The 72,089-nt window shown below is 44.0% G+C and overlaps 1 protein-coding gene, 1 long non-coding RNA gene, 1 other non-coding gene and 2 pseudogenes across 3 annotated transcripts; 4 read left to right on the top strand and 1 right to left on the bottom strand.

The window, feature by feature from the left end:
- Window positions 1-8,222: 8,222 nt before the first annotated feature.
- On the top strand, window positions 8,223-8,313 carry LOC146968720 (U6 spliceosomal RNA; annotated as a pseudogene).
- Window positions 8,314-19,329: 11,016 nt separating this feature from the next.
- LOC146968719 (uncharacterized) lies at window positions 19,330-20,053 on the bottom strand. Its single transcript, XR_015038218.1, has 3 exons — window positions 19,899-20,053; window positions 19,511-19,582; window positions 19,330-19,394 (listed from the first exon to the last, which is right to left on the bottom strand). It is a non-coding gene; the product is annotated as an uncharacterized LOC146968719 (long non-coding RNA).
- A 1,808-nt stretch (window positions 20,054-21,861) lies between these two features.
- LOC146968718 (U6 spliceosomal RNA) lies at window positions 21,862-21,966 on the top strand. Its single transcript, XR_015034342.1, has one exon. It is a non-coding gene; the product is annotated as a U6 spliceosomal RNA (small nuclear RNA).
- Window positions 21,967-44,915: 22,949 nt separating this feature from the next.
- On the top strand, window positions 44,916-52,161 carry LOC146968717 (uncharacterized; annotated as a pseudogene).
- Window positions 52,162-57,421: 5,260 nt separating this feature from the next.
- On the top strand, window positions 57,422-71,142 carry LOC146968716 (uncharacterized). Its single transcript, XM_085760415.1, has 4 exons — window positions 57,422-57,614; window positions 69,737-70,000; window positions 70,043-70,133; window positions 70,257-71,142. The coding sequence occupies exons 1-4, from the start codon at window positions 57,422-57,424 to the stop codon at window positions 71,140-71,142; spliced, it is 1,434 nt and encodes a 477-aa protein (XP_085616541.1).
- The last annotated feature ends 947 nt before the right edge of the window (window positions 71,143-72,089 follow it).

The following is a 72,089-nucleotide window of genomic DNA, read 5'->3' as shown; positions in this document are numbered from 1 at the left end:
CTATGGCCAATCCGCCCCTGAGTACAAGAACATTATTAAGATGGTTAGTTTAATTAAAATTAAAGGTAAACATTGCAAAAACAAACAAAAAAAACAAAAACAAATAACAACCTGAAATGACTTTTTCACACAAATTCATGCGGTAGACATCCGGTTTTGGCTCATGGGCCATGACACCAAGGCTGGATGGAAATAGTTGTTAAAACCAAATTAGTCCAGAACGGTCAAAGTGTCGATAGCTGACCGACACTACACAGCGGAGGAGAAGTGAGGAGAGGAGAGAGGAGATCTCTGTAAAACAGCGGAACTTTTCAACCAAATTAAAACCATCTCCCTTTTATTCGTTTATTTAGCCTGAATGTATTCTTCTTTCAGGTCTTACTTTGGTTTGTTTGTTTGTTTAGGTTATTTATCCTTTACTTTACTTTACTTTACTTTATTCGTTTATTTAGTCCATTTATTACAGTGAGTGCTAGAGTACCCACAGTAAATACATCAGATTTAGCACATGTGCTTTCTTTCTTTCTTTTTGAACTAACAGTGTGTCTGTTTACAGGTTTTTTTTGCTGGCCTGCATTACCGGAGCCCTCGGTGTGATGCAAAACACCAATCCGCTTCATGGTTAGTGTGATTTAGAAGTTAATTTTGTACAAACGGTATTAATGTTGTAGTTATAAACGTGTTTTACCAAGTCGGCAGAATTACAAGCTCGCCCTCTAACGGCTTTGCCGTCGCCTGTTGCATCATGACCGTGATGTGATTGGACGCTGCAGCCTGTTGTTTTTAATGTTTGCATGGTCTGCGTAATTATTTAATTCAGGTGTCCATCGAAGGGGCCACAGGGTTTAAATGTTTAAATGTTTAATGGCTAATCTCCCGATAATAACTTCCACCTGTTCGTTTTTCTTCCGGATAACTGGACACCTCGGACACTGTTCCTCATTATTCCTTTGACTTGGAGTCGGCCTAGAGAAACTCTCAAGATCACATTCTCTACTTATTGTTCGACAACGTTTTCTATGAATTAGCTGCTGCTACGGGGCCGCTCACCTGTGTTCAACTGTGCGCATGCGCCAGTTTTCACCTGTTGTTTAAACATATTTGAGTTTGAAAACAATCGATGCAGTTTGCGTTTTACTTTACTTTCCATATGATGTGGAAGAGATTAAGAGATGGGGGAGATTTGATAAGTTAAATTACAAATCTGTGGACACTCAAATAATAATAATAGCATAATAATAATAATAATAATAATAATAATAATAATAACAATAACAATAACAATAATAATAATAATAATAATAATAATAATAATAATAATAATAATTCATTAGCCTCGTATAGCGCTTTTCAAGAACCCAAAGACGCTCACAGAGAAGAAGATGTGTAGTGACAGACGGGGAAGACGACTGACTGACCTGTGATTCCCAGGGCGTTCCCGCTTTGACGTCCTGCTTCAGAATAGTAATAATCTTGCTGAAATATAAATCCCACCAGTCACCGTCACAACATCCAAACTTTAACGAGCTCGTTGTTCCTTTTCTCGTCGTTTTATCTCCTTCCCGCGGTCCACAGGTGTGTGTGTGAAGGTGAAGGAGAGACGTCCCGCCCGATGGTGTTTGTGTTCCCGACAGAACTAAACGAACAAGCAGAACAGCACGATAAACCTGTTTCAGAGCGTGTCATGTCTCTACTTGGTTCTAGCTACATCTTTGTGTCCTTCCTTCCTAAACATGAACTATTTATTATGGAAGAGAATTGGGTTCACACATGTGAAAAAAAGAGGAAAAAACTTGTTATAAGCCATACAAAAAAGCCTGATCACAGCCTGAAGCATCAGTGTTGCTGTAATATAACAAGAGAGGAGGCTGCTTTTAATTTCTGACGGCTGAACATTGAGCTGCTTTTACATATGAAACTTTGTCAATTTAAACTAGAGCAACAACAGCTGTCATTTTTAGATTGTGAAATTGTTTTCATATATTTCACTGATAGTGAACTGGCCTTCTTCCCGTCCCAGTGATGGGAGAAGGTCACGGCGGCTGGTCGTGGTGTTCGGACGCGTGCGTAAACAATTGCCCAAAAACGAGGTTGCAATGGTAAAAACACCACATTTATTTACAACACAATACCTTACTCCATGTAGCAGGCAGGACACAAAAGGCGTAATGACAGGGTCAAAAACTGTTTGCCTTGACCAGCTACACCTGGCACTAATTGTCCTGGCCTTAAATACCCCCGTGACCCGGAAGCGCGTGACGCCACTTCCGGTGTCAACGGAGGTTACAACAATAAAACATGTCACATACTAACACTACAATAAAGGTTCATATGGCTCCTACAGATAGCAATCATAGAATGCAAGTGTGTGTTTTATTGAAAGCGGGACTGTGTGTGCGTATGAAAATATAATAATACTTTATAAATGTGAAAACAACGTAGACCTATTCAAGCTTTGTTTTGGGCAACACTGCCATAGAACAGGCGAAACACTGAAATAGTTTATTCTTGGCCACATCAAAGTGAAATTATTAACTTTGCTGATTATCCATCTGATTATTTGTCCTGCTGCGAGTGCACAACTACTTTCAGCGGTGATTGTAGGCCTAAAAGTCAAATAGCCTATAATAAATAGCTATAGCCTAGTAAATGAGCTCCTGACGCTCAGCTCAACGGGTGAGTAGTGTATTCCCTCAGCTGTAAATGAGTTAAATTGTGAAATAGCTGCCCTTTTTATAGCCAATTTTAGGATGAAACCCTGAACATAACCTGGTCGGGACAAAGTTACCATGGTGATCTAGCCGGGTTAAAAGAGAGCCACCTTTGTAGTGGGGGAAGCCTGGCTTTAGGCTCAACATAGCTCGCTAACCCACTAAACTGGCTTCGCAGTAGGTACACCCTCTGATCTGGAAGTTGTAAACAGTAATAAGTGTCTTTTTTATGCAATAAACAAGATGTTTTTGACTGACTTCTGTACTTTAACCTTTCTGCCCTCTCTCTCTCTCTCTTCTCTCCAGTTGTGAACGTGACCGGTTGCCCTGGAGACGACATCATTCAGGCGTTTGTTGGTCACATGAACATCTCCCCCGAAGCTCTGGCTCGAATCGGATGTGGCCTTGACGGAGGCCTGTGCCTCTGTCCAGTCCAAGAGCCAACAACCAAGGGGCCGCTAGAGAAGACCAAGACAGCGGAGTAAACTGGGATTTTCCAGTTTTCCCGGCTGAGGGGGAGAGAAGACGACACATCAGAGTCCATCAACAGTAGGGCCGCATCCTGGGCCGCATCGAGGCTCCAGACGACGGGATGTGCACAGAGGGAAGTGTCCACTGAGCTCAGAGCGCCATCGGCAGGTTGCCATGGAGACGCAGAGAGACTGGGGGAGTCACGGAGAGGTGGACGTCCTCCGGTCACGTGGACATTTTCTGTTGTGCTACACACACCACTGCTGATGGCTTTTGTTTTATTACATTGTTTAAGATGAAGTAAATTACCATTCAATACTTCGACTTAAACACTGTACTGAGGAGGCGGAGGGCTGAGGTCAGAAATCACTGCAGGAACAACTGAACACTGATTATACAGATGTGTTACAGTTCATACTGTACAGTATTTGACCTGTTGCTCTTGCCCAGTCATGTTCATTCTGTATGAATGAACTGCGTAATCCTCTCGATCTGTATGTTTCAACTTTTCATTTTCTATTAGTATTTAGCATTGTTAAGTTTAGTTTGCATGGGGGTTGACAGCAGTTTAAGTAGCCTATCCTGGGGTCTGAGGATGGAGCGTGAGATTGACAGGAGGATCGGTGCAGCGGCCGCAGTAATGTAGACACGCTGGCGTGACTGTGTCACTCGTCTGGCCTGGGAACGCCTTGGGATCCTCCCGGAAGAGCTGGAGGAAGTGTCCGGGGAGGCGGAAGTCCCTGCTGAGACTGCTGCCCCCGCAACCTGGAAGATAGATGGCTAATTTTTTTGTTTAGTTTAGTTAGTGCTTAGATTAGTTAGTATTTAGTTTTAATCATTATTAATCATTATTAATTGAGTTATTTGATTTCCTTATGATTAGATTTAGTTTATTATTTGTTTAGCTTAGCTGTTGATTGTTTTTGCTTTTCTTTCTTTTGGGTTTAGTGGGACTTTCTTTTTTCTTCATTAGTCGTTTTTGGTCTAATAAACTCCCTTTTGCTTAAAACTGGACATCGGATTGACATTGTGTTTATTTTTGACTGTGTACAGTGCAACAACAACAACAACAACAACAGCTAAGTGCTACATTCCTTAGCATTTAGCTTTTCTCTATAATCAAATGTTTTAACATACAATGCAAATATATTCTAACTTATAGCTTTTATATGGTTTCCAAAATACCAGCTACATCTCTCCGACCAAACCCAACGAGTCTCAAACTGAAATACATTATAACTGGTCACAATTAACACAACTGAAACAGTCAATAACACATACAAACCTCCTGTAGAGCAAAGAGGAGGTTTCTACAGTCTCAGTGTGGAAGAAGACAGGTCAGCCATCTTAGGGCAGACAGGTGGACCACGTCATCATTTTTTTATTCACTTCCGTACATGCAGTTGTCATGGTCCTCCTCAGTTTCATTCATGTGCTCTGGAATGCACTTTGCTCAATAAAGAGCAAAATTAGTTTTAAAGGCTTAAAAAAATAATAATAATCTTGGTTTGAAATCTATAAAAGTGGGTCGTGACTTAATGACCATGGGAAAATGTGGGTCCCAGAGTGAGACTAGTTGAGAACCCATATTTGACACATATTTGACTTCTAATGCATCTCTGCATTCAGAGCATAGTCACAAAAGTGAATAAATATCAAATTGCACAAAATAAAAACCCACAAAACAAAACAAGATTCACTGCATTCAGGCCAGATCATTGCACAGGTCAGGTGTTGGTTCCTGCTTCAGCTTTCCGGCCTGTCGCACCTCCTCCGGTGCCAGTGTGGGCAGCTGCAGGGTCGTCAGCTGGAGACCGCCGTTCACTGATGTACTGGCTAATAAGAAACTGATATCTTTGCATTCAGAGCAAATAATAAGAAAGTGAGGAGGACCATTACAACTGCATGTGTTCACGTGACGTGTGCCTTTCAATATAAGTTATTTTTCAAAATAAAACACATGTCCAACATCAGATGTGCATTAAATATTATTTACTTTTTTGACCAGCTGTCCGCGACCCATCCAGAACGGGTCCAAGACCCACTTTTGGGTCCCGACCCACCAGTTGAGAACCACATAACTTTATCCAGAGCAGACACTTCTCTCGGTTGAGATGTGGCTTGGGAAAAGGTAAAAAAAAAAAAATACACAAATGGCGATGGTGTAGAACGGGTATCTACGATGTATTAACCATAGGTATTAACCGCAGGTATTACAGTTTTTCTCAATTGCTAAAACACTAAACCCTGCTGTCTGAACCAAATTCTCAGTTGCCTGAACCCACTGATTGAATCAGTCACTTCTTTTGTCAAAACCATCAGCACTTTTCACCTGTTTAGACACAACTTACCAACACATTTTCATTGTGATGCACCTGTGTTGCAAAATGCTGAGCACAGGTGGCAAAAGTCAAACACAAGTAAAGCACAGGTTTCACCGGTTGAACACAACAACTCAAAATTGATAACACGTGTGTCCTGTCCAATGATGTGAGGGCGCATATACTATATAGCCTAAGCTAGGTCAGGATGAAGTCCTGTGGCCTGATCCAGTACAGAGAAATGATGCTGTGGCTGAGTTATGCACTTCTCATTTCTATATTTTTGTACTTTATTTTTACGTAGGCCTATTGCACACAAGTGCTTAAAGCAGAACTATGCAGGATTTGGGCTGTAATTATTGTGGCTCAGAGTCACTGTGATGGTTGAGTGACCTGTTATGAAGTGAATGGGGTCTAGGCCAATGCGCTCACCCCCCCACTGGCTGAAAACCGCACTTGCAAGATCAGTCGTCCGTCTCGGTGTTACAAATCTCGTCAATGGATAGAAGTATCGCGAGAAACTGCCTTACGGCAGTACGAGATAAGAACGCATATGACGTCATGCATGTCACGAATCGTGATTGGTTTGAGTTCGGAAAGTCGGAGGAAACCATGGAAACATGAAATGTTTACTGATGAAGTTCAGCTTGTGGCTAACGGGGAGCTAATGCTAACACAGATACACACACCATGGGTCTTTTATAAGATAATGTAATACATCATGACACACACACACACACCTTCGCGTTTTGGAACCTTTATTCCTGTGTGTGTATGTCTGTGTCTTTGTGCCTGTGTGTGGCTGTATTAGCGTTAGCTCCGTGTTAGCGTTAGCTCCGTGTTAGCATAGCGTTAGCTCCGTGTTAGCATTAGCTCGGTGTTAGCAGGGCTTAGCAAACAGCAGTAAACATAAGCACGTGTAGGGGGCGGAGGTGGTGGCGGCGAGTTTTTTTTTTTTTTTTACGACAGTGACATGTGCCTACCAGAACTGTGGGGGAGCTCCGGAGAGGGAAAAAAAGAGAAACCAACGAAGGAGCGAGCTATTTCCGGCCGACTTGCATTGTTCTGCTTTAATGCAAAAGATTTCTGTTTGTTTTTGTACTGTACAAGTGCTACGTGTAAATGCACAAGATTTCTGGTTTTTGTACTTCTTTTTTTTTTATTACTATGTACAAGTGCTAAATGCACAGGTTTTTTGTTTTGCAAGAGGAGAAGATGAGAGACGACAGGGTGAAGGAAGAAAGGATGAGGGAGGGAGGGAGGGAGGGAGGGATGAACTGGGAAGAAAAAAGAAGAAGGAAGGAAAAGGGGATGAAATGGATGTGGAGAGGGAGGGAGGAGGGTGAAAGAAAGGGAAGGAGAGAAGTGCTACAGTGTAAATGCACAGGTTTTTTGTTTTGCAACATGCATTTAGCTACAGTGAACGATAAACATTATTTCTACAGCTTCATGTGCTGAGCGTTGTGTTTTCTATTTTTCTATGTAATGTTTAGTGGCTGCTCAGTAGTGTTTTTAATTTTGATTGACTCGGGGCACGATTTGACAACATAGTTCAGTTTTGGGCACAGATTGAACTGTTTTGAGGTGAAAGTTTGGTTTTGCAAGAAGAGTCTGAGGTTTTTTGAATGTAGCCTGAAAATTGGGGTTTGTGTTCACAGTTTAGAGAAAATGAGAGCAGCTTTCGAGAAATGTGTCTTAGCAATCGAGAAAAACTGTAACCAAACGGCTGAACACCAACGACGCCTCATCACTGATACTACTGTGTGACACAGCGCCCCTCACTCCACAAACTGGTCTTACACTGCCGCCTTGTGACAGATGTTGGGAACTGCAGTTGAATCAGATACTCTACTTCTATCCAGATAAACCACGACAAGCTGCGGACAGCGAACAGTCAGGACGTTTGCGGACGTTAGTTGTCGTTTCCAAGGAGATCTGTGCCTGAAATCTCGCAAGAGTGTGTTGTTGAGACAGAGACAGGTCTTGAACAAAGTTCATTTTCTCCTGATTTGTCCGTCTGAAATTTGCCATTTTAGTGTCAGAATCTTCAGAGGAGATGTAGCTTGTGAAAATGACTCCAACATTTCTATTTTTACTTCCGTGACTCTGGAGCAAAAGAATCAATAATCGACCATAATCTTTGTTCACGTTCACTTCTCTCATTGAAGTCAATAGACTCAAAACTGGTCCCCTGAAGGGCGCGGAGTCGTGGAGAAACCCACGTGACACAGATACAGGAAGCTGGCTCGTCATGGGGCGTCTTGTTTCTAAACCGTCTTTGGTTGAATGTTTTTAAAGGAAGAAGAGATTTTTCCCCCGTTTACTATCGTTTCATGTTATAAATGGAATCAGTAGTAGTATTTTGAAACGACACAAACATCAAAGGTGAAAATAAAGCCACAGTATGCGAAGTTTTTCCTCTCGGACCGACGGTGGGTGTGGGTTTGGGCATAAATTTCCCATCAGCCCCTTCGGTGCGCGAGAAGATAGATATAGATAAACATAGATAAACCAAATGAAAGTGCTAATAATAAAACAACATCATCATATGTAACACATTTAACACATTTTCGTAAACTTTGTGTGGTGTATTTTCTGATCTTTGTTAATGTTATAAGAACCAAAATATTGACCATGACGTCACGGGCGGCCGACACCATGATGGAAACAAGCTCTGACTGCAGGGGTAAATATACTGTACAGTAATATTAAAACTCTTGTGTTACTTTGGTATCACATGTACTAAAATTGGAATGATACAGAGAAGATTAGCATGGTCCCTAGGAAGAAGGAAGGTGCGCAATCTTCTCGGTTTGGCCGCCGGCGGCCGCCGCGCAGCCGCCGGCGGGCCGCCGCCCACTCTTTTCCCCGCGCCGCGAGACCGCCGAGTCCTGGCCGGCGGCTTCCACGGCCTCCTCTGGGCTCCGCTTCGTACCCCCCTCCAAAAAAATGGAAGGATACGCCTCGGGACCCACGTATCTTTCCATTTCGTCCATGTGTTTATATGCAAAGTAGCCACGCGGCCGCCGGCGGAGAAGGCGTTAGCGATCGATCGCCTATATTGTCAATATTATTATCTCTGCGATCCGTCATCCCTCCCTCCCTCCCTCCCTCCCTCTCGTCGTATAGGTTTATGATCTACTCTATGGACGAGATCCGTCATCCAACATGTGGTTATACAATATCAAGCTTCTTCGATCCATAATATCAATGTGATCAGTCAGCAGCGACATATTTATGATATACATCTGTCATAGCAATGAGATTTGTCATTTGTCAACCCTTTCTGTGCTATTTGTGTCTGTAAAAATGCTCAATAAACATGAATTGAATCGAATTGAATTCCTTTTATTGTCATTTGTGTGTCAAATGTGTGTTTATGATCTATCTATGTTTATAACATATATATAGGCTCTATAAACAGGAGATATGTTTATAATATATATATATATATATAGGCTCTATAAACAGGAGATATGTTTATAATATATATATAGGCTCTATAAACAGGAGATATGTTTATAATATATATATAGGCTCTATAAACAGGAGATATGTTTATAACATATATATAGGCTCTATAAACAGGAGATATGTTTATAATATATATATATATATATAGGCTCTATAAACAGGAGATATAGCCTATATATATATATATAATAAACATATCTACAATCTCTTAACACTTTGTGCTAATTGTGTCTGTTATAAACGCTCTACAAACATGAATTGTGACACAATTGGCTCTATGCACAGCTCCACTGAACTTTAGCCAGCTCCTTTATTTCCTGTTTTCCATTATTGAACAAACTGATGAATCCAGGTGTGTCTGACCATCGTTGTGAGGTCAGACACACCTGGATTCATCAGTTTGTCCAGTAACAATAATGTTAGTTATTGAGTGAGTGATGAATGATGCAGAATCATAGAAGACATAGGCATAGAAGTAATTTCCACAAGATTTTTATTTAGAAAATAAGTTTCAGTATAAAGAACACAGCAAAAACACACAAAAACTCTTAAAAGGTATAAATAGCACAGCAAAAACACACAAAAAGTCTTAAGTAGCAGCAGCAGCAGCTACTGCTGCATAGAAGTAATTTTACTCCTGGCTGTGCTCCTGGCTGTGCTCCCCCTGCTGCTCCTGCTCCTCCTGTTGCTGGCTGTCCTCCTGCCTCCTCTGTGCCAGCCAGAGGTCAACAGAGATGCACTCGTAGAGGGCACAGTAAACATGTCTTTTCCCTTTTAAGTTGAACTGGCTGTGGCCATATTCTTTCGTGTCTGGTTGGCCACAGCGCTGGCATATCCTCAGTTTTGAGGGTTTTCTTTTTTTTGGATTTTCCTGCCCCTTCTTCTCCTCCTCCTGCATCTTCATCCTCTTCCTCCACATCGTTGTGCGTGGCACAGGAGCGGGGCCGTCGGCGGTCTGCTTCTCCATCAGCCACTCCTGGGGCGACCTCATGTCCGGACCGTCTTCCACGCTGCAGAAGTACTGGCCCTTGTAGAACGCGTGGCCAGAGTCAATGTGCCTGGCCTCCCCACATATATCGCAGGGAGCCCCAGGTTGTGACTGCTGGCCACTGCCCTGGGCCAGCACCTCCCTGTCCTTCTCCGCCCGCAACCTCCGTCGATACACGGTGCAGCGTGTGGGAGTCCTGGATGTGGACGGTGTGGAAGCCGTGGTGGAGGGGTTGTGAGGTGCCTCTGCTGCAGGAGACAGAAATGACAGTGTTGGAGCACAAGTAGTCACAGAGAAAGAAATGTGTCTTTTTCTCTTCAAGGTGTTGTAGGTTTAAGATTTCTTCTTACCATGCTTTTTCTTCTCTTTCCTCTTTCCAGAGGTGGACGGCGTGGAGGAGGAGGAGGAGGTCGACGGTGTGGAAGCCGTGGTGGAGGGGTTGTGAGGTGCCTCTGCTGCAGGAGACAGAAATGACAGTGTTGGAGCACAGGTAATCACAGAGAAAGAAATGTGTCTTTTTCTCTTCAAGGTGTTGTAGGTTAAAGATTTCTTCTTACCATGCTTTTTCTTCTCTTTCCTCTTTCCAGAGGTGGACGGCGTGGAGGAGGAGGAGGAGGTCGACGGTGTGGAAGCCGTGGTGGAGAAGCTCTGAGGTGCCTCTGCTGCAGGAGACAGAAATGACAGTGTTGGAGCACAGGTAGTCACAGAGAAAGAAATGTGTCTTTTTCTCTTCAAGGTGTTGTAGATTTAAGATTTCTTCTTACCATGCTTTTTCTTCTCTTTCCTCTTTCCAGAGGTGGACGGCGTGGAGGAGGAGGTCGGCGGTGTTGAAACCGTGGAGGTTACAGTGGAGGAGAGGCTCTGAGGTGCCTCAGCTGTAGGAGACAGAAATGGCAGTGTTGGAGCACAAGTAGTCACTGAGAAAGAAACATTTATTTGTTGTGCTGTAAATGTGTGAAATAAATAATGGAAAAATCCTACCAGGCTTCTCCTTCTCTGCCAACTTCTCACTCCTTGTTGTGCTCTCCATCCTGCAATCAAACAGAGGAAAATGATATGAGTAAAAATTTAAAAAAAAAAGAAGAAAAGGCCACAAAGTGTTGAGTCCTCCAAAGCAGAGAAAAGTAGTTACCTGTTAGCAGCTTGCAGAATCTGGTTATGAGAAACATCTGGGCTACACAGGTACTTCAGAGGTGACTAGGTGTCACCGCCCCAAGAGCCTTTGGCCAATCAGCTCTCCCGAGAACAGGAGTAGGGTCGTTAGCTCCAAAGGGGCTCTGATGTCCTGTGAAGCCCCTCTGTGTCTCTGAAGTTGCAAGGTGTCTCTGAAGTCCTTGTACCCAGTTTACACAGGAAGGGGGGTGGGGGGTAGGGGGGTGGATCAGGAGCAGGTCGCCCCTCCCATGACCTGGCCTGATCAGATCTGTCAGCTGTCACTTGGATGAGGGGGGAGATAGGATTTGTAAAATTTAAAGTTTGGGGAGGCAAAACATGTCCTTTTCCTTCTACCTAACCCTCTTCAACAACTAATACATGTACTACATAACACGAAAAATAAAATAAACAGCCAGCAGTAGTCATCAGTGGCCATCAAACAGATGTCAGTGTCAAGCTGATTTCTTGTAAAGTGGTCTGAAACGTCAACATTGTCTTACTCACCGTCCTCATTCTTTTTCTCCGTCTTTGCTTTTTGCCAACATCCTGCAAAGAAAGAGAGGAAAGAAGGCATGAGTAGCAGTGAAAAGGAGGAAGAAGAAAAGCAATCAGAGTTGAGAGTCCCATCAGATGTTTGTACAAACACTCACCTCCAGCAGCAGCACATGTGTTTAGCTCTCAGACAGACAGACAGACAGACAGTCTTCCCAGGTGAGTGGGTCACATGTCCTAAGAGCTGTCCAGCAGTGGCTGCAAGAAAAGAGCAGCAGTCAGTGACTTCTGACATTTTGGACACTGCAGTTTTACTGTGTCTTTTAATTATTTTTATATTAAAGTATTGTTTAACTGAATAACACTGTCATGTGCTTATTATTACTTAATCAGCGTACCTGCATTGAATCCTGGGTGGGTGTGGGGTTGGTTGTTGTCAGGGTTAGCAGTCCTGGGCTGTTGAGTGGTGGCTCCTCCTCAGGCAGGATGCTCTTGGTCTATTCATATTCTAAAAGGGGTGATCAACAGTAATGAGTGTGTCGTCAACAGTGAGTACACCCCTCCCTCCCAAATGAAGCTTTCTCAGCACTCACCTGGCACTGACATGTGATCTGTCAGAGGGTCTTGGTGGCTGCGTCACATGACATGTGAAGTGTCAGTGTCAGGTTGTGGGAGCTGTCACTCATCTCCTGGCCAGGGTGTGGTGGTTCAACACACACACACACACACAGATTGTGATGATCGATGGAGGGATCACCTCTGATGATATTAGAAGGAGAAGGCCCAGGCCCGACACAAAAGGAGGCTTCGGTCAGCAGCAATGTCAGCTTGTGATGAATGAGATCACCTCTGATGCTGATCACCTCTGATGCTGGATGAGATCACCTCTGATGCTGATCACCTCTGATGCTGGATGAGATCACCTCTGATGCTGATCACCTCTGATGCTGGATGAGATCACCTCTGATGCTGGATGAGATCACCTCTGATGCTGGATGAGTTCACCTCTGATGCTGGATGAGTTCACCTCTGATGCTGGATGACATCACCTCTGATGCTGGATGAGTTCACCTCTGATGCTGGATGACATCACCTCTGATGCTGGATGAGTTCACCTCTGATGCTGGATGAGTTCACCTCTGATGCTGGATGAGATCACCTCTGATGCTGATCACCTCTGATGCTGGATGAGATCACCTCTGATGCTGGATGACATCACCTCTGATGCTGATCACCTCTGATGCTGATCACCTCTGATGCTGGATGAGATCACCTCTGATGCTGGATGAGTTCACCTCTGATGCTGGATGACATCACCTCTGATGCTGGATGAGTTCACCTCTGATGCTGGATGACATCACCTCTGATGCTGGATGAGTTCACCTCTGATGCTGGATGAGTTCACCTCTGATGCTGGATGACATCACCTCTGATGCTGGATGAGTTCACCTCTGATGCTGGATGACATCACCTCTGATGCTGGATGAGTTCACCTCTGATGCTGGATGAGTTCACCTCTGATGCTGGATGAGATCACCTCTGATGCTGATCACCTCTGATGCTGGATGAGATCACCTCTGATGCTGGATGAGATCACCTCTGATGCTGATCACCTCTGATGCTGGATGAGATCACCTCTGATGCTGGATGACATCACCTCTGATGCTGGATGAGATCACCTCTGATGCTGGATGAGTTCACCTCTGATGCTGGATGAGTTCACCTCTGATGCTCGATGAGATCTGGTGGTGGTGGGATGTGGGATGGAGATGATCTCTGAAGAGATTGTTGTGGTGGTGATCAGAGGAGGAGGAGGTGGTGATCAGAGGAGGAGGAGGTGGTGATCAGAGGAGGTGGTGATGGAAGAGGTGGTGGTGATCAGAGGAGGTGGTGATGGTGATGAAAGTTGTGGTGGTGATCAGAGGAGGTGGTGATGGTGATGAAAGTTGTGGTGGTGATCAGAGGAGGTGGTGATGGAAGAGGTGGTGGTGATCAGAGGAGGAGGTGAAGGAAGAGGTGGTGGTGATCAGAGGAGGTGGTGGTGGTGATGAGAGTTGTGGTGGTGATGAGAGTTGTGGTGGTGATCAGAGGAGGTGGTGATGGTGATGATGGAGGAGGAGGTGGTGATGGAGAGGAAGGTGCGCAGGTGGTGATGGTGTGAGGCAGTGCACCTGCCCCTGTGCTGGTGATCGGCGTGGCGGAGGTGGAGTGGTGGAGTGTGTCCACTTGTGGTGGTGGAAAAGGGAGGGACTCACTTACCGGAGCGTTTTGGTTGTTTTGGTCTGATGCTCCGGTAAGGAGGGGGGGGCAAGCTGCCACGGTGCTGCTGGGTCACGGCCTGGGTCGGGGCCGGCAGGGTGGTGTGCTGCTGGGTGGATGGCAGCAGAGGGGGGGCCGGCAGAGTGGCTCGCTGCTGGGTGGCTGGCAGCAGAGGGGGGGCCGGCAGAGTGGCTCGCTGCTGGGTCCGCTGTGGAATAAAAGGAGGAAAAATGCCGTCATAAAGAAGAGCTCAACCCTGGAAGGAGACCACATCACAGCACTGTGGACAAAGAGAAGAAGACGTACCTTTGACGCAGCTGCTGCCTGCTTCTCCTGCAGCCACTCCTCCGCTGACTTGCCTCCAACCTTGGCGCAGTACTGCTCATTTCCGTGCCGGGTGTGACCATATTGTTTGGTTTTCGGCTGGCCACAGAGCCGGCAGTTGAAGGTGGAGAATGTCCTTTTCTCCTTCACCTTTTGGAAATGAGCAGCAAGTCCTGCGTTCCTCCGCTGCCGCTCCTCTTCCAGCCTCGCCTCCCAGCTGCTGGTGGTGGCGGTGGGAGGCGCACCTGTGGTGGTGGTGGGAGGCGCACCTGTGGTGGTGGTGGGAGGCGCACCTGTGGTGGTGGTGGGAGGCGCACCTGTGGTGGTGGTGGGAGGCGCACCTGCAGTGGCAGTGGCGGCGGCGGCGGCAGCGGCAGCGGGGGCTGGGGCGCCGGTGGTGGAGGTGGAGGCAAGGGAGGGTTCAGCGGAGGCAGCGGCTGCACCCGTTGGAGCCGAGGAGGATGTGGAGGAGGAAGCTGCAGTGGCACCGGGGGGCGAGAGGAGCCGATGAAGGGCGGGGGCCAGGGGGCCGCGGCGGGTCACGGCCATGCCAGAGGCGTCCGGCGGCAAGTGGTGGTGCAGGGGGTTGGCGGGCTGCGCCGGTCCCTGCTGCAGAGCCCGGGCTGGCTGGAGGGGCTCCACCGCCGTGACCTCGGCCGTGACCGGTGGCAGAGCTGCGGCCACCTCGGAGGTCGCCAGTGCCTTGCTCCTCTTCGTGTGCCTGATGGAAACACATGACAGATATCAGACTGTGGACACGCTGCTCGTCCGTGGGACCGTCAGAGTGTTGGTGTCAAACACACGGCTCTTACCACTGCAGGAGGGTCCGCTGGTTGATCTCAAAGAGCTGGATGGGCGCGGCTGCCAGGAGGTGTCGGCAGTTGTAGATGTTGTCTCTGATGAGACTGTAATCCCTCCTGACAGCCGACCAGCGACTCAGGTGGACCCCCGCGATGCTGCGGCCCTCGCTGTGGATCCGGCACAGCCCCAGGAAGATGGCTTCCACCAGCCTGGTGGCGTCTGGGGACTGTGCCGCCCCCGCGCCTTTACCCAGAAACAAACTGCACACAGAGAGAGAGGGAGGGGGAGAGAGTGAGGCTCTGTCCATTAGCTGTCAATGTGGCATTATGAAGATGGCCACATATAAACTACACATGAACACGACATACACACACCTCCCAGTTTGTAATTGTTTTCCTCTCATGTCTGCCTGTGCTAGTGTGTGTGTGTGTGCGTGTGGGTGGAATGAACGGATATCGGTGGTTGACGTAGAGTGCGTAAGAATGTAGCGTTTGTAACCGTTAGTGTTGTTGTTGTTAATCATCTGATGTTCCGTCTATGCTTGTGTTACAGAATAAAACCATAAAAGAAATCACACAGTGCTCTTCAATCAGAGACGTGTAACATCAATTAGTGAGAGAGAGACATGGCCAGGCAGCAACGCTCCACTCACCGGGACGCGCTCTCTTGCCCCATGGCTGCCATGTGGGGCCGCCTGTTCTTAAAGCGGCCCTGCAGCAGGCGTCCCTGGTGGTGCGGGGGGAAGGAGACAGCCGCCTTGTCCCTGTCAGACAGCTTTGTCCACAGGGCGGCTATCTCCCTCACTTGAAGCTGCGTCACGTAGGCCTGGTGACGCAGCTTCACGAGGGCCTGGGCCAGACGGACGGTGTGCTGGTACCCTCCGTACCCGTCTGGTCCTATGACATCCTGGGAGAGAGACAAAAGTGTTAACTAACACACACACACACACACACACACACACACCCAGACACTACACTTGCACTGAAAAAATACTTACGGCTTCCTCCTCCTCCTCCATCGGCTCCTCCCTGGGGTCCGACTGGGACGACGAGGCCTGGCTGGGCTGAGGCTGAGGCTGAGGCTGAGGCTGCTGGGGCTGCTGGGGCTGCTGAGGCTGCTGGGGCTGCTGCGGGGGCTGAGGCTGCGCCGGGAACAGCAGCTCTTGCAGCACCTGGTCGGAGGCCAGGTCCCCCTCCCCAAATCCCTCGTCAAATCCCTCGTCCACTGCCTCCAGCTGGTCCTCCTCCCACACATCTTCGCCCTCGTCCATCCCATCCGGAGCGTCGGGATCCCCAGGATCTTCCTGCAGCACGAGGCCCGTCTGCGAGTAGAGATACTCCACCCCGATAAGTTCTCCTGAACAAAAGAGACAGAGACGGATGTGAAGAGTTGGGCCTGCCCGCCTGCAGGTGCACCTGCCCCCCAGCTCCTCCCCCTCAGCTCACCTGTGTACTCGCTGGGCTTGGTGTATGTCTCAACCAGCGTCAGACCCATGAGCTCTTGGGTAAGCTGGTTGAAACCGTGCTGCAGGCGGGCACTGTGGCAGCGCAGCAGCGTCGATTTATCTGCACCCTCCACCGCAGACCTGCCCCTGTTTTCATTCCACCTGACCAGGCCCTCCAGCAGGTACACCTGGAAGTGGAGCGCATTCGCAGATGCACCTGTGATGCACACACGAGAGAGAGAGAGAGAGAGAGAGAGAGAGAGAGAGAGAGAGAGAAGTTCAGGCACTGTGAGCTGCTAAATGACCACAGAAAAAAACAACATCAGTAAAAGGTGTGATTCTCACCTGGGATGAAGCGGCACAGGTGCAGGTGGAATGACTCCAGCGAGGTGGAGCCCCTGGCGCAGCGGAAGACGGGGAGAATGACGCCTCCCCTGGTCACCTCCCCCGTCTTGGTGTAGAGCTCCACCCCCGCTGGGTCCTGGATACAGGGCAGGTGATGACGCTGCGTCTGCCAGATAACCTCCATTCTGTCGCGGTCGATGAGCGGGACGCCCAACGTGTCCGTCGCGTCGCGGAAGTGGTCCAGGACTTCCTGGAGGAGCCGCTCGGTCTCCTGGGCCCCTCGGGTGCGACGGCGGCAGTGACGAGCCATCTCCTTGCCCGTCAGCTTGATATGGGCGTCCCTCCCCTCCTCGGACTGCTTGGCCTCCATCAGGCGCGCCACGTCATCTTTGTCCCACTCAAAGATGGCGAGAGACAGGCGCGCCATGAAGAGGCCGTAGAGCTGGTGGGCATCGGTGGTGACACCCCGAGCGAAGCGTCGCATCAGGTGCCACACATCCAGCCGCACCACCAGCTCCTGCCACTCCACGAACATGGCAGAGACCTGGAAACAACACAGTTTAGTTTAGTTTATTGGTTTAATAAGAGACAGTGTGCAATTGCATTAATATCATTGACACTGATATTTAAACATCTACACTTGAGCAACCAGAGCTCGTCATAAGAGTTACCTTGCTCTGCCCGCGGGCGGCGCAGCAGTCCCGGTCCACGTACAAGACCTGAGGAGGGGCCTTTCCGGCTTCTCGGTAGCGCCGCATTAACCCGGCCGCCATGGGCAACAGTCCGTCTCCCTCGGAGTCGGTGAGCACGGACATTAACACCTGTCCGTGCTCATTCCCGACGTTGGTCACCCAGGCGGCCGTACCGGCAGCGCTACCTGCAAGCTTCTTCGTCATCTGCACAGGAGGACAGAGAGAGAGAGAGAGAGGACAAGAGAAGACTGTTAGAACTGGGTCAGAGCGTCACAAAAAAAGGGAGAAAACACCAGGCATCTGTCTAAAATAAGTTATTCAATCACATCAAACCAAATTAGTAGCCTCAGCTCACAGGGCCCGGATGTGATGAGCCACTCACAGCACCTGCAGCGAGGAGGGAAAACACACACACACACACACACACACACACACACGCTGCAAAAACACAGACCACAGCTCACCTTCTTGGTCGAGTCCAGCTTCAAAATGGACCCGAAGATGGATGTGACTCTGGCCTTTGTCTCCTGCAGGCGCGTGCAGGCGTCCCTGACGTAGACGGACAAAAGCCAGACCAGACGGGGAACCGGGGGCATCAGCGGGAGTTCCACCGCCCGCTGAGGCGCCGCCACACCCGGAACCCGAAGCTTGCGAAGCACAGAGAGGTATCTCATCGACCGCAACATCCACTCTCTGGTGTGATCCTCCACCAGAGTAGTTCGGAGGCGGGAGGCACTGTTCCCCAGAGTGCGCTCCCTCATCTGCCCGATCACAGTTTTATCGCACGACAACCTGAGGAAGAGGACGACAGAGAAGAGCAGGACAGCAGGTGGATGAGAAGAAGTGTGAGTCAGAACAGATTAAAGCTCATGTGTGTGTTTGAGTCTGTGTGTGCATGCGCACGCAGTAAAGCCGGTGCTGCTTACTTGTACGTGAGAACAGCTGGAAATTGCTCCTGGTGCGACAGGTCCAGCTGTTCCAGGATGTGGTGCGACCACGCCGACAACTTCCTCTGACACGAGGTGCACTCGAGGTACTCCGTGCCCATGAAGTACCATCCCCTCGTGTCCAAGACCCTCCGGACGGTCTTGTAGAGGCCAGAGCCGGTCAGCCGGTGCCTACAAGAGGGACACACAAGCCTGTATGCCCACATCTTGTAGGGCATCCAAAGAAAAAACCGGCTCTGGAAGAAGGCGTGGTGTGACTCGGGCGGCTGGGCGTACAAGAGTCGCTCTCCAGGGGGGAACCACCAGAGGCGGAGCTCACTGGTGAGAACAGACTTCCCACCAGCGCCTCTGGTGAAGAGAGCCTTGCCTACCCAGCCTTGCTGCTCCTCCGGGAGCGTCTGCCTCCATCCGCGAGGCAGAAGCTGCAACCATCAAAACGTCTCAATAAGTACAAAGATTCAGTTGCAATTCCACACAGACAAACATTTCCTCACACAGGTTGTATGTATGGTTCTTACCTCAGCGCCAGAGGACAAAGGCGGGCCGACGGCGGCAGCAGGGGGTCCCAGGGCTCCAGGGGCTGCGGCGGCGGCTCCAGGGGCTGCGGCGGCAGCTGGACGGGCTCCAGGGGCTGGACGGGCTCCAGGGGCTGGACGGGCTCCAGGGGCTGCAGCGGGGGCTCCAGGGGCTGGACGGGCTCCAGGGGCTGCAGCGGGGGCTCCAGGGGCTGCAGCGGCGGCTCCAGGGGCTGGACGGGCTCCAGGGGCTGCAGCGGGGGCTCCAGGGGCTGCAGCGGGGGCTCCAGGGGCTGCAGCGGCGGCTCCAGGGGCTGGACGGGCTCCAGGGGCTGGACGGGCTCCAGGGGCTGGACGGGCTCCATGGGCGGCGGCTGGGCTGGATCCCATCTGGGGGGAGACAGGCTGGGGAGGAGGGAGGGCTGCTGGTGGGGCGTCCCTGCTACTGCTGCTCACTGTCAAACACAATCACATTTGTTGCTTTGACTGACACATCTCTCCTTTTCTGACAACAGGTGTGTGTGTGTGTGTGTGTGTGTGTGTGTGTGTGTGTGTGTGTGTGCACGCTCACGCTGAGAGTCGACCTCCATGGCTGCAGTGAGGAGCTCTGCATCCGTCAGCTCTGGGCCCGCTGCTCCAGCACCTGTGTGTGTGTGTGTGTGTGAAATAATTACATGCAAATATGTCTGTCAATCGTGAAGTGACTTCCTGGCTTCGTGGTGTGACCTTACCAGAGCCTGCAGACGGAGGTGCTCCAGGCTGGGCCGGGGGGAGGGCAGCACCACCTCTGGCCTCTCGGTCCCGGCCCAGCACATACGCCTGCAGGCTGTGGAACTTGGACCCAGGCTTGGTGATGCGGCCCCTCATCCACTCCACATAGCTAGAGACACACGGGGGCAACAGGACAGAGTCAGCGGACTGATCAACACACACACACACACACACACTGGGATACTCACGTTCGACTCTCCTTGCTGGCAGCCTCGTAGAGGGACTGGTAGGTTAGGTTGGCGTGAACCCCGAACCCCACCAGCTGACTGTCCATGCCCCTCACCGACAGAGACCCCTCACGCATCCGGGTCCGCTGAACCACCGCCACCACCTGTAGAGTAGAAATACAACAATACTTTACCCACCCCCCCAGGAGGGAAACTCAAGCCGCCCGGCAGCTGGACAGTAAGAAACAGCTACAATGAAATTCTCACCTCGGGGAACAGGCGGACATAGGTGGTGAGGGCGTCCTTCTGTACGGCGAGGGGCGACTGTGACTTGTCACCGCCCTCCCTCTCTTTCAGGTGGGAGGCCACGACGGCAGCTGCATAGCCCACGTCGTTGGCCAGGAGCCACCTGAAAGTCTGCCCCCGGTACTGGCCAAACTGGAGCTCGCTCTCACAGAGCACCAGATTGGGGCACCGGGGGTCCCCGCCTGCCTCCACCACTCTGGCCCTGGCCTCGGCCGCCACCACCTCGGGCTTCTTCACCGGGCCTGCCGAGGCTGACCTCTGCCGGTAGGCCTGGGCCAGCCTGGCTGCCTCAGGTGAAGCCTGGAGGGTGAGCTCCGAGGTGGTGGGCTGGACCCTCAAAACAGGACGGTAATCCATTCTGAAAAAGAGTGAGAGCATAAAAACAACATGAGATGAGGTGACCAATATATGATGCAGATATACAGTACATGATGCATGGGTTAATTAGTTCATAGGTTTTAGTGTATAGTATTGTTGTTGTACCTGTTGCTGCTGACTTATTTAACCCCACTGATTACAGCCTGTCTTTAATCAGCCTCTCATGAACACATAGCTACTGCTGGGACACTAGCTAACTCATTCACATGTGAGTGTCAACCAGCTATAATATTTTACTGTACAGAAATATGAATATGAAACATGAACGCATCACTACAGAAGCAACGTTAAAATGATCAAATCCAGCCAGATATAATATATATAATAATAATATATCATGGGCATAAGGTTAACGTTATATCTCCACACTGACCTTAGTTGAGATTTGAAAACCAGAAGAAACCAGACGAGTGAGCAACACAGTGACATAACGTTACGTTACCTAACACGCAGTAACGTCGACATTACTGGAATAAGGCAAATAATAAAATAAAATACCGATAAAAACGTATAATTCAAAGCTCACGATATACTGTGCAATGCGCTGGGTTGAAACGGAGGGAAAAAAGAAAAAGTAATGGAGGGAATAAATTAATTGAGGAGGGAAAATATGATAACGGTCGGTTAACTAGCTAAAACATAACTTAACTTTGTCAAAACTGTCGCCGAAGTGTTGAACATGATAAAAAGCACAATCTGCATATTATTCAAACACACATGATTCAGATATTTTTTGACTATGACCGTGAATTTAGACCTGACCGACCGGCCGGCGGGCAGCCAGCCGCCGGGCAGCCGCATACGGAGCCGTATCGCCCGGCTAACAAGCGGCCACACGACCGCTGTTACGGTGGCTCGTTAACCGGCTCGTTAACCGGAGAAAAACACTTGAAATACATATATATAAATATATATTTTAAAGTACTTACTTCGTTCGTTCGTTCGTTCGTTCGTTCGCTCGCTCTCTCGCTCGCTCGCTCCGTAACTCCGTTCGTCACTCTCCGTAGGGGGTGAAGCTGGGAGTGATCGCTCTTCGTCTACCTGGGTCTGTCAGTGCAGGGGGGCGGAGCCGCGGTACATGTGTTTGGGCCAATGAGAGAGCTTCTCATTTGTCCCCCCATGCATTGTGTATGTGGAGCTGCGCATGTGTAGTAGCCAATGGAAGCGTGTGGTGTCGACCAATGGGAGCACACCCCATCTGTCTGCAGGGGGAGAAGAACCCTGTCTCCGAGGCGCAAAGGAAAGATGACACGCAAACTCGTGAAGCATTTCAAATTTAGCGTTTTTGCGCATTTTTTTAAAAAAAATTTGAATTGTTTTTTGAATTTTTTAGAATTTTTTAGGAAACTTAGCATGGCTCCTGTGCAAGGATGACACGCAAATCCGTGAAGGGATCCTCCTCTAGCGTTTTTGCGCATTTTTTTAGCGTTTTTGCGCATTTAAAAAAATAAAATAAATAAAATCATATTTGAGACATTACTATACAAACATAACATCATACAAACATCTCAGCTCATCAGAAAGTCATTTTACCCTCTGTTCAAACGTGTAACGTACAAAACACGTCTCGTAACGCAGCACATTGCACACCTAATATATTTACATTGGATTTGACCTTTTTAACGTTGCTGTTGTGATGTAGGCCTATTTATGTATTTATTTCTGTAAAGTATTGTAGTTGATGGTTGCCACACATATGAAGAAGTTACTGTTATTTCAAATAATTTCCAGGATCGCAGTGTTTTCTGTGTCCGTGCTGCACGATGAGCGGATTGTTGTTGTGGCAGAACAGAGGAGGAAGACAGCTTCCAATGGATGAGCCGCGTCCTTCAGGTGCTCTCTGCTCTTCACGTTATTGCCTTGTAACATCTTATTCAAAGCACTTTATCTTCGGTTTGGGTTGTTTTCTGTTGGTAAGTGCAGATCAGGTATATTACTGTAATGCATCTTACAGTAATAATCCAATAAATTCACATCAGAAAACTCATTGGACCCATTTCTCAACAAATCAGTGTACTGTCGGTCATTCATGTTGATCAATATATTTAATATGTGTTTGTCCATTTATTATAAAATATATAGTGTTGTGTTTTGTTTCATATAGGATATTCTGTTCCACATATGGAGGACCGTGGGAATTGGTAGGACTGGTATTGGGATTGTTGCTGTTGGTGTTTTCATGATCTTTTGAAAATGTAAGGGACCCACAAAGTCAAATTCAAACCAAAAACAACCTCCTGCTGATGAAATAAATAAAAGATCTGTGTCATGCAGCATACACAAAGAAAGACAGAGGTGTTTGTGAGATCAGAGGACACAGGAAGCTCTGGTCCGACTGGAAACTGATTCCAGCAGTAGCATGACATTATTTAGTGAACATTTTCCCCTCCGGCTCTATGTGACAGTCTTATGTTTGGACAAATACAAGCACAAAAAAACTTGTTTTCACTGGCAGATTTTTCTGCAGATTTCAAGTGAAAATTTGTTTGAAACAAGTAAAAATTATCTAAAAACAAGTTAATCTTTAGGTGATGAGTCTTATTTAAATGGAAAGAGATTAGTTTAGACTAGAAATGAGACATTGTGACAAGAAATAAGACAAATATTCTTGGAAAGATTTTGAGTTTTGCTTCAGTCAAATTGAAAACACAGCAGTGTGTGGCAGTGGCTCTGACGCAATTTATGCATGGTGAGTCCATCTCCTTTGTTAATGTTACAGTGCAGTAAGTAATGAGTTGTGTTTTTGTGAAGTTGTGTGAATTTTAGTACGAAAAACACTTCAGATGACTATTACTGAGAAAGGAGGAGATGACTATGGTAGGGTGGCCTTTATTAAGTGCCTGTACAATTGAGTGAAAATAGCTTTTGTTAACATCTACGCACCAAATAAATATGAGGGTCTTTTCTTTAGTCAAGTCAATAAGGTATTAGCGGAATTGTCTAAATACAAATTAGTAATGGGCACAGACATGAATAGCATATTAGATGAAAGGTTAGATAAAATCAAGTGGTTCATGCTCCAACAGGCAGTTACTCTCTTATTATCAGACTTCAATCTGAAAGATGTCTGGAGAGTACGAAACCCAAAATCAAGGGAATATACCTTTTTTTCTAATAGACATAAATCCTACTCAAGGATAGATTTCGTATTAATATCTGAACAACTCATGCCATTAGTCCAAAGTATTCAAATAAAACATATGACTATGACTGACCACCACGCCTATATATGCCAGTTGTCACTGACAGACCGACCAAGAACCCCCATGGCGCTTTAACCTTACCTTTCTAGAAAATGAGGACTTCTGTAAACAATTTGAAAAGGAAATAGTTGAATTTATAACGATCAATAAACAATCAACGCTGAAAGATGTTAGGTATCTATGGGATGCGATAAAAAGATTCATTAGAATTAATGCGCAAACTTTTACATCACAGATGAAAAAAAACAACCTAAGAAAAATAAATGATTTAGAGAAATCAATATCGAAGATGGAGTTCTATCAACAAACAAATTATACAGAAGAAATGGCAAAATCCCTCGTAAAAACAAAAATGGAGTTGAACCTATTACTAACACAAATGGCTGAAACTAAGATACATAGAACTAACGTGAACAAATATATACATGGGGAGCGTCCAAGTCGCATTTTAGCGAACAAATTAAAATCAGATAGGCCTACCCATGTCACAAATATAGCCTAACATCCATTGTTTCAGAAACGGGGGATATAATAACAGACCCAGAGTTAATTAATCATAGGTTCTCTGTTTTTTATAAAGAACTGTATACCTCGGATGACAACTCTACTGACTTAGATAAGGATATTTACTTGGATAAATTAAATCTGACAACTTTGACAAATGAGGAGTCTACAGCGCTGGGGGCGCCCTTCACTCTGGAGGAACTTAGACAAGCTTTAGAATGAATAAAGGTAAGTCACCCGGTAGTGATGGCATCCAACCGGAAGTCTATTTGAAATTCTGGCACACCACTGATGCTAGAAATGTTTAATACTGCAATACAAAGAGGATCGTTCGGTAGAGATGTAAATACAGCCATCATAACTCTAATCTTGAAGAAAGATAAGGATCCATCTATATGTAACAACTACCGCCCCATATCCCTGCTAAATGCAGATGTTAAACTTTTCTCTAAATCACTTGCGTGCCGATTAGAAAAATATATGCCAAAACGAATCCACTCAGACCAAAGTGGTTTTGTTAAAGGGCGTTTAGCCTCAGATAACTTAAGACGGCTACTACATGTACTTGACGCCTCTAGCGATATCCCACCATCAGCTATCTTATCGGTGGATGCCGACAAAGCTTTCGACCGTTTAGAGTGGTCTTTTTTATGGTCAGTCCTGAAACATATGGGTATAGGCAATGGTTTCATAAAGATGCTTAAAACTCTATATATGAAACCCACAGCTTGCGTGGTAAGTGGTAATGAACGCTCATCTCCCTTTGAGATAAGTAGGAGCAGCCGACAAGGGGACCCAATATCAGCAATGCTTTTCATTCTGTCATTGGAACCCTTAGCACAATCAATTAGATTATCATCAAATATCAAACCAATACAGATAGGGCCCACTCAACATCACATAAGCCTCTTTGCAGATGATGTTCTTTTATATTTTTCAGATGTACAGCACTCACTACAACATATTCTTACTATATTTAAGCAATACAGTCAGGTATCGAGTTATAAAATAAATTGGACAAAATCTGTTATATTACCACTACATCAAAATAGAGGCAATGATTATTCTAATATCGACATCACAGTGGTCTCACAATTTAGATATTTGGGAATTAATGTATTCGCATCACTACAAAAACAATTCTGAAGAACTATAGCGGTACTTTGAATAAGATTAAAGCAGATCTAGACAGATGGCAGAATTTGCCGATCTTTCTGCCAGGTAGAATTTCCATAATAAAAATGAACGTACTCCCCAGAATCAATTTTTGCAGTCAAATGTTACCTGTGCCACCACCACCTAGATACTGGAATGATTTACGGGCCATGATCACACGTTTCTTGTGGAAAGGCAGACGAGCAAAGATTAAATTAACTAATTTACAAAGAAAGAAGGAACTGGGGGGTTTGTCAGTAGGCTACCTAACTTAAAACTGTACTTCCACGCAATTGCGCTCTGCCCGGTGGTAAACTGGTTTGATGATAATAAGTCAAATGCCTGGATTAATATCGAAAGGAGCTTGGTGGCCCCAGCGCAATTACAGGACGTCTTATTAACAAACCTCTCTATTAAAAAATGTAAACAAAAATATGGACAAACCAAACCAGTGCAATTGAAAACTTAAGGAAGATAGAAAGTATGTTTAAATGGAAATCAAAATGGCACACTAATACACCTTTATTCCATAATGATTTATTGAAATCTGGCGGTAAACACTTTGTCTCACAGGAGTGGCGAAGAGCAGGAATACACACTCTGGGAGACATCATGAGTGAAGATGGCATTAGAAGCTTTCAAGATTTAAGAGAAACATATAACATATCCCCTAACACCTTTTACTTATATTTACAGCTACGCTCAGTTTTAAATTCAAAACTCGAGAAGGATCAGCACCTTATACCTCATCCAGTAATATCCCTCATTAGGAAAGTACAGGCACTGAATAAGGGACGTATATCTGCTATGTACAGTTCAATTATAGAGCAAACTCAACCATCGCTAACAGTAACAACAGCATGGAATATTGACTGTTCAGAACCACCAATAAATTGGGCCAATGTATGGAGGAATACGAGACAAACCTCCCAAAATTTAAATAATAAATTAGTAAACATAAATATTATTTTTAGAACATACTTAAAGCAGAAGTGAGTGATATATTTGTGTTAATATAAGTCTTAAATATATCTTCCGACAGCAATCACTTACATAGAGTGTTTGGACCGAAACACGGGTCTGTCAGTCCCTCTGCTCTGCTCTGAGCCGAAGAGAAAACATTTATCGTATCCTACAGTTTTTATCCAATGAGGAGAGAGAACGGCATGCAGGGCTGTGTGTGCAGCCAAGGAACGCCGTGAATGTGGTGACGTAGGGACGAGGATCGTATTTTTCCGACCGTGAAGTCGTACCAGTTCGATCTGGTACGAGTTCACCGGTCGGAAGTTACGAGTGGCCGTTATAGTGACTTTCACCGGTAAAACAGATCGGAAAAACACGAGTGGGTTGCTTGAAACGCTACAAAGTCGTAAGTTGTGACTTGAAGCTGTAATTTACGATTTCAAAAGCCTGCCTGGAACGCAGCATTAGCGAAAACGACCGGATCACTCACTTCTGCTTTAACACCTAAGAGGCGCTATAAGATGAAAATAGTTACAACTCCTAATTGTACTTTATGTAATCTAAACCAAACAGGGACATTCCTACATGTCATGTGGGAATGTCCAGCTGTCTATGCCTTTTGGAGAGAAGTAACAGGGTCTCTCTCTGAACTCTTCCAGCTAGAAAGGAACTGTAGACCACAAAGTATGCTTCTGGGGGACGACTCAGATCTACAACTGAGTCCAGCACAGAGGCAAGTTTGGCTGTCAGCATCCACTGTGGCAAAAAGGATGGTGGCAGTTAGATGGAAGCCACCACATAGTCTATCTATACCACAGTGGATCCAGTCGCTGGTGGAAATACTGGCTATGGAGCTGTCAGTGGCCAGAGTAAGTAAGTCTAGTGGAAAGGCCATTCAAATCAGGAAAGATGCTCTACAATTAGTTAAGACCATATTGTAAATGCATATGTCCTTCCCTTTTTCTTTTTTTTTCTTTTTTTTTCTCTCTTGCAACAGAGGAGGGTCACATGGAGGTGGGAAGGAACTGAGGGGAAGGGGAAGGGTTGGAGGGCTTTATTTTTACTTTCTATTTTTATCTCTTCTTCTTCTTTCTATTATATTCTGGGTAGGGGCTTTGGGTGGGGGTGGGTTGTCTATATTATGTTTTGTGTCTTTGTTTGTTTTCTTTGTTTTTTTTGTTTTGTTTTGTGTGCTCTTCTTGGGGGGGTGGGGGGTGGGTGAGGTAGGGGTGATTAAGATTTAGAATGATGTGGCTGTTTTTCTTTCTTTTCGTTTGTTTATTTGTTTGTTTTGTTTGCTTGTCTGTTTATTTGTATGTCTGTTTGTTAACAATTGTGGTTTATTAAAAAAAATAATAAAAAAAAACAAAACAAAAGAACATGCAGTGCCATATCATTTTTATTTGAGTAGGCCTAGCTTATGATTAGCTTATGATCATGTTTTATATTTTATTTTTTTTATGATGTAGCCTAACACCTGTTTGTGGACCCTTCAGGACAATGCTTTTGTCTACCTAAAGTTGATATGTTGAAATTTCCAGTAGGCCTATCACAGTCAGCAACAAAGACAAAAAAAAAGGCAGATCTTTGTCTTTCCTCCCTCTGGGCTAAGCCTCGGATCTCCCATGAACCTAGATCCGCCCTCTCTGAACTTTGAGAAAAGGCTCATCATGACTAGACGCTCGACACAGAATAAATTAGCGAGTCAGCCGCTACCGAGCGCGATAACTTCCGGTTTTCAAAATAAGACGACACATAGGCAATCTATCAAGCTGTGTGTGTGTCAGAAATTATGTATCAAAGGGATTTTACAGTAGCGTGAATATTGAGCACGCACACGCACACGCACACGCACACGCACACACACACACACACACACACACACACACACACACACACACACACACACACACACACACACACACAGACTGATAGATTGCCTGTGTCGTCTGACATCATCACCCTTGTGAACGCCCACACAAGAGGTTAAATAGTGAGTCTCCACACCAGATAGTTAATCTTATTAATTGTCTTGTTGTCTAAAACACAACGTTAATTGAAATCACGTTACCAACTCTGGTAAAATGCCAGATTGTCTTTAAAGGTGTACAGAAATGGCCGTTTGTCCTGTTTGTCGCGCCGAGTTGTCACGAGCTGCAACACGAGTTTACCCGAGTCAGGAAAACGAATTTGATTGGTCGTTATCGAGCGGGCGGGACATTCAAAGCTTGGGGCGAGCCCGAGCTCCGTGTGTGTGTCTCAGACGTTTGAATGACGGATGACGGATCCAATATCAGTGGTTGATGAATCGTGTACAGGCTGACGTATAATCCGTGCGCCTGCATTATCCAATGCGAAAAAAAACCCAACTCACTTTCATCCCGGATTTACTCAAAAATAGAATTTTGCACAAAGTTTGGCCTATGAGTTATCACATTAATTTTATGATCCAGAGTGGGCTCAAATTCAGTTTTCTTTTCTGTACACCTTCAATAAAATGTCACATAGCGAAACCTGTTAAAGCAGAACTATGCAGGATTTGGGCTGTAATTATTGTGGCTCAGAGTCACTGTGATGGTTGAGTGACCTGTTATGAAGTGAATGGGGTCTAGGCCAATGTGCTCACCCCCCCCACTGGCTGAAAACCGCACTTGCAAGATCAGTCGTCCGTCTCGGTGTTACAAATCTCGTCAATGGATAGAAGTATCGCGAGAAACTGCTTTACGGCAGTACGAGATAAGAACGCATATGACGTCATGCATGTCACGAATCGTGATTGGTTTGAGTTCGGAAAGTCGGAGGAAACCATGGAAACATGAAATGTTTACTGATGAAGTTCAGCTTGTGGCTAACAGGGAGCTAATGCTAACACAGATACACACACCATGGGTCTTTTATAAGATAATGTAATACATCATGACACACACACACACCTTCGCGTTTTGGAACCTTTATTCCTGTGTGTGTATGTCTGTGTCTTTGTGCCTGTGTGTGGCTGTATTAGCGTTAGCGCCGTGTTAGCATTAGCTCCGTGTTAGCATAGCGTTAGCTCGGTGTTAGCATTAGCTCCGTGTTAGCATTAGCGCCGTGTTAGCGTTAGCTCGGTGTTAGCAGGGCTTAGCAAACAGCAGTAAACACAAGCACGTGTAGGGGGGGTGGAGGAGGTGGCGGCGGCGAGTTTTTTTTTTTTTTTTACGACAGTGACATGTGCCTACCAGAACTGTGGGGGAGCTCCGGAGAGGGAAAAAAAGAGAAACCAACGAAGGAGCGAGCTATTTCCGGCCGAGCTGCATAGTTCTGCTTTAAGTGTGATGATAATTAAACGTCCTACGGGTCAATTCAGACTCTCTCTCTCTCCATCAGATGAGGTTATCACAGCTCGTCCTGGAGACAGCGTCACTCTGACCTGTGGTGTTTTCACCAACGGCCCAATCAGAGCTGTGGCGGTAAACAAGACTGGTGTGGAGGACGGTTTTGTTCTCTTCTGGCGTGATGGACTTTGAGCTTCCATCTTTTCATGGTCGTGTAGAGCTCCGGGTGGAGAACAACAACGTGTCTGTGATCATCAATAATGTGACGATTAACGATGCAGGAGATTACGAGTGTCACATTTCCAATGGGACAATGGGCTCTAACCCAGACACCTCCTATGGGACCTGGCCCTACAAGACCTTCTACCTGATAGTTTCAGGTGAGTCTTGGTGAAATCTTCAATTAAGATAAGCATGAAATATATAAACAAGTTGTTTTTGGTTTTTTTTACCATCTCTGTCTCTCTCCATCAGATCAGATCATCACAGCGCGACTTGGAGACGACGTCCCTCTGACCTGTGATGTTCCTACAAACGTCTCATCTGATGCTGTGCAGTGGAACAAAGACGACCTTGAAGATCCGTCGGTCAGGGAGCATGTGGAGCGTCACCTGAGCAACAACACCCTCTCTCTGATGATCAACAGCGTGAATCCAAACGACACAGGATTTTACAAGTGTTGTATCAACGGCTCTTGCACTGAGCCCATCAAGACTGTGTCTACCTGGATGTCTCAGGTGAGTCTTGGTGCAGCTACTTCCTGGTTGTTGATGTGATGATTGAACCACAGACTCTGCTCTGATGTTCACTGATCACAGACCTGACAGCTGATCCCTGATCTCTGCTCCCAAAACAGGAGGTGTCGGCGGCATTAAGGGCGGAGCACTTGTAGCAGTGGCAGTCATTGGGACATTGTTAGCGTTGCTTTAGTTGGTGATGTTTGTTGTACAATGGTTATAAAATGCCGTAAGGCAGAGATTAATGTATAGAGGCTTTCTTCAGGTCAGGTTCCTACGAGCTGCGGTCCCTGGGGGTGAGTGAATTTAAAATCTGCCTCAACATGACGACCTATACATGTGCTCTCAAGATAACCTATAGAAGATAAGAACAGATAAACCTTTTCAGTGCTGATCGATTGGCTACGACTCAGTGACCAATTGGGAGCAGGCGACTAATTTGTCTCCAAATTAATGAAATACAAGACAAAGTCAGTGTGAAGGTCTAAGAGGAAGTTGTTATGATGCTGTGTAAACTCAGTGTCTGCACTTTAAATGTTACATTGTGGTGTTTACTTGACACTTGGTTTAACTATGTAGCCTACTGTAGTCATTGTTGACTTGTTTTGTCTTATATAAGTCTTCTGGCAAGCGATTCTTTTTATGAAAGATGAATTTCCTGCCTTGGCGGGACAATAAAGTTTTTCTAATTCTAATGTCTCTCTCTCTCTCTGCACAATTCAGAAAGAAATATGTGTGTTTTTAAATGAAAAGGTTTATCTATTTGTGTTATTATAAATGTAAGTATATTATAAACATTGTGTGATTGTTTTCCTTCCATCCCTTTCTCGCCGGCCTCATCACCACGACAACCACAAACAATCACAACTAACCACAACACTCACTGAATAAACGAGTCTGCCGCGGCTGTCTTATGACGGACGTCCGCGGGTTTTTTAAATTATTTTTTTAAAATCAATTTCACAGTATCGTATTTTAAATGTACAGAACTTTAAGCAGACTTGCGATTGTACGCAAATCGGACAGTGCCCAAATTAAGTTTGTCCAAGTGGAATTGCCGTAGGCAGCTGTCCAAGATGGCGCAGACCAGTTTTGTCACAAATCGGGTAGCGTCAAAGACGGTTTATAAACCATCCATTTATTGAATATCTTTGGTAGCGTTGCAAATCGGGTAGTGACAGGCAAGGGGGTGGATCGGACTACACGCAGGCGTAGCTCACAGTCGGCCATATGAGGACGGGCAACTTGCTCTGACTCTGGCTGCAGTTACAGTGCAGTAGATAGGTGATCCAGTCATCTGCACTAAAAAAACGATTCATAACTCTGTGAAAAATAAATCAGTATGTAGCTATTACTTCAACTATTTGCATAATGTCACTATAATGTTACTTTTACAAAAAAAAATACATTATTAAAATTATCTGTATTTCTAAATATGCTGCATCATTCTGCATAAACGTTCATAAAAATCAAACCGTTTTGAAATCGGACAAAAACTGAGCAAGTTATGGTCATTATAGCAGAACATGCACCATAGGCTTAATGCTCTGAGGGAGAGAGTTGCCTGTCCCAAGATGGCCGCCATACTGGCTACGCTTTGTCATTGGGAAACAGCTGCGGGTGAGTCATCTATATATATATCTATGGTGACAGGCGTCCCTTCGGTTGCCGACGTGACGTGACCAAACGGGAAGAGAGTCGAGCAGCGGGAAACAAACAGCTCGGGTCTCCTGGCTGCCAGGAACAACAAAGACTTTGAGTAAAATGTCTGAGGTGGAGTTTCTGAGAGGATTTGTTACCGAGAGACTCGCCGCCGCCTCCCAGGAAATCTTAGCGGCCGTGGACAGAGTCGTAGCCGGATACGAGGCGGAGGCTTCGGGCTTCAGACAGGAGATCGAGCGGCAGAGGAACCTGCTGGATGTTCTCCTGCAGCCTCGAGTCGTCCTCAACAAAACCGGTTGGTGATTCAGTTTTAGATCATTTCACCTCAAAGTTGTGGTTTGTAGAGAAAGAGGACACGTGGTACTACATTTATCTTGGTAACGTGAGCCGTTGTTTGATTTCCGTTGCGCCCGATCTAGAATAAATACGGTAGGCTCAGTCCAGAGCGATAGATATAACAGTGGCGACAGCCTTTGATGTCGCCGCCAGCGCGGCCACGTGGTTCATGTAGCTCCCAATCAGGGGTCGCGTTAACCGGATATTTTCCGTCATTGACCGTTTTTTTAAAACGGTGACGGAAAAAATTTGAGGCCATCCGTCATTTTGACAGATTGCAATTCACAGCCATGGCCGTCTGGCCATGTGCATTTGTTTACAATGAAGCCGGCGGATAATCAATAAATGGAGCGGTGGATAACGATATAAAACATATGTCACAAAGTCACTACGGTGAGAATTAGATTAAAAAAATAAAAAAAAAACCTCACAGCTGGCTGGTGCGCTCAGTAGAAAACGCTGTAGTACCTCCTCTCGGCCTGTGTGGAGCGTGTGTGGAGCTGTAGCGCTGCCACACAGAAACACCAACAACAGAGAAGAAGACAGAAAGCTTCCCGCAGTATTCAAACTCCTTCAAGTGGATTAAATGTTGATGGGAGTCGTGTCAGTGCAAATATGACGGTCGATAATGATTTAACGGGCGAGATTCAGCTGCAGTGTCCGAGGGGCCGACAGTAGTCAGCTGTTAAGTTACGTAGCTGTAGCTACACAGCGGTGTGTCTCGGTACAGGTAGAGCGGTGGGGGTAGGACATCACCGTTTCACACACTCGCCGCGCACAACTCTTCTAAAGGTAACGCTAAGCCTTCTTTTAATGTATTTTGCCCGCCGTGGCATTGTTTATAACACGTAAAGCTGAGTGGGTTTTGTCCTGTCTGAATTTGTGCTGCATCTGGCTGTGTGGTCTATAGCTTCAGTTGTTTCAGTGATGCGCAGTGGCTGCGTGCGTGCGTAAAAGAGAAATGAGAGGCACAGAGAGAGAGAGAGAGAGAGAGCTAACGCCAGTGCACTATGCGGTGCCTATGTGAAAACGTGCTCCTTTGGATGTTTTGGTATAACACATGGGTTAGCATGTTGATTGTTGACAGAAAACTGATGTCATCATCAGGTATTTACGTTGTATTTAGATGTTGAGTGGCAGAAAGTGACCCCCGCATTCACTGATGACCCATAGTGCTCTGACGCAGACTCTGCTTCGGAGCATACTCTGTTCAATTTGTTTGGACTTGATATGAATTAAACATGAATTAAAATTGAATGCTATTGAATATGGCATTATTATCTTTTTTTTTTTTTTTTTAATTAAAGTGACCGGTAAAAATAGATTATGACGGAATTTTTATGACCCCGTCAGTCAAAATGACCGGCGACGAAAAAGTCTAGCGCAACCTCTGCTCCCAATAGTTCCAAACGAGGCTGCCGCTGTCATGTTCTGCTATGGGACAGACAGCACTGAGCTTGCTTTTGGACGGTAAATATTAAAAAATAAACCGTACAAAGGTGTATTTACAACTGTTATTGAATTACTGTATGTACATCAATGTCAGTTTTCAAACAAAAGGCAAAATCTTCTTGCCTCAAGGTTTTATTTGTCACTCTAAAGTGAAGATTAGCCTGCCCTACAGTAAAAATGGCATAAGAAGAGGAGTAAAGCAATATATTAAGCAGGAATATATATATTTAAGCATAAAAGATGTTCAATCAAACCCACACAGTTTGAAACAACGTTCAAAACACACACACAGCCAGTATCACAACTAAATATAAAGCCCGCTAGCTTAATGCTAACGTATAATGCAAAACCTCATAGACGGGCTAACAGAAATTAGCATCGATATCGCCATTTTGCGGCAACCGAGCCACAGCAGTGAAGCTGCCAAAACCTGGCTTTAGCGCTGTCAACACGTCACAGTTTTAATATTTTGTTCATGCAAGAAAGTCACTGTTTAATCCGGAGTCTGTGGTCAGTTCATAACGTTTGTTAGGAACTTGCACCGATGTTTGTTCTGGGAGAAGTGCAGAGTCTGTGTGAGCCCCGACCGGGGACCATTGGCAGCGGCTGTCACAGCAGCAGCAGCCGCTCTACTGAGCTGATCTGCCGGGGCCGACCGTCCTCCTCCCGGAGGAGGAAACGAGCCAAGTAACGTATCCGCATGCTTTTAGAGGTTTACCGCTGGCTTGTTAAATTATTTTGAAGAGATTAATGTTGGTCTCATTGATGAAATTTAAGAACTGTGGCAGTGGCATTAGTTTGTTTGAATGAAAAGTGAGCAGGGCTGCTTCTGGGCTACGGACTGAAATCACCACAGTTACGTAAATAAATAAATGTTTTTCAATGAACCGATCAGTCTAATAATTTTTATTTTGTTAAGTCAACATGGTTACTGTACTTGGGAAAGATTATTACCACTTTATAACTTAAAATTGGTCGGTATTTCGTCAACGTAGCTCAGTAGTTTCTTGCTGTGCAGCCATAGAAACAGACGTGGTCCAGCGCCGCGGGAGGAATGTTTGGAACTATTGAGGGCTCCATAACCCGGAAGTCGGCCCGCCATTTTTTACAACGGAGTCCTATGGGAGTGTCGCCACTCTGTTATATCTATCGCTCTGGCTCAGTCTATCGCTCTGGCTCAGTCCTTGAGCAAAGTGAAGGTCCTAAAAGATACATAAAGCCTATGTGATTTTGCTGATATTTGTTATTTACGAAAATTGAGCGTTTTCCTCGTGTTTAATCAGGTGCAAGTTTTATTTTACTGATTGTTTCTCAGACGAATCGTCTGATAATTACTTCATATGTTAGTTCATCATTGTCTTTGCAAATTCTCCCTGTTAAACTGCCTCTGTATAGTATATCGTATAATATAGTAGCCTATAATGGGAATGAATGACTCAGTGAAACGTCTGGTTAGAGGAAAACATGCAACTTTGACATTCTCTGACTTGTCATTTGAACACATTCATCTACAAATTCAGGGGTAGCCTATCTATCTGTAGTTGGGTTTCCATCCACCTTTTCTTATGCGCATTTTGTGAAAATGCGCATAAATACTTGAATGGAAACGCCAGAAATTCGAATAAAGGCAGTAAATGCGCATAAAAGTTTATACGCTTGGAGGGGGTGGATTTGTCAGCGTATCGAATAAAGGAAATGCGAGTTTTTGTGATGGAAACAGATTATGCGAATTGAGGCAGAGTTTGTGGGTGAAGCTGCTGGACTTCACCCAGCGACGCCCCGGTGTCCCAGCTCTCCTCTCTGCACCCCGCGACACAAACGCGCTCCGTAACCCATAATCTTTTGTTTATGACGGTTAAGACTACACAAACACATGCCGTAACATCGTTATGTAACTTATTGATTTTTCACCGGCTTCGTATGTAAACAGATGCACATGGGCGAGAGGAGCATAACCAAAACAGCGGAAAAGCGAGCGGACTTGGACAGTTCCCGACTGTCTTTCTGTGTAAATATCTCATGTTACAACATGAAAACCTGCAGTTTATATTCAAGTGCGGCCTATATATGTATTTTCTTTTAAAATGTAGCTGGTGCGGATTATACAGGTGCGTCTATAGTCCGGAAAGTAGTAAATTGTCCATGATGTTGAGTGTCAGCTGAGTGTCAACTGTTGGATACAGTCACGCTCCCTTATGAGTAATCTCACGGCGCACTCCTCCTAATCGCAAAACACTAATGAATGGAAACGGGCATAAATTCGCTTTGCTTTTTGCGCATTTTCACAAAATCCGCTTTTAAATTCGATACGACTTGGATGGAAACCCAGCTACACTGCTAACTAACGTTAACTGTAGTATGGCTTAACGACAAGTTCTACATAAGAGTAACAATGATATTGTAGTAGTCATAAGGGCCACTGCTGCACCATGGGTTGTGGTGTACGTGGAAAATATGATATCCAAACAAATGTTAATTTTCAACAAAAACCTGGTTTATTTGACCAGAGAAGCGAGCGAATAAAGAATAAAGAAAATTCCTCTGTGCCTCTCACGCCCCGGTAAATACCCATTTGCCCACCCAGGTGCATGCAAATAATACACAATAAAACACCTATATTAAAAAATAATAATAAACAGAATACTAACAGAAATGTAATCATAATGAAATCAAATAATTTGATTCAGAATAATCAAATCTAAATATTAACTAAAATAAATATTGTTTTATATATAATACCAAATTAGTTTTAGGACCTTGTTGCTCGGTAGTAGGCTGTTCCCTCTGACCAGGCACAAACTTACTGTCAGATATTAAAGTACAGATTTCCTAAAGAAACAAACCAGTGAAACACTTGGATTGCAGCACTCTGACGGGAAAACTGGACACGGACGGCAAACTGTATAGAGCCTGCAGCACCCATTTCATTACCAGAAAGTAAAAAACACTGCTAATAATGTAACGGCATAATTCAGTAATAACTTATGACGCGCCGCATCAGGGCCGAGCTGCCTGCTTAGACTGTGCTAGCCTGCACTAACGTTAGCATAACAACCGTTAACTGACAAGACAGCTATTACTGAGCATTGCACACAAGCTTTGTCTCTATTATCTAATTAACGGTGACCAGGCTTCTTATATTTCCAGGATTGTCATTTTTACAAGTTAACACTGTTGCTAACTGGCGCTAGCTAATGATGAGATACCCGGGGTTAGTAAATGAGATAACTGGACTGAAAATCCAGCTGTTCAAAAATAATTGGTGCAAGCTAGCGATAGCGTTAACTTGACAATCCCTGACAGACCTCAAGATCTGGTCAACGTGTTATTATTTGTCAGACTCAAGAAGTACTGGCTAGTCATTTCGTATCGTACATCCACGGGCGAGCTAACTAGCGCTGACACTGTAACCGGATGTTTTAACCGTTGAAACGGTCTATAGCCTGTTTTATAAAAACATCAGCACAGTGGTGATTACTCTGTCCATGAGGAGGTAGTAGAAGTATAAGTTCTGTTACCTTGATGAAATTTTACTTGAGTAAAAGTAAAAGTACTAATGTAAAAATCCACTCAAGTAAAAGTAAAAAGTAGTTCCGAGACTTCCGGCCAATCAGAGGCTCATAGCAGGAGCAAAATTCCTTCAGCTCAGACTAGTGTCCACCATAGACTGTAAAAAGAATGGACATAGCACCCGTGACGTCACCCATTGGTTTGGGGGAGTCTGTTTTGTGCCGCTACTACGGGGGTTTGAACTGCGCCGTGTTGGATTTTACTTGCCATATTTGGAGCGGTGCGGCCGTTAGCCGGCCGAGAACCCGCCCACTGGCCTCGAAGCAGCGGTCTCCGGACCTGTCACTCAACGGTTCTGCGCCCTAATTGGCGAGAATTTTAAACCTAATAACTAGGGGTGTAACGATACACAAAAGTCACGGTTCAGTACGTACCTCAGTTTGAGGTCTCGGTTCGGTTCATTTTCGGTACAGTAAGAGAACCAAATGCAAAACATAAATTTGCTTGTTGTTTATTAGGAATTTTTCTAAACCAAATTTACATGTTTTAGTCAAATGTAATTATTTTATTCACCTACTAATGTTATGTTGTAGGTACATTGTCCCTGGTACAAATAAACGTATAAACTTATTAAACTTAACTTATAAACTTACTAAACCATTATACAAAATATGAAAAATAAAATAATAGCCTACTGTTGTAAAGCGCTGCCTAATAAGTTCAATAAATTATTCTCAAATTAACAAAACATATAAAATAAGCCTTACAATGAATAAAATATTCACAAATAAACAAAACATACAAAATATGATTTTAAAAAAACTTCTCACACAACTTTTTTTTTTTTTTTTTTACATGTAAAGTGCAGCAGCACTAACAGTTCAAGCCAGTGACGGACCAACAGGGCAATGTGGGCAAATGCCACAACGGCTGCCTGACGATGCAACCGTTCGGCCGCAAATAAATAAATAAATGAATGAATAACACGGATCATCACGATGGCACAGTGCGTAGTGTCAACACAGCAGCGACATGCGCCTGCTCTCAGCACATCTGCAGCAGATCCACAGGTGCTGGAGCCCGTGCACGACACAGAGACAGACAGACAGAAGGAGGGACGGACGGACGGAAGGACAGGCAGACAGACAGAGAGGAGATAGGAGCCACAGCCCCCACCTCCACTCCTCCTACAAGCAGGAAGGGTCTTCAAGCCTCTGTTTTCTCGCTAGCGGTTGCATTAGCGTTAGCATTAGCGTTAGCATTAGCGTTAGCATTAGCGATAGCACGACGTAAACGGGCTGCACGTGTAGCTGCAGGCGGACTGTAAACACACACAACTTCTGTACCGAAACTCCCCCGTTCTCAGCGCTGTGCCGAACCGAACACCCCATACCGAATCGATTCAATACATGTACCGTTACACCCCCTAATTCACCCCCCTCAGAGTGTGTGCGGGGTTAGAAACTATCGGTTGAGACCAAAAAAATAAAATGTACCAGGCTGTATATGATTTTAACATGGGGCTCAATTGGAGTTGCTCCCTTCTGGAGCCAGCCCCGAGAGGAAGCCGAGGGGATTGCAGTTTTTTGAACGCGGAAGTGAGCTTCACTTCTCAGACCGACAACTGCCCCCTTGGTGTCCACTGAGAAGATCATTGGGGTTCATAGAGACACCAGTTATATAAGTGACAGTTTGAAGACACTGTTGTTCATGATGTGTTTCATTGTTTCTGCAGGTGATCAGCACCTGTTGATGACTAAAGCAGAGGATCCTCCTGAGTTGACCTCTAGTCTGGATCAGGAGAACCCAGAGAGTCTCCATCTTAAAGAAGAAAAGGAGGAACGATCGACCACTTTTGAGTTTCCCCTCACTTCTGTTCATGTGAAGAGTGAGGATGAGGAGGAGAAACCTCAGTCCCTACAACCTCATCAAAGACAAACTGAGGCTGAGCCTCCATCCAGCAGCTCAGCTGAACAGATAGAGGCCGATGGAGACGACTGTGGAGGATCTGAACCAGCCAGGAACTCAGATCAACCTGAAGATCTTCAACCAGATACAGATGATGAGGTCTCAGAGTCGCCCTGTGAGACTGAATACAGTGATGACTGGAGAGAAACCAGAGAACCTGAGTCAGGTTTGAACAGTGAAGCTGTTCATGTAAGTGATGAAGAATGTGACACTGGTAAGAAGTCTCACTGCTGCTCAGAGTGTGGGAAAACATTTAGCAGACCCTTTGATCTGAAGATGCACGTGAGGATCCATACAGGAGAGAAACCATTTGACTGTGCTACCTGTGGTAAACAATTTGGTGGAAGAAGTACTCTTCATAGACATATGAGACTCCATATAGGAGAGAAACCATTTGACTGTGCTACCTGTGGTAAACAATTTAGTGAAAGATTTTCTCTTCATAGACATATGAGACTCCATACAGGAGAGAAACCATTTGACTGTACTACCTGTGGTAAAACATTTAGTCAAAGAAGTAATCTTAAACTCCACATGAGGATCCATACAGGAGAGAAACCATTTGACTGTGCTACCTGTGGTAAAACATTTAGTCAAAGAGCTCATCTTAAAGGACACATGAGAGTCCATACAGGAGAGAAACCATTTGAATGTCCTACCTGTGGGAAACATTTTAGATATTCAAGGACTTTTAAGGTGCACTTGAGACTCCACACACAGGAGAAGTTAAGTTAAAGATTATTAATCCTTTGCAGGAAATGACAATGTTACCAGCAGCAGACGACAACACAAGGCCACACACACACACACATCATCCACAAAAATACACAATAACAACAACATTGCACAACCCCTGCGGTAACAGGCAGCCGCACCACCAGAGAACCCGGAAGACAAAACTTTTGGTTCACACAAGATTTCATTCAAAAGTGAAGCCATTTGGTTGCATTGTTTGTGGGAAAACATTTATGGAGCTGGAGAATTTGGCGACACACATGAAATCCCATAAAGGAGGGAAACTTCAGTTGTTGTCTTGAGCAACACATGAAAGTCCATACAGAAGTGAAACCATTTTCTTGTAGTGTGTGTAGAGTACATGTAAGGCAGTAGGTAGAGTTAAGACACCTTAAATCATTTAGTTGCAGTTTTGTGATGAGACATTTTGTCAACAGGAAGATCTTTACGTGTTCACAAGAATCCATGAAGGAGAGTAAACGCACAGTTGAAGTTTTTGTGGCCGTCAATTCTCTGATGTTTCTGGCAAGAAGAGACGTATGAGTGTATGTAAACTCAGGACTGTTACTGAAGGCAGCAGCAGTGTGTGTGAGGCTGCAGTTATTGAACTGTAACAGCTCATCACAACACAGTGAAAATTAATTTCATGTGTAAAATATTTTGTTAAAGTTTATGATTTTGATATGTAAGAAATGGATTGTTCATGAAATTAATGCTACAAATAAATAACTCCAGTAAGTGAATCTGCAGATGTGTTGGTTGAGCTGAACTGTAACAGCTCATTCCAACACAACACAAATTTTCATTGTTTTTTTTATCAAAGTGTAGCAGATTCTGTAAAAAAAAAAATCTCTTTCTGGTATAGTTGTATTTGGTGGAAACATCTTTTGTTTTTTGTTTGTAAAGCAATACTTAATGGTTGGGTTTGGAGTTTTGTGTCCAAAAATAAACGTTAGACTTAAACAAATGAAATCTTCGTCTTCATCATCACCTGTGGGCTTCTAGTCCTGTGTGGTGGTGGCTGTGTCTGCAGCGCCCCCTCCCCTTGCCTGTATTTTGGTCTTTTGCTTTGTTTTGTTATGCACGTGGATGTTTCTGGGTGGAGAGCGAGAGAGTCTGTGTTTTCTCTCTCTCCAGCCAATGACGGAGCTCAGGTGAAGCTACGTGCAGCAGAGTAGGAGAGCTGCTAGCCGCACTAGCTGTCTCTGATGCTGCTCTCTCTCTCTCTCTCAGCAGCAGCAGTCAGGACCGCAAAGAAAAAGAAATACAGTCTGAGTGAAGCGTTGGAGCCGCGGACCAATTCCCGACCGTCACCGACAAAGCCTCAGGGGGTGGGGTGGTGTTATATGCTCTTATTATATGTTACAAATAAGGTCCAGATTGTAAAAAACAGCAATTATCCTTTAAGAACTTTCATCTTTGGTTGAGTGTGGCGGCGCCTGCCAACGGAGGAAACTTTTTTACCAAAGGTAAAGTGAACAGAGCTCAGTCTGAGTCTGATTATTGAGAGAATAACATTAATGCTATCAATGTTATTAATGTTATTTATGTTAATGTGGAGAATGTTTCTTCTAACCGGCTCCATGTTGGTCTTCAGTCTGATCAGTTCTGTGTCTTCACTTTCTGGTAAGTTGTTCTTGATCATTTATTAAGGGTGAAATGGTTAGATTTTGTACAGGAGCGGGGCACATCCTAACACGGACATTTCAAGAGGTTACATGGGGTCCCTCTCAAAATGCCTCTGGCCAGTTATTCATACAACTAATGGAAGTAGTGAATAGTGTGGTAGTAGTGTAATGAATTCCTATACTTTTCTTTCCTTCGATTAGGCCTACTGCTTGTCGTCCCTCGACGTCCCTCTGACCTGTGATGTTCCTACAAACGTCTCATCTGATGCTGTGCAGTGGAACAAAGACGACCTTGAAGATCCGTCGGTCAGGGAGCATGTGGAGCGTCACCTGAGCAACAACACCCTCTCTCTGATGATCAACAGCGTGAATCCAACGTCTTGGTGCAGCTACTTCCTGGTTGTTGATGTGATGATTGAACCACAGACTCTGCTCTGATGTTCACTGATCACAGACCTGACAGCTGATCCCTGATCTCTGATCATCTGCTTCTGCTCCACAGGAGTTGAGAAGGAGACAGGAGGACCTGGTGAAGGAAACACCATAGAACTGCAGGAATTGAAAGTCTTATTGCTTCTGCTTTTGCTGCTGGTTTTGTTTATTGGTTTTATTAAAAAAAAATGTAAGGGACAGGCAGAGCAGAAGTCAAACCAACCTCCTGCTGACGATGTAAATGAAACTCTGTGTCAGTCAACATACACGAGTCAGAATGAAGGGGAGGTCTGGGTCCTGCCTTCTTCAGTCTCTGGTGAAGAGAGCGACTAAAAACCACCTCAAACATCTGAGCTGTGGCTCCAGGTGTTTCTATTATTTTGTCCACTCCATGTATCCCAGTGGAAGTAGGCTCAGTAACAGAAACACCTCTCTGTACTGTATTATAAATCCACATATCAGTGGTTTCTATGTAGCTCTCACCTGAGAACCAGCTGTAGTACCAGTAGTAGTAGTTTGTTTATTCGATCTTGTGCACAAATTGTTTACAGTCGAGCATCAATCACAATCAGTCAACCTTATATAATACAATCCTTAGTTCGACTAGTTCAAAAATAGATCGAAAAAGTGTAGGCTGAAGTCATCCAGCTTATAAATGCCTACCCTTTAATTCAATTCAGTAACTGAAAGAAGCAAGTATCCAATAATTAACAAATGAAGCCAAAAAAGTAAATTATCCTTTTTATCCTTAATAAGGAGCTTGTTTTTAGACACTTTTTCCTTCCTTTCAAGCATATTTTCACTTGAAATATGTAGAGAAATCTGATAGTGGAGCAAGTTTTTCTTTCTCATTACAAGCACAAAAAAACTTGTTTTCACTGGCAGATTTTTCTGCAGATTTCAAGTGACAATTTGTTTGAAACAAGTAAAAATTATCTAAAAACAAGTTAATCTTTAGGTGATGAGTCTTATTTAAATGGAAAGAGATTAGTTTAGACTAGAAATGAGACATTATGACAAGAAATAAGACAAATATTCTTGGAAAGATTTTGAGTTTTGCTTAAGTCAAATTGAAAACAGCAGTCAGTGTGGCAGTGGCTCTGACGCAATTTATGCATGGTGAGTCCATCTCCTTTGTTAATGTTACAGTGCAGTAAGTAATGAGTTGTGTATAGTTGTAATGAAAATCAATTATGAATGAAAGGTGGCCTAACCTGCTTGTTTAAAATGTCAAGATGCCAAAAATAAAGCGACTGATCTGACTTGATGTAAAGCCACTCGATGGTAGTGATGTGTCGGTCACGAACGATCCGGCTCTAAGAGCCGGCTCTTTGAAGTGAACGACGGGAGCCGGCTCCTCATTGGGAGCCGTTTTAGTTTTTTTTCTCCTCTGCTTGTTGTAGTGAAAGCCACAGATCGACGGGGGAAGGGGGTAAAAACGAAACTAATCAACCAGCGCATCCAGCACAAGTCTGTGGCAGCACCTCTCTCTCTAGCTGGTGCGGGCACTCACGCAGGCACATGGACAGGTAGGGTAGTGACAGTAATAAACAAATGCGCTAAATCGCGCTAATGCGTTCAAATTGCTATCTTCCCCCAAGGGGGCAGTTGTCGGTCTGAGAAGTGAAGCTCACTTCCGCGTTCAAAAAACTGCAATCCCCTCGGCTTCCTCTCGGGGCTGGCTCTAAGGGAGCAACTCCAATTGAGCCCCATGTTAAAATCGCCGACTTTACAGCTTAAAAAACATATTTACAGCCTGGTACATTTTATTTTTTTGGTCTCAACCGATAGTTTCTACCCCCACACACACTCTGAGGGGGGTGAATTTCTTTAAACTCTACCGTTTTACTGTTATTAGGTTTAAAATTCTCGCCAATTAGGGCGCGAAAACGTTGAGTGACAGGTCCGGAGACCGCTGCTTCGAGGCCAGTGGGCGGGTTCTCGGCCGGCCAACGGCCGCACCGCTCCAAATATGGCAAGTAGAATCCAACATGGCGCGGTTCAAACCCCCGTAGAAGCGGCACACAACAGACTCACCAAAACCAATGGGTGACGTCACGGACGCTACGTCCATTCTTTTTACAGTCTATGTCTTCCCCCCATCTGACAGTCTGACCGTCCGACGGAGGAGGGGGGGCATTTGGGCATTTAAATAAGCAGTAAGCAGTTCAAAGGCAGAGTGTAGATTGTGCAAGGTGAAAATCTCATATGGAGCAGGCTCCATAAACACATGCACAGGCACATCACAGCATTGACAATTTTGATTGATTATTTTGATTTTGATTTTCATCCATAAGTGCAAAAGAAACGTTAGTCTGGAGCCCTGGACTTTGTTTTTTATAGGCCTACTTTATCATTTATTTTTGTAACACTCTATTCAAGGTTGAGTGTGTTCAGTAAATAAAGGCATAAATGAAAATATTTGATATAATGTTTGTTTTTTTTACATTAGTAATTAATTTTACACATAGTCTTGCATTATTTTGGTAATAAGCAACTTAAAATCTGAAGAGCCACTTGGGAGCCGAAAGAGCCGGCTCTTTTTAGTGAGCCGAGCCGAAAGAACTGGCTCTCCAAAAAGAGCCGGAATTCCCATCACTACTCGATGGACAGTTGATTTTTCTCCCTCTAAAACACAGCTCTGACCGGAAGTGACGGTCTGGTGGGCGTCCCTTCGGTTGCCGACGTGACGTGCCCAAACGGGAAGAGAGTCGAGCAGCGGGAAACAAACAGCTCGGGTCTGGAACAACAAAGACTTTGAGTAAAATGTCTGAGGTGGAGTTTCTGAGAGGATTTGTTACCGAGAGACTCGCCGCCGCCTCCCAGGAAATCTTAGCGGCCGTGGACAGAGTCGTAGCCGGGTACGAGGCGGAGGCTTCGGGCTTCAGACAGGAGATCGAGCGGCAGAGGAACCTGCTGGATGTTCTCCTGCAGCCTCGAGTCGTCCTCAACAAAACCGGTTGGTGATTCAGTTTTAGATCATTTCACATCAAAGTTGTGGTTTGTAGAGAAAGAGGACACGTGGTAGCCTACTACATTTATCTTGGTAAAATGAGCCGCTGTTTGATTTCCGTTGCGCCCGATCTAGAGTAAATAACCAGTCCTTCCAGGAATTCGCGATGTTGCGATCTTGCAATTTTGTACAATCACCGCAACTTTTCCGCAAATTGGACCAATTGTCGGTGCTTTCCGCGAGTTACACAGCAGAGAGTGCGAGTCTGGACGGAGCGGTGGTTGAAAGTGAGTCCACGGAGGAACAGCGTGGCTGGGCTGACGGCAAGAAACTTGATACAACGTGCACAAAGTGATAAGTAAAGGAACACAAGCTGAGTTGAACGTGTTGAGTGTGTGAGTTGTCCTGGTTGACCACCCGAGGCTGTGTCAACCGCGCAGCACTCGCCGAGGGGGAATCCAGTGAGTGCGCCACTGCAGGGCCGGAGCGGAGCAGCCGGCGGCCAGGTGCCCCTTCCCCCATCCTAAGGCCCTGGCCCTTGACTTGAGTAGCCACCCACCCCTTTTTATTCAAAGACTGGACTGTTTTAATGGCATTTTAAAACAGTTCTTTTACCACGATTTTTAAACAGACATTTTAATTAAAAGTAAAACAACTTTCAACTCTATGTAATTTTCCAGTGCCTTTCTTAACTCTTTGAGTGCCAGACATTTTAGAAAATGGTCAGTGCCATGTGCCAGCGTTTCGGGGCATTTTGAGTAATATTTTAAGACCAAGAGAATATTTTGTATTATGACTCTGAAAACACAAAATAGCTCAAAGGAAAGAGGAGACTCTCTATTTAACTAGGGGAAAAACCATTTGTTTGTACCTTGTTCCATTCTTAATTTATCTTAAGTTGAATAGAGCCTGGTTGCACCAAAAAGACCACTTTTTTTCTAGAAAGCTGAGAAAAATGCATTTTTGTGAAAGAGAGTCTCTCAAGAAAAACAGTGATTTATCCGTTTTAATATTGGCTTCAAAAACATGTAAGACGTCTGAAAATTTCATTTCACATGTTTTTTCATTGTACAAAAAAAAAAAAAAACTAAAATACAACAAGTTACTCTGCAGAGTGATGCCTGCTCTCCTACTCCTCCTGCAGTTGCTGCCCCCTCACCCTCTCCTCTCCCCCTCACCTCACCCCCTCTCTGCCCCTCCCCTCTCCTACTTCTCCTCCTGCTGCATCGTCTCTGAAGTAGGGAGGGAGACGTCATGGCGTCTTCAGCCTCTCTGCTGGACGCGGCCGCGGCAGCGACGCACCGCGCTGATCTCTCGGTTCGTCGTCACGTCGGTTAGACAGCAACTGGTGAAACTGACTCCGCGATCCGCTTTCGCTTCGGCATTTCGGTGCTGATCATCTAGATGAGTTTACCTTTCCTGCCTCCTCTGATCACTTCATGCTGGAGCTATGCTAATAGCATCTGTGGCTAAGCTTTCCTCCAGCTCCACGTTACACTTGTTCCAGGCTCTGCCCGTCGTTTTCCTCTAGAAATAGAAACTTTTTCCAACTTTGTTATCTCTGTACCGATCGCACTCGTCTTCTTCTTCCTCTTCACTTCTTGCTCTGATCTACAGTCTTCTTCGTTCTACACATCCCAGAAGCCCCAAAATTACTCACAGTGTGCGCAACAGCGTCTCCATTTACCAGCCGCAGAAAAGTGCATTTGACGTATATATACGTCAATGGCACTCAAGCGTTGGATTTTGATTGACGTATATATACGTCAATGGCACTCAATGAGTTAACAAGTGGAAAATTGCTGGTATAACAGGACCTCATATTATTTTGTGACATTTCAAAATTTTCAATTTTCCTTTGATTTTTAATTATTCAGAACAAAACTGCAACTTCTTTTTTGCAACTTTCGCTGTCTCCCGCAATTTAATCGCAACATAAGCACTTAAAACATCGCAACATGCACCGCAATTTTTTCAAAATGTGGCAGCAAAATCAGACATTTTAGGCCGCAACAATCACAAAAAAAGCCTGCGAAATCCTGGAGGGACTGAATAACGGTAGGCTCAGTCCTTGAGCAAAGTGAAGGTCCTGAAAGATACATAAAGTCTATGTGATTTTGCTGATATTTGTTATTTACGAAAATTGAGCGTTTTCCTCGTGTTTAATCAGGTGCAAGTTTTATTTTACTGATTGTTTCTCAGACGAATCGTCTGATAATTACTTCATATGTTAGTTCATCATTGTCTTTGCAAATTCTCCCTGTTAAACTGCCTGTGTATAGTAGCTATATAGTATAATATAGTAGCCTATAATGGGAATGAATGACTCAGTGAAACGTCTGGTTAGAGGAAAACATGCAACTTTGACATTCTCTGACTTGGCATTTGAACACATTCATTTACAAATTCAGGGATATCTATCTGTGTCAAATTGGTGCAAGCCTTTTACCACAAACTTAGTCACTGCTAACTAACGGTATGGCTTAAAGCAGAAGTAAGTGATATATTTGTGTTAATATAGCCTAAGTCTTAAAGCAGATAACAGCGGCACGGCCGTTTCGGCTAATGCTGTGTTCAAGGCAGGCTTTTGAAACCGTAAGTTACAGCTTCAAGTCACAACTACGACTTGGTAGCGTTCCAGGTAACCCGTAGCTCGTGTTTTTACCGTCCTGTTGTCTGTGAAAGTTCCCTATAACGGCCACTCGTAACTTCCGACCCGTGAACTCGTACCAGATCGAACTGGTATGACTTCACAGGAAGGAAAAACACAAAGTACGAGTTTCCTTGAACGCACCATGAGTTAGCAGCCCCCGCCCTTGTCAGGCATCAATTGGTCCTCGTGCTACGTCACCACATTCACGCGCATCCCTTGGCTGCACACACAGCCCTTCATGCCGTTCTCTCCCCTCATTGGATAACACTTGTATCCCACAAGGAAAATTTTCTCCTCGGGTTACAGCAGAGCAGAGTGACGGAGAGACTCGTGTTTAGGCTGAAATACTTCATGTAAGTGATTGCTGACGGAAAATAGGACTATTTAGGACTTATATTAACAAAAACATTCCACTGATATCTGCTTTAAATAGTTATATCTTCCGACAGCAATCACTTACATAGAGTGTTTGGACCGAAACACGGGTCTGTCAGTCACTCTGCTCTGCTCTGAGCCGAAGAGAAAACATTTATCGTATCCTACAGTTTTTATCCAATGAGGAGAGAGAACGGCATGCAGGGCTGTGTGTGCAGCCAAGGAACGCCGTGAATGTGGTGACGTAGCGACGAGGACTGTTATGGTGCGTTCAAGGAAACTCGTATTTTTCCGACCGTGAAGTGGTACCAGTTCGATCTGGTACGAGTTCACCGGTCGGAAGTTACGAGTGGCCGTTATAGTGACTTTCACCGGTAAAACAGGTCGGAAAAACACGAGTGGGTTGCCTGAAACGCTACAAAGTCGTAAGTTGTGACTTGAAGCTGTAATTTACGATTTCAAAAGCCTGCCTGGAACGCAGCATTAGCGAAAACGACCGGACCACTTACTTCTGCTTTAACGACAAGTTCTACAAAAGAGTAACAATTATATTGTAGTAGTCACAAGGGCCAGTGCTGCAACATGGGTTGTGGTGTACGCGGAAAATATGATATCCAAACAAATGTTAATTTTCAACAAAAACCTGGTTTATTTGACCAGAAAAGCGAGCGAATAAAGAATAAAGAAAATTCCTCTGTGCCTCTCATGCTCCGGTAAAAACCCATTTGCCCACCCAGGTGCATGCTGCCTGGTCCCTTACTGTAAGCCTGGTGCCCCTAACATGCCAAAATGAAACAAAAACACAAATAATACACAATAAAACACCTATATTAAAAAATAATAATAAACAGAATACTAACAGAAATCTAATCATAATGAAATAAAATAATTTGATTCAGAATAATCAAATCTAAATATTAACTAAAATAAATATTGTTTTATATATAATACCAAATTAGTTTTAGGATCTTGTTGCTTGGTAGTAGGCTGTTCCCTCTGACCAGGCACAAACTTACTGTCAGATATTAAAGTACAGATTTCCTAAAGAAACAAACCAGTGCAACGCTTGGATTGCAGCACTCTGACGGGAAAACTGGACACGGACGGCAAACTGTATAGAGCCTGCAGTTTCCATTTCGTTACCAGAAAGTAAAAAACACTGCTAATAATGTAACTGCATAATTCAGTAATAACTTATGACGCGCCGCATCAGGGCCGAGCTGCCTGCTTTAGACTGTGCTAGCCTGCACTAACGTTAGCATAACAACCGTTAACTGACAAGACAGCTATTACTGAGCATTGCACACAAGCTTTGTCTCTATTATCTAATTAACGGTGACCAGGCTTCTTATATTTCCAGGATTGTCATTTTTACAAGTTAACACTGTTGCTAACTGGCGCTAGCTAATGATGAGATACCCGGAGGTAGTAAATGAGCTAACCGGACTGAAAATCCAGCTGTTCAAAAATAATTGGTGCAAGCTAGCGATAGTGTTAACTTGACAATCCCTGACAGACCTGAAGATCTGGTCACCGTGTTATTATTTTTCAGACTCAAGAAGTACTGGCTAGTCATTTCGTATCGTACATCCACGGGCTAGCTAACTAGCGCTGTCACTGTAACCGGATGTTTTAACCGTTGAAACGGTCTATAGCCTGTTTTATACAAACATCAGCACAGTGGTGATTAATCTGTCCATGAGGAGGTAGTAGAAGTATAAGTTGTTACCTTGATGAAATTTTACTTGAGTAAAAGTAAAAGTACTAATGTAAAAATCCACTCAAGTAAAAGTAAAAAGTAGTTCCGAGACTTCCGGCCAATCAGAGGCTCATAGCAGGAGCAAAATTTCTTCAGCTCAGACTAGTGTCCACTATAGACTGTAAAAAGAATGGACGTGGCACCCGTGACGTCACCCATTGGTTTGGGGGAGTCTGTTTTGTGCCGCTACTACGGGGGTTTGAACTGCGCCATGTTGGATTTTACTTGCCATATTTGGAGAGGTGCGGCCGTTAGCCGGCCGAGAACCCGCCCACTGGCCTCGAAGCAGTGGTCTCCGGACCTGCCACTCAACGTTTCCGCGCCCTAATTGGCGAGAATTTTAAACCTAATAACAGTAAAACGGTAGAGTTTAAAGAAATTCACCCCCCTCAGAGTGTGTGGGGGTAGAAACTATCGGTTGAGACCAAAAAAATAAAATGTACCAGGCTGTAAAATATGTTTTTTAAGCTGTAAAGTCGGCGATTTTAACATGGGGCTCAATTGGAGTTGCTCCCTTCTGGAGCCAGCCCCGAGAGGAAGCCGAGGGGATTGCAGTTTTTTGAACGCGGAAGTGAGATTCACTTCTCAGACCGACAACTGCCCCCTTGGTGTCCACTGAGAAGATCATTGGGGTTCATAGAGACACCAGTTATATGAGTGACAGTTTGAAGACACTGTTGTTCATGATGTGTTTCATTGTTTCTGCAGGTGATCAGCACCTGTTGAAGATTGAAGCAGAGGATCTTCCTGAGTTGACCTCTAGTCTGGATCAGGAGAACCCAGAGAGTCTACATATTAAAGAAGAAAAGGAGGAACGATCGACCACTTTTGAGTTTCCCCTCACTACTGTTCATGTGAAGAGTGAGGATGAGGAGGAGAAACCTCAGTCCCTACAACCTCATCAAAGACAAACTGAGGCTGAGCCTCCATCCAGCAACTCAGCTGAACAGATAGAGGCCGATGGAGACGACTGTGGAGGATCTGAACCAGCCAGGAACTCAGATCAACCTGAAGATCTTCAACCAGATCCAGATGATGAGGTCTCAGAGTCGCCCTGTGAGACTGAATACAGTGATGATGACTGGAGAGAAACCAGAGAACCTGAGTCAGGTTTGAACAGTGAAGCTGTTCATGTAAGTGATGAAGAATGTGACACTGGTAAGAAGTCTCACCGCTGCTCAGAGTGTGGGAAAACTTTTAATGCACCCTCGAGGTTGAAGATGCACGTGAGACTCCATACAGGAGAGAAACCATTTGACTGTGCTACCTGTGGTAAACAATTTAGTGGAAGAGGTCATCTTCATAGACATATGAGGATCCATACAGGAGAGAAACCATTTGACTGTGCTACCTGTGGTAAGACATTTAGTCAAAGAGGTACTCTTAAACTCCACATGAGGATCCATACAGGAGAGAAACCATTTGACTGTGCTACCTGTGGGAAACAATTTAGTGAAAGAGGTCATCTTCATAGACATATGAGGATCCATACAGGAGAGAAACCATTTGACTGTGCTACCTGTGGTAAAACATTTAGTCAAATAAGTAATCTTAAACTCCACATGAGGATCCATACAGGAGAGAAACCATTTGAATGTCCTACCTGTGGGAAACATTTTAGACACTCAAGGACTTTTAAGGTGCACTTGAGACTCCACACACAGGAGAAGTCAAGTTAAAGATACTTTATTAATCCTTTGCAGGAAATGACAATGTTACCAGCAGCAGACGACAACACAAGGCCACACACACACACACACACACACATCATCCACAAAAATACACAGTAACAACAACATTGCACAACCCCTGCGGTAACAGGCAGCCGCACAGAGAAACCATTTAGTTGAGCTATTTGTGGGAAAGGATTTACCCGGAAGACAAAACTTTTGGTTCACACAAAAGTCCATTCAAAAGTGAAGCCATTTGTAGCAGTGTTTGTGGGAAAACATTTATGGAGCTGGAGAATTTGGCGACACACATGAAATCCCATAAAGGAGGGAAACTTCAGTTGTTGTCTTGAGCAGCACATGAAAGTCCATACAGAAGTGAAACCATTTTCTTGTAGTGTGTGTGGAGTACATGTAAGGCAGTAGGTAGAGTTAAGACACCTTCAATCATTTAGTTGCAGTTTTGTGATGAGACATTTTGTCAACAGGAAGATCTTTACGTGTTCACAAGAATCCATGAAGGAGAGTAAACGTACAGTTGAAGTTTTTGTGGCCGTCAATTCTCTGATGTTTCAGGCAAGAAGAGACGTGTGAGTGTAAACTCAGGACTGTTACTGAAGGCAGCAGCAGTGTGTGAGGCTGCAGTTATTGAACTGTAACGGCTCATCACAACACAGTGAAAATTAATTTCATGTGTAAAATGTTTTGTTAAAGTTTATGATTTTGATATGTAAGAAATGGATTGTTCATGAAATTAATGCTACAAATAAATAACTTCAGTAAGTGAGTCTGCAGATGTGTTGGTTGAGCTGAACTGTAACAGCTCATTCCAACACAACACAAATTTTCATTGTTTTTTTTATCAAAGTGTAGCAGATTCTGTAAAAAAAAAAAAAATCTCTTTCTGGTATAGTTGTATTTGGTGGAAACATCTTTTGTTTTTTGTTTGTAAAGCAATACTTAATGATTGGGTTTGGAGTTTTGTGTCCAAAAATAAACGTTAGACTTAAACAAATGAAATCTTCGTCTTCATCATCACCTGTGGGCTTCTAGTCCTGTGTGGTGGTGGCTGTGTCTGCAGCGCCCCCTCCCCCTGCCTGTATTTTGGTCTTTTGCTTTGTTTTGTTATGCACGTGGATGTTTCTGGGTGGAGAGCGAGAGAGTCTGTGTTTTCTCTCTCTCCAGCCAATGACGGAGCTCAGGTGAAGCTACGTGCAGCAGAGTAGGAGAGCTGCTAGCCGCACTAGCTGTCTCTGATGCTGCTCTCTCTCTCTCTCAGCACAGCAGTCTGTACCGCAAAGAAAAATAAATACAGTCTGAGTGAAGCGCTGGAGCCGTGGACCGATTCCCGACCGTCACCGACAAAGCCTCAGGGGGTGTGGCGGTGTTATATGCTCGTATTATATGCTAGAAATAAGGTCCAGATTGTAAAAAACAGCAATTATCCTTTAAGAACTTTCATCTTTGGTTGAGTGTGGCGGCGCCTGCCAACGGAGGAAACTTTTTACCAAAGGTAAAGTGAACAGAGCTCAGTCTGAGTCTGATTACTGAGAGAATGACGTTAATGCTATGAATGTTATTAATGTTATTTATGTTTGTGTGGAGGATGTTTCTTCTAACCGGCTCCATGTTGGTCTTCAGTCTGATCAGTTCTGTGTCTTCACTTTCTGGTAAGTTGTTCTTGATCATTTATTAAGTGTGAAATGGTTAGATTTTGTACAGGAGCGGGGCACATCCTAACACAGACATTTCAAGAGGTTACACGGGGTCCCTCTCAAATGCCTCTGGCCAGTTATTCATACAACTAATGGAAGTAGTGAATAGTGTAGTAGTAGTGTAGTGAATTCCTATACTTTTCTTTCCTTCGATTAGGCCTACTGCTTGTCGTCCCTCGACGTCCCTCTGACCTGTGATGTTCCTACAAACGTCTCATCTGATGCTGTGCAGTGGAACAAAGACAGGGGTGGACTGGGACAAAAATTTGGCCCTGGACTTTTTGGTCCAGACCGGCCCACTATCAGCGCACAGATATTTTGCCAACTAGCACCGTTGATGTACAAACACACAAGCTCTTAATAACACCACTACTAAACGATATACAATATACAACAAAGTAGAGTAATAGTGTGGAATAAGTTAAGTTTGGACACGATTACATGCACATAATGAGTCTGCATGCAATCAGAACTTTGGCTAGTTGGCTAAAGTATGGAAAACAATAGTACAATGATCTGAAAAATGGACAAACACTAATTTTATCTTAGAAAGACAGTACATGAGTAATCTGTATGCAGAATGATGTTTTACTCTAACAGTAGTTAATTGGTGTTTTATTAATTTTAACTGTATAATGTTGAACTGTTGGAAGGACAATAAACCATAAACACTGACTGAAAAAAATATGGAAAGCATACATATTTGTTGTTAGCTCAATGTCCTTCATGACCAAATTTGAGTGAGGGCACTTTAATAAAAGCAACTAATCAATTAATGAGGATAGTATATGAATATATTGTTTTCCAATACTTTAGATAACTAGATTTAGCTGTAACACACCACACCATCAGAGTTATTAGCTATAGCTATTTATTATGTCAAGTAACGTTCATAGCAACCGTTCTGGACCACAGTATTTTAATGAATGTTTATCCACACCATTCTGGAAAGCACATACCTGCTTAACACGGTTATCACTACCTCCTTCACATGGTGGAGAGTCTTCCTCAACACTTATTGTTTCAGCCTCCTCCTGCACCATAAGGGCAGTGGTAATGGGAGCCTCACGTGAAGGACCTGCTGCTGAAGCTGCAGCATCGGTGCTTCTAGCCCCGGCCAGGCCAGGCGGCCCCTGCAGCAAACATCTGCGTAATTGTTGTACTTTTAGCAGTCTGTGCTGCTAGAGCTTTTTTCCGCGCCGCCTTTGCGTTTTTTTTTAACTTTTCTTTTCCGTTTTCGTGCGCTCGTGCGCTCTCTCTCTCTCTCTCTCTCTCTCTCATCGTGACTCCTCATCATTAAAAGTGATTGGACGAGGGGGGGTCTAGAACATGCGTGGGTGGGACTCCTGGGCCTCTGTAGCCTCTCATAGGGCCATTGGGCCAGGTAGACAAGCCACTGGGCCAATCGTCACCTCTCTGCTGTGTCTGCAGCTGAGCACTGTAGGCCGAGCCGATGCATGTCTCTCTCCCTGGGCCGATGGCGAAAAAAAAAGTTAAATAAAAAAACGGCCGCCTATCGGCCCATTAGTGACCGGCCCACCGGGAAAACTCCCGGTACTCCCTATGGCCAATCCGCCCCTGAACAAAGACGACCTTGAAGATCCGTCGGTCAGGGAGCATGTGGAGCGTCACCTGAGCAACAACACCCTCTCTCTGATGATCAACAGCGTGAATCCAAACGACACAAGTGTTGTATCAACAGCTCTTGCACTGAGCCCATCAAGACAGTCTACCTGGATGTCTCAGGTGAGTCTTGGTGCAGCTACTTCCTGGTTGTTGATGTGATGATTGAACCACAGACTCTGCTCTGATGTTCACTGATCACAGACCTGACAGCTGATCCCTGATCTCTGATCATCTGCTTCTGCTCCACAGGAGTTGAGAAGGAGACAGGAGGACCTGGTGAAGGAAACACCATAGAACTGCAGGAATTGAAAGTCTTATTGCTTCTGCTTTTGCTGCTGGTTTTGTTTATTGGTTTTATAAAAAATAAAAAAAAAGTAAGGGACAGGCAGAGCAGAAGTCAAACCAACCTCCTGCTGACAATGTAAATGAAACTCTGTGTCAGTCAACATACACGAGTCAGAATGAAGGGGAGGTCTGGGTCCTCCCTTCTTCAGTCTCTGGTGAAGAGAGCGACTAAAAACCACCTCAAACATCTGAGCTGTGGCTCCAGGTGTTTCTATTATTTTGTCCACTCCATGTATCCCAGTGGAAGTAGGCTCAGTAACAGAAACACCTCTCTGTACTGTATTATAAATCCACATATCAGTGGTTTCTATGTAGCTCTCACCTGAGAACCAGCTGTAGTACCAGTAGTAGTAGTTTGTTTATTCGATCTTGTGCACAAATTGTTTCCAGTCGAGCATCAATCACAATCAGTCAACCTTATATAATACAATCCTTAGTTCGACTAGTTCAAAAATAGATCGAAAAAGTGTAGGCTGAAGTCATCCAGCTTATAAATGCCTACCCTTTAATTCAATTCAGTAACTGAAAGAAGCAAGTATCCAATAATTAACAAATGAAGCCAAAAAAGTAAATTATCCTTTTTATCCTTAATAAGGAGCTTGTTTTTAGACACTTTTTCCTTCCTTTCAAGCATATTTTCACTTGAAATATGTAGAGAAATCTGATAGTGGAGCAAGTTTTTCTTTCTCATTACAAGCACAAAGTTTTCACTGGCAGATTTTTCTGCAGATTTCAAGTAGCCTAACAATTTGTTTGAAACAAGTAAAAATTATCTAAAAACAAGTTAATCTTTAGGTGATGAGTCTTATTTAAATGGAAAGAGATTAGTTTAGACTAGAAATGAGACATTATGACAAGAAATAAGACAAATATTCTTGGAAAGATTTTGAGTTTTGCTTAAGTCAAATTGAAAACAGCAGTCAGTGTGGCAGTGGCTCTGACGCAAGGGGAGCATACATCAGTCCGACTGCCCATAAGTCCGACGGCTCATTTCTCCGACTACCCATTCTACAGTGTTAAGGTTAGGTTTAGGGTAAGGTTAAAGGGATAGTTCAACATTTTGGCAAATTGGCCCATTGCCATAATCGCTATAGTCATAGCAGTAGGTTCATTACCTTTAATTGTAGGTGTAAGCTATTTTCAGTACGGCGGAGCGCAGCAGCTGGCTGCTCAGAGCTACGCTATGGAGGCTAACGGAATTTCTTGGTTTCCCTCATTAAACTCATCAAATTCAACATCCCAAAACTCCACAGCGCTTTTGTAGACAAGTTGTGACCTGCACAACCACCACGCTATGAGATAATGACGGAACGATACGAAACGGAGCCGTTTTCGAGGTAAATACAGGGTAAATACGGAGACTGCTTGCTGAAAAACTGTCCCTGAACGCAACGCGCATCAGCGGTTTTGTATGAATTTACCTCGAAAACGGCTCCGTTTCGTATCGTTCCGTCATTATCTCATAGCGTGGTGGTTGTGCAGGTCACAACTTGTCTACAAAAGCGCTGTGGAGTTTTGGGATGTTGAATTTGATGAGTTTAATGAGGGAAACCAAGAAATTCCGTTAGCCTCCATAGCGTAGCTCTGAGCAGCCTGCTGCTGCGCTCCGCCGTACTGAAAATAGCTTACACCTACAATTAAAGGTAATGAACCTACTGCTATGACTATAGCGATTATGGCAATGGGCCAATTTGCCAAAATGTTGAACTATCCCTTTAAGGGTTAGGGCTACTTAAGTCGGAGAAATGGGAGGTCGGACTAATGGACGCAAAAATAAAGAAATGTATGGTCGGAGAAATGGGTAGTCGGACGGACGTCATGCGCCCCTGACGCAATTTATGCATGGTGAGTCCATCTCCTTTGTTAATGTTACAGTGCAGTAAGTAATGAGTTGTGTATAGTTGTAATGAAAATCAATTATGAATGAAAGGTGGCCTAACCTGCTTGTTTAAAATGTCAAGATGCCAAAAATAAAGCGACTGATCTGACTTGATGTAAAGCCACTCGATGGACAGTTGATTTTTCTCCCTCTAAAACACAGCTCTGACCGGAAGTGACGGTCTGGTGGGCGTCCCTTCGGTTGCCGACGTGACGTGCCCAAACGGGAAGAGAGTCGAGCAGCGGGAAACAAACAGCTCGGGTCTGGAACAACAAAGACTTTGAGTAAAATGTCTGAGGTGGAGTTTCTGAGAGGATTTGTTACCGAGAGACTCGCCGCCGCCTCCCAGGAAATCTTAGCGGCCGTGGACAGAGTCGTAGCCGGATACGAGGCGGAGGCTTCGGGCTTCAGACAGGAGATCGAGCGGCAGAGGAACCTGCTGGATGTTCTCCTGCAGCCTCGAGTCGTCCTCAACAAAACCGGTTGGTGATTCAGTTTTAGATCATTTCACCTCAAAGTTGTGGTTTGTAGAGAAAGGGGACACATTGTACTACATTTATCTTGGTAAAGTGAGCCGCTGTTTGATTTCCGTTGCGCCCGATCTAGAGTAAATACGGTAGGCTCGGTCCTTGATCAAAGTGAAGGTCCTGAAAGATACATAAAGCCTATGTGATTTTGCTGATATTTGTTATTTACGAAAATTGAGCGTTTTCCTCGTGTTTAATCAGGTGCAAGTTTTATTTTACTGATTGTTTCTCAGACGAATCGTCTGATAATTACTTCATATGTTAGTTCATCATTGTCTTTGCAAATTCTCCCTGTTAAACTGCCTCTGTATAGTATATAGTAGCCTATAATGGGAATGAATGACTCAGTGAAACGTCTGGTTAGAGGAAAACATGCAACTTTGACATTCTCTGACTTGGCATTTGAACACATTTATTTACAAATTCAGGGATATCTATCTGTGTCAAATTGGTGCAAGCCTTTTACCACAAACTTAGTCACTGCTAACTGGGTCATTCCGCCAAAAGAGTGCCATTTGCTCATTGTAACTCTTAAAAATTAAACTTCATTTTTCATTCCATTTCAGTATAGAATTTTTTAATATACACATTTACTCATTCAAAATGAGTACTGGTCAATCTCAGGCTACTTTATTTAATTTATTGCTTCTTTTATCATTGCATTTTTGAAGAAAAAGTAACAGCAATGAGGGTAACAGCAATGAGTTTTTAGCATAAAATCAGCAATTGTGTGAAATCTAGCCAAATAGCATCTATACTAATAGCTTGAGCACACAGAGCACATTCTTAGGATTTAACTGAATATTTTACTTTTGATATCAACAAACACTGTCTAGAGATAATTTAGGTAACAGGAATGAGTTTTAAGAGTGACGGACCCTGACATAGCTACAATATCATTCAATTTCAGGAAAAATAAATTACAGAATTTAATTTTGGTCTTCCCATGACTTTCAAAAGACCTAAATGATGTCACTTCCAGCAGAACATGTCACTGGTGGAATGGTCCAAAACTTTTTGGACCATTCCACCAGTGACCGGGTAACCAGTGTCCGGGTAACAGCACTGAGTGAAAACCTGGGGACGGGACTAAAATGTGAATTTTAACCAAAATATAATTAGGTTTTAATTTAAAAAATGTTATATAAGTGTAGATATAATATAAAGTCACACTAATATGCAAAAAAAATGAGATTTTAGAAGGATTTTATTCATAATGCATTGTGGTTAACTATAGCGTTTGGCTCTGGGGACATGCAACAAAGGCTATGTTTCAGTGCTTTGAAAGCCTTTTTATAGTAATTAAAAATTATATATCTTTAATTTCTACAGTGATTCATGTGTATGGTGCTTTGTTTATTAATTAAATGCAATTTATATTATATTATTACATGTTTTTATACATTTAATATGCTGGGGACAGAAATGGCACTCTTTTGGTGGAATCGCCCAACTAACGTTAACTGGGTCATTCCTACTATTCGGTGCCATTTGAGTCCCCATGACATAATATGGTATATTTTGTGTAAAAATAGACTTATACTACTTTTTAAAAGCTTATTTTACATTGTTAACCCTCCTCTACCATAGAACACAATGTTATGTGCGCAGCATTAATTTAACTTAAAATAATTACCCAGATTTTAACAGAGGTGGGCTAAATTGCTATGTCCCCATATGTTTGCTAAACTTAAGTTACATATATATGTAATAAAAAAATAAATAATTCAATTTTTCTTGTTTTTGTTTTATATCTGTATTTACAATATTGTTTACAAAACGTTTTTTGTTGTTATTAATACATTTTTAATATTTAAAATCTTGAAAAAATGTTGTGTCCCTGAGTCGACTGTCCCCCCTGTTACTCTGATACAAAGAACTCTGAACACCCCCCCTGACTATTCCTATAGTCATGTGACTTTGGGATGTAGCATATACTTTTGGTGGGAAGAGCTCAAACAAAAAGCAAAGTAAATATCACTCTTTTATACACTTTTCCCCCATGTTTTAGAGTGCTTGAATGATGTGGTAAAGCATAACGTGTCCACCCTGTTACCCTTGTGTATTAGGGAAGCTGATTATTTTTGGTTATTTTGAAAATATGGTTAATAAATAGTATAAAAATCTTCCTTGCTTGTCCCAAAGTGCTAGCTTTTAGTGCAACATTTTAAGCTAAAATTAGCCATATTAATTAGCCATCACTACTTATGTGATATAAGTAGTAGGCTAATGGCTAATTTTAGCTTAAAATGTCCCCCCTGTTACTGTTTTGCATAGTAACAGGGGGGACATATGGTAACAGGGAGGACATAAGATGGCTAAATGAGGTGTTTCCATAATGTTTTGGTATTTATTATCAAGTGATTATGAAATTATTTGTTGTACTATAGGCTACTTTTAAAATATTTGTTGAAATGTCATGTTTGAATTTGTCAGGTAATGGCGCCCGTCTGCAAAAAAAACAGACGCTACAGGGCACGGCACAATGCAGACCCTGTAAAACGGCAGGCGTATTTAAATAAAGAGAAGGATAAGTGGAAGAGGGACAGAGAAGAAAAAGCATCAGGCATACACAGAATGTCTTGGTTTCCCTCATCAAACTCATCAAATACACAATCCAACAACTCCAAAATGATCTGGTGGACAAGTTGTGAGCTGCACATTCACCACGCTATGAGATAATAACACAACGTTACCACACAGAGTTGTTTTAGAGGGAAATACAGAGACTGCTTGATGAAAAACTGTCCCTGACGGAAACGTGCATCAGCGGTTTTACATGAATTTCCCTCTAAAACAACTCCGTGTGGTAACGTTGTGTTATTATCTCATAGCGTGGTGAATGTGCAGGTCACAACTTGTCCACCAGAGTGTTGTGGAGTTGGATTGTCTATTTGATGAGTTTGATGAGGGAAACCAAGAAATCCCATAATGAGCCTCTCTGAGCAGCTCACGGCTCTGCTCCGCCGTTCTAAAAATAGCTTGCACCGACAATTAAAGGTAACAAACCTACTGCTATGACTATAGCGATTATGGCAATGGGCCAATTTGCCAAAATGTTGAACTATCCCTTTAAGCAGGCAGTTTTGAGCAGTGCTCTTACTCTATCCTTTTGTTTACAAGAGCTGTGTGTGTGTGTGTGTGTGTTTGTGTGTGTGGATATGGTGGGTGGGTTTGGATGTTGGTGGGTATGGATGAAATCTTGATGTATAAATTGACTTTCATTAATGAAATGTGTTGTTGTTCACTGTGTTTTGTCCACCCTGTTACTTCCTGTCCACCCTGTTACCTGTGAGTTTTTTGGTGATAATTATATAAAATCAAAAAATATTAAGAATGTTTTTGTTATTATGTGCAGGGTATGAATTGGTGAAATGATGTCACTTAAAGTATGGCAAAATTCCACTGAAATTCTCTTTAATTTGAGAAGTAAATGCATTGAAATCACATCTTGCGTCAAAATAGAGCACGGCTTTTTTTTAAATAACGATTATTTTTGAATATTTATTAAAACATATTTAAAGGGTAAAGTAAGGGACACTGTGAGCCTTAGAAAATGTAAATATTACAATAACTATGCATTTAAAAAATATATTAATAGAGATGAGAATGTCCATTAACAGGGTGGACATTTCGTCTCTGTCACATGCAAAGAAATTGGTAAAAATATTAAATCATAATACCCTGAGCTGGACCTATATAGTTTTCTTATAGCTTAACAATTCTTCCTTCAGATGAAATATTAAAATTATAGAAAATTTTACATTTTTTGATAGAAGTATACCAAGCTGAAATGGCACCGAATAGTAGGAATGACCCAACTGTAGTATGGCTTAACGACAAGTTCTACAAAAGAGTAACAATTATATTGTAGTAGTCATAAGGGCCACTGCTGCAACATGGGTTGTGGTGTACGCGGAAAATATGATATCCAAACAAATGTTAATTTTCAACAAAAACCTGGTTTATTTGACCAGAAAAGCGAGCGAATAAAGAATAAAGAAAATTCCTCTGTGCCTCTCATGCTCCGGTAAAAACCCATTTGCCCACCCAGGTGCATGCTGCCTGGTCCCTTACTGTAAGCCTGGTGCCCCTAACATGCCAAAATGAAACAAAAACACAAATAATACACAATAAAACACCTAGGCTATATTAAAAAATAATAATAAACAGAACACTAACAGAAATCTAATCATAATGAAATCAAATAATTTGATTCAGAATAATCAAATCTAAATATTAACTAAAATAAATATTGTTTTATATATAATACCAAATTAGTTTTAGGACCTTGTTGCTCGGTAGTAGGCTGTTCCCTCTGACCAGGCACAAACTTACTGTCAGATATTAAAGTATACAGATTTCTTAAAGAAACAAACCAGTGCAACGCTTGGATTGCAGCACTCTGACGGGAAAACTGGACACGGACGGCAAACTGTATAGAGCCTGCAGTATCCATTTCGTTACCAGAAAGTAAAAAACACTGCTAATAATGTAACGGCATAATTCAGTAATAACTTATGACGCGCCGCATCAGGGCCGAGCTGCCTGCTTAGACTGTGCTAGCCTGCACTAATGTTAGCATAACAACAGTTAACTGACAAGACAGCTATTACTGAGCATTGCACACAAGCTTTGTCTCGATTATCTAATTAACGGTGACCAGGCTTCTTATATTTCCAGGATTGTCATTTTTACAAGTTACCGTAACACTGTTGCTAACTGGCGCTAGCTAATGATGAGATACCCGGAGGTAGTAAATGAGCTAACCGGACTGAAAATCCAGCTGTTCAAAAATAATTGGTGCAAGCTAGCGATAGTGTTAACTTGACAATCCCTGACAGACCTCAAGATCTGGTCACCGTGTTATTATTTGTCAGATTCAAGAAGTACTGGCTAGTCATTTCGTATCGTACATCCACGGGCTAGCTAACTAGCGCTGACACTGTAACCGGATGTTTTAACCGTTGAAACGGTCTATAGCCTGTTTTATACAAACATCAGCACAGTGGTGATTACTCTGTCCATGAGGAGGTAGTAGAAGTATCCACCACTTTATTTTCCAATGATCCATTGCGTCACACCACAACGGAAGTCGGTTTTCAACCCCGTAGTAGCATTCTAGCGAGCGGCTAACTGGTAGTTAGCCACCGGTGTAGGCACCAAATGTGGGGGCTCTGGGCTGCCAAAACCGCCCTGACTAATCTGATGTTTTGTCAAGTCTACAAAACGAATTACCGAACAAACACCACCGCTTCTGTGTGCACGCCTCTGCAACTAGTCATGGCTATCGTAGCCGTTAGCTTTGCTGCTGCTGACAGCTAACAGCAGCAGCAAACTAACATCAGGACATCAGCTGTTAAAACCCTCCCGTTGTCGGACACAACATGTAACTACTCCAGTTAGCTCAGTCATGTTGGAAGTAGGATATCCGCTGGAAAAAATATTTTTTTCATGGGCTGTTTATTGAGTTATTTAAGACACTGCTAACGGCTAACAGCTAACGTTAATCTAAAATGTAATGAATGGAGTGTCATGGCGACACCCAGCGTCGTTCTCCGGAAAGTGGTGGATAAGTTCCGGCCAATCAGAGGCTCATAGCAGGAGCAAAATTTCTTCAGCTCAGACTAGTGTCCACTATAGACTGTAAAAAGAATGGACGTAGCACCCGTGACGTCACCCATTGGTTTGGGGGAGTCTGTTTTGTGCCGCTACTACGGGGGTTTGAACTGCGCCATGTTGGATTTTACTTGCCATATTTGGAGCGGTGCGGCCGTTAGCCGGCCGAGAACCCGCCCACTGGCCTCGAAGCAGCGGTCTCCGGACCTGTCACTCAACGTTTCCGCGCCCTAATTGGCGAGAATTTTAAACCTAATAACTAGGGGTGTAACGATACACAAAAGTCACGGTTCGGTACGTACCTCAGTTTGAGGTCTCGGTTCGGTTCATTTTCGGTACAGTAAGAGAACCAAATGCAAAACATAAATTTGCTTGTTGTTTATTAGGAATTTTTCTAAACCAAATTTACATGTTTTAGTCAAATGTAATTATTTTATTCACCTACTAATGTTATGTTGTAGGTACATTGTCCCTGGTACAAATAAACGTATAAACTTATTAAACTTAACTTATAAACTTACTAAACCATTATACAAAATATGAAAAATAAAATAATAGCCTACTGTTGTAAAGTGCTGCCTAACGCCGGGTTCACACCGGACGCCGAAGCGCCGCGAATAGCCGCGGAACGGAGACCGCTTCCCTTCGGCGGCCAAGTTAACAGGTTGTGTAGTTCAGACCAGACGCGACGCGCCGCAAAGCGCCGCGATTGCTCGCGCCGTGCAGTTATCGTTTCGGCGTCTGTTCTATTTTGTGCGCGAGCCGCGAGCAATCGCGTCAATCTTGGCAGGAAGTCACACATGAAACAACGAGAGAATCCGGTCTATTTTCAAAATAAAACACTTTTCAAAATAAAATACAGCGATTGACAAATGCGATCTTATTTATATTTGTCAGACTCTCAACAGAGAGCGAGAGAGATGAAAACACACACGTACATGAAAGGGAGACACGGAGTGGGCTGGCTGCAGGGAGGGGGGGGGGGGTCAAAACACACAAGCAAACAGGGAAAGAGCGAGAGAGAGAGAGAGAGGCAGAGACGAGTTGTTGTGAAGTGAAGGACGACGTGAAATTAATCTTGGAGGTGGAGGGAGTTTTGTGACCCACAGCACACAGCATTATAATTATATGAGGTTATTTACTTATCCATGATGTAAATAAAACAGCTCTGAATGTGAGTAAACAACAGCTGAGGAGCAGAGGCGCTTGCGACCGCAGCGGAGAAATCAGCGTCTGGTGTGAACTGGAGGGACGCGGCTCGCGCGATTTCCGCGGCCGCTCCGCTTCACGGCGCTTCCGCGTCCGGTGTGAACCTGGCGTAATAAGTTCAATAAATTATTCTCAAATTAACAAAACATATAAAATAAGCCTTACAATGAATAAAATATTCACAAATAAACAAAACATACAAAATATGATTTCAAAAAAACTTCTCACACAACTTTTTTTTTTTTTTACATGTAAAGTGCAGCAGCACTAACAGTTCAAGCCAGTGACGGACCGACAGGGCAATGTGGGCAAATGCCACAACGGCTGCCTGACGATGCAATCGTTCGGCCGCAAATAAATAAATAAATGAATGAATAACGCGGATCATCACGACGGCACAGTGCGTAGTGTCAACACAGCAGCGACGTGCGCCTGCTCTTGGTGCATCTGCAGCAGATCCACAGGTGCTGGGAGTAGCATGTGTCTGCAGACCCGGAGACCGCAGATTCAGACCCGCACGTTTGGACCCGCACATTCAGACCCCTTGGTTTTCTGCTACAGTGCCCCCTGGTTTGTGTTATGCTAATGTTACCTGCTCGGAACATGGACGCGCAGACCACGGAAAAAGGTATTGAACGTTAATCACTTAGTCGTTTCATGTCATAAAAGTTTTTAACGAACGTTTGACTTATTATACGTTTACAATTAGCCTTATGCACGTCAAAGCTAACCAAGCTTAGCATTTTTCAGCTAGAAGCTCTCTTGGCATATTGTTTTTAATGAAACTGAAACTGTTAATACCGTGTGCATTAAATTAAACAAAAGTAAAACAGCCTATGTGTAGGTCGTTGGTACTGCCACTGTAGACTCATGTACTGTAAGTGCAACTTTATGCTACAACATGTTGTTTTTATTGACGTTTGTATTTTTTTCTCCAGACAAATTGCTCAGCAAATTGATCCTGGACAGAGAGGACAGGACATGAAATTCCAGTAAGTATAAATACATGATTTGTGTGGGGAAAAAATTGACTATTGCCTGTAATGTCCACTTATTTTTATTCATTTTAGGGCTTGCCTCGCCAGACATGTGGGAACGACAGTGGGATTTTTTTTTTCTCATGGTAAGGTTTCTTGTGAAAGTATACGCACTGCAGGCATCAGTCAACAATGTAAATTGATGGTTTATCTATTCCAGTATTTATCATTTTGTCTGTTTTCAGTGAAGTGGACGAGTTCTGCAGGAGGCTGAAAAGGCAGATGAGGAAAGAAGGAGCACTGCCATGATATAAAGACTATTTGTGAAAGCCTGTGCAATAAAACATTTGAAACCATTTCATTCCATTCAATTCATTGTAGGCTATTTTAAGACTGTTTTGTCATTATAACCCCATGCAATAGAACATTTAAAAGCATGTCATTTCATTGGAGGTTAATAATTTATTTAGTCCAAAAGATTTTTAAAAAAGTTTAAAAGTAATCCAAGCTTCACAAACAATTAGATCTTGGTGTTTTATTTGGATTTTATTTATTTAGTCCAAAAGATTTTTTAAAAGTTTAAAAGTAACCCAAGCTTCACAAACAATTAGATCTTCGTGTTTTATTTATTTATTTAGTCCAAAATCTTTTTTTAAAAGTTTAAAAGTAATCCAAACTTCACAAACAATTAGATTCTTGGTGTTTTATTTCGACTTTGCCCTGTTGAAAATCCATAAGAAGGGGTCTGAACGGTCCAGACTGTGGAGTTGCAGTTTTACAGTCAACCAGTAGGTGTCACCACAAGGGGTCTGAACGTGCGGGTCCAAACCATAGACTGTAAAAAGAATGGACGTAGCACCCGTGACGTCACCCATTGGTTTTGGGGAGTCGTTTTTGTGACTCAAATATGGCGGCCTGAACAGCGCCATGTTGGATTGGCCGGCCGAGAACCCGCCCACTGGCCTCGAAGCAGCTGTCCACGGAGCTGCTCGGACCTGTCACTCAATGTTTCCGCGCCCTAATTGGCCAGAGTTTTAACCTAATAACAGTAAAACGGTAGAGTTTAAAAAAAAATTCACCCCCCTCAGAGTGTGTGCGGGGGTAGAAACTATCGATTGAGACAAAAAAACGTTCTGACACCAGGCTTTTAACAGGTTTACTGAGGATGTAAAGTCGGCGATTTTAACATGGGGGGGGTCTATGGAGAATGCTCCCTTCTGACACCAGCCCCCAGAGGAAGCCGAGGGGATTGCAGTTTTTTGAACGCGGAAGTGAGCTTCACTTCTCAGACCGACAACTGCCCCCTTGGTCCAAACGTGCGGGTCTGAATCTGCGGTCTCCGGGTCTGCAGAGACATACTATTGGGTGCTGGAGCCCGTACACGACACAGAGACAGAGACAGACAGACAGAAGGAGGGACGGACGGACGGAAGGACAGGCAGACAGACAGAGAGGAGATAGGAGCCACAGCCCCCACCTCCACTCCTCCTACAAGCAGGAAGGGTCTTCAAGCCTCTGTTTTCTCGCTAGCGGTTGCATTAGCGGTAGCATTAGCGGTAGCATTAGCGATAGCACGACGTAAACGGGCTGCACGTGTAGCTGCAGGCGGACTGTAAACACACACAAGTTCTGTACCGAAACTCCCCCGTTCTCAGCGCTGTGCCGAACCGAACACCCCATACCGAATCGGTTCAATACAAATACATGTACTGTTACACCCTACTAATAACAGTAAAACGGTAGAGTTTAAAGCCTTTGGAAACCTGACTATATATAGTAAAAATGCTTATATTATATCAAAGTCAAGTGCCTCATTAAGCATCCACAAAAGTCTGAGTGACAATAACTATTCATAACTATTAGAAAACCTTGTTTAAAAACAGCTCATTTTGCTATTGAGGCACTATTGAGGCCACTGGTCAGGACAGTGTGGGGGCGTGGCAGATAACGCTATGATTGACAGGTCCCTCGTCTTGATTGACATCTCTCTGGCCCCGCCCACTTCAAACAAATGTCATAGCAACACGTCAATGGCGACCGTTAAAAAAAAAAAAAAAAAAAAGTCCTCACCGGAGGACCTGTATCGATTGATTGATGCTATTTAGCAGCTAACTAGACTACCAGCTTCGTTTTGGAGCGTCATAACCGTCTTTGGTCGAAGTCTCACAGAAAAAAAAAGAGATTTTAACCGTTACTCATCATGTCTGTGTGAGCGTCAAGAGGGACTGACTGACATACACACACAGACAAGGCAGGTCGCGCTGGAAAGCTAATAAATGCTAAAAGCTAATCGCCAATTTACACACACCCTCCCTCCCTCCTTCCCCTCACCCCCCCCCCCCCAAAAAAAACGGCTGTATCGGCTGTATGTAGAGAGGAGTTGTGAGGAGTTTTGGGCACAGACAGACAGACAGACACACACAGAGACAAGGTAGGTCCCCCCTCCCTCCACAAAAAAAAAAAACCCCGGCTGTGTCGGCTGTATGTAGAGAGGAGTTGTGAGGGGCTGTGGGCGCAGACAGACAGACAGACAGACAGGGCAGGTCGCGCTGGAAAGCTAATAAATGCTAAAAGCTAATCGCCACACACACACACAACTCCTGTTGACATGGCTCTGGTTGTGAGGACTTGAGAGGAGTGGTGGTTGGAGGAGCGACCGTTAGCAGAACGGTTTTGTTCGCTGCCACTGGGGGGCTGGATGAGAGAACTGACGTGGCGATTTATGAGTGGTTAGGATTTATTGCGTGATAAATCCCAGAGATAACTCCGCCCAATTCAAACCTACTGTACAAAACCTTCAAAGACAAATATTTTGAATTTGGATGGAAACTTTTTTCTAATTATTTTTACATGTTTATTATGTACATAAGACCTAGGCCTGGGACGATAATAAATTTTGCTGGACGATATATTGTCCCACAAATTATTGACGATAAACAATATTATTGACACATTTTTTTGAGAACAAATTAACCACTAATATAATGATAATATTTCATAATAATGTAAGTAGTCCCTTTTAAATGCGATAAACTTTTATTTCTCATGAGTATATTTTTTTTAACCATTGTAATTGGAATGACAAGAACTTATATAGCTACCATCCTAAATGAATAAAATAAACAAAAAATAATAAACAGTGCAGCTCTTCTGTCCAATAACGTTACACACCTGAAGCTCCACTTTTCATTCAAACAAACTAATGTGACTTCCACAGGTGTAAGATTTCATCAATGAGACTAGCATTTATCTCCTAAAAAGTATTAAACCAGCCGGCGGTAAACCTCTAAAAACCTGCTGATAAGTTTTAGTTGTTTGCTCCCCCAATGACGGAGGTTGACCGGCCCGTGAGCTGCTGCAGACGGCTGCAGACTGTGGGAAGCCCCGCTCCTCCTGCTCACTGCTACCACATTAGCTCCAAAAACGTCGGAGGAAATCTCCTAACAGGCGTTATGTGGATGAACTGACCACAGACTGGGGATCTAAACTGTGACTTTCTCGCATGAAAAAATATTAAAACTTTAAAAAGTGACGTGTTAACAGCGCGGCAGCAAGAATTACGGTAAAATAGCTTTTTAGCTGCTTAGCTTTACAGCTAGCGCTGCCGGTTGCTGAGAAATGCATTCTGGGAAACAAAGATCCTGGATGACTGAAAAGAGGGTTCACTCCTTTCATTCTGCTATGAAACAAACGGCCCAGGTGCTGAGACCGATGCACAGAGTGAAGCCTCTTGTCATCCAGCCTGGTTGGAGGCCAGAGACCAGGAAAACAAATACGTGCGCATGCACATGGCGATTTATCGAGGCCGGAAAAATTATCGAGTTCATTTTCATTTATCGTGCGATTAATTGATTTATTGATTATCGTCCCAGGCCTAATAAGACCATAAAATACATAGTTAGGAGGCTTTTGTGGATTTGGGTTTCCAGAGGCTTTAAAGAAATTCACCCCCCTCAGAGTGTGTGCGGGGTTAGAAACTATCGGTTGAGACCAAAAAAATAAAATGTACCAGGCTGTATATGTTTTTTTAAGCTGTAAAGTCGGCGATTTTAACATGGGGCTCAATTGGAGTTGCTCCCTTCTGGAGCCAGCCCCGAGAGGAAGCCGAGGGGATTGCAGTTTTTTGAACGCGGAAGTGAGCTTCACTTCTCAGACCGACAACTGCCCCCTTGGTGTCCACTGAGAAGATCATTGGGGTTCATAGAGACACCAGTTATATGAGTGACAGTTTGAAGACACTGTTGTTCATGATGTGTTTCATTGTTTCTGCAGGTGATCAGCACCTGTTGAAGATTGAAGCAGAGGATCCTCCTGAGTTGACCTCTAGTCTGGATCAGGAGAACCCAGAGAGTCTACATCTTAAAGAAGAAAAGGAGGAACGATCGACCACTTTTGAGTTTCCCCTCACTTCTGTTCATGTGAAGAGTGAGGATGAGGAGGAGAAACCTCAGTCCCTACAACCTCATCAAAGACAAACTGAGGCTGAGCCTCCATCCAGCAGCTCAGCTGAACAGATAGAGGCCGATGGCGACGACTGTGGAGGATCTGAACCAACCAGGAACTCAGATCAACATGAAGATCTTCAACCAGATACAGATGATGAGGTCTCAGAGTCGTCCTGTGAGACTGAATACAGTGATGATGACTGGAGAGATACCAGAGCACCTGGGTCAGGTTTGAACAGTGAAGCTGTTCATGTAAGTGATGAAGAATGTGACACTGGTAAGAAGTCTCACTGTAAGAAGGCTCACCGCTGCTCAGAGTGTGGGAAAACTTTTAATGCACCCTCGAGGTTGAAGATGCACGTGAGGATCCATACAGGAGAGAAACCATTTGACTGTGCTACCTGTGGTAAACAATTTAGTGAAAGAGGTTCTCTTCATAGACATATGAGACTCCATACAGGAGAGAAACCATTTGACTGTGCTACCTGTGGTAAAATATTTAGTCAAAGAAGTAATCTTAAACGCCACATGAGGATCCATACAGGAGAGAAACCATTTGACTGTGCTACCTGTGGTAAACAATTTAGTGAAAGAGGTTCTCTTCATAGACATATGAGACTCCATACAGGAGAGAAACCATTTGACTGTGCTACCTGTGGTAAACAATTTAGTGAAAGCGGTTCTCTTCATAGACATATGAGACTCCATACAGGAGAGAAACCATTTGACTGTGCTACCTGTGGTAAAACATTTAGTGAAAGCAGTTATCTTGAACTCCACATGAGACTCCATACAGGAGAGAAACCATTTGACTGTGCTACCTGTGGTAAAATATTTAGTCAAAGAAGTAATCTTAAACGCCACATGAGGATCCATACAGGAGAGAAACCATTTGACTGTGCTACCTGTGGTAAACAATTTAGTGGAAGAGGTCATCTTCATAGACATATGAGACTCCATACAGGAGAGAAACCATTTGACTGTGCTACCTGTGGTAAACAATTTAGTGAAAGCGGTTCTCTTCATAGACATATGAGACTCCATACAGGAGAGAAACCATTTGATTGTCCTACCTGTGGTAAAGCATTTAGTCAAAGAGCTCATCTTAAACTCCACATGAGGATCCATACAGGAGAGAAACCATTTGACTGTCCTACCTGTGGGAAACATTTTAGACATTCAAGGACTTTTAAGGTGCACTTGAGACTCCACACACAGGAGAAGTTAAGTTAAAGATACTTTATTAATCCTTTGCAGGAAATGACAATGTTACCAGCAGCAGACGACAACACAAGGCCACACACACACACACATCATCCACAAAAATACACAATAACAACAACATTGCACAACCCCTGCGGTAACAGGCAGCTGCACCACCAGAGAAACCATTTAGTTGAGCTATTTGTGGGAAAGGATTTACCCGGAAGACAAAACTTTTGGTTCACACAAAAGTCCATTCAAAAGTGAAGCCATTTGTAGCAGTGTTTGTGGGAAAACATTTATGGAGCTGGAGAATTTGGCGACACACATGAAATCCCATAAAGGAGGGAAACTTCAGTTGTTGTCTTGAGCAGCACATGAAAGTCCATACAGAAGTGAAACCATTTTCTTGTAGTGTGTGTGGAGTACATGTAAGGCAGTAGGTAGAGTTAAGACACCTTCAATCATTTAGTTGCAGTTTTGTGATGAGACATTTTGTCAACAGGAAGATCTTTACGTGTTCACAAGAATCCATGAAGGAGAGTAAACGTACAGTTGAAGTTTTTGTGGCCGTCAATTCTCTGATGTTTCAGGCAAGAAGAGACGTATGAGTGTATGTAAACTCAGGATTGTTACTGAAGGCAGCAGCAGTGTGTGTGAGGCTGCAGTTATTGAACTGTAACGGCTCATCACAACACAGTGAAAATTTATTTCATGTGTAAAATATTTTGTTAAAGTTTATGATTTTGATATGTAAGAAATGGATTGTTCATGAAATTAATGCTACAAATAAATAACTTCAGTAAGTGAGTCTGCAGATGTGTTGGTTGAGCTGAACTGTAACAGCTCATTCCAACACAACACAAATTTTCATTGTTTTTTTTATCAAAGTGTAGCAAATTCTGTAAAAAAAGAAAAATCTCTTTCTGGTATAGTTGTATTTGGTGGAAACATCTTTTGTTTTTTGTTTGTAAAGC

Source organism: Trachurus japonicus, chromosome 18, assembly GCF_045865225.1.
Source record: "Trachurus japonicus isolate A0001 chromosome 18, Traja_1.0".
Classification (NCBI taxonomy): Eukaryota; Metazoa; Chordata; class Actinopteri; order Carangiformes; family Carangidae; genus Trachurus; species Trachurus japonicus.
Note: the sequence above shows the minus strand (reverse complement) of the source record. Positions and strands in the feature narration are given on the sequence as shown.

Coding starts and splice junctions, on each gene's coding strand:
- LOC146968716 (XM_085760415.1), top strand. CDS start 57,422: ATGTCTGAGGTGGAGTTTCTGAGAGGATTTGTTACCGAGAGACTCGCC. Junction 57,615..69,736: donor AGTCGTCCTCAACAAAACCG/GTTGGTGATTCA, acceptor TTGTTTCTGCAG/GTGATCAGCACCTGTTGAAG. Junction 70,134..70,256: donor AGAGATACCAGAGCACCTGG/GTCAGGTTTGAA, acceptor TGCACCCTCGAG/GTTGAAGATGCACGTGAGGA.